This window comes from Schistocerca piceifrons, chromosome 4 (genome assembly GCF_021461385.2).
Source record: "Schistocerca piceifrons isolate TAMUIC-IGC-003096 chromosome 4, iqSchPice1.1, whole genome shotgun sequence".
Classification (NCBI taxonomy): domain Eukaryota; kingdom Metazoa; phylum Arthropoda; class Insecta; order Orthoptera; family Acrididae; genus Schistocerca; species Schistocerca piceifrons.
In genome coordinates, this window is record NC_060141.1 from 536,568,880 (window position 1) to 536,640,968 (window position 72,089).

The following is a 72,089-nucleotide window of genomic DNA, read 5'->3' on the forward strand; positions in this document are numbered from 1 at the left end:
TACTTCAAGGACAATCGATATATGGCGAAATGAGGGTTACTAATAATTTACAGCAATGTAAGTGCATAAATTACACATTTGTTTTTATGCTGGGCGTGGCTGTCTCGTAAGCTATTGACCAGAGTTTTCGTAAATTGATTACTCAATAATACACTGTTCCAGGACCCCATCGTAACTGGAACTGCATTAGCATATTTGTGACTTCAAGTTGAGTGCACATCATTGTGTTTTGGCAAAAGAAATTAATATTAACACGGAAACAAAAGAAATGTAGGTGCAAATCAGTATTCGCCAATGATGTTTCTCTGCGATAAAAGAATATTCGAAAGTCAAGCGAAAGTAAATAGCTGCTTCTGTTGAAACTTCAGCTTAATCCTAACACCCTGTATGTTTTCAATGATAAATTGTTGACTTGTCGAATTGTTGATTGCAATAGCATAAATTCGATAGTTTGCAATCTAGGAAGCTTTAGTTTACAACATCTACTTATGAGTAACCTTCAGCAGTTGAACAGCACCTCCCCTACTATGCAGTGACATCTCGTAGTAGATAGACACCACTACCACTGACCCCTTTCGTGCCTCATCGTTTGCATCCATAACATTCAGATAACTTTATGAAGATCTTAAAACTTACCACCTAGTGCACGCCAAGCGACACAGTACAAGCGTCAAAGACACTGTTCTCTTTCACCTGGAGGGTCAAATAGGAAAAGCCTCAAAATCAGCTGCAGCACCTCTGCACTGCCGAACAGTTCTACACTGGTTTAGTGCCACGTTGTTTTGACTTCGTAGCTCACCTATAAACTAGCATTCAAAGCGCCACTGCATTCCAATTACTCTCTATATCAACAGTAGTCACGCCAACGTTTTCCACAGTTTACTCTGTTAGGGTCACTCAGGTAGTTTTAATATCCTTCGACACAAACATTTACTTCGCTGATAAATCTTCGCAAGAAGCTTCGATGAAGTTAATGCGAAGGTATTTGCAATTTCTATGCACCTAATGGAATTTCGTAGCTTTGGTGCCATTTTAATGTCACACATTGTAATTTACACTGTATTTTAATGTTGCACTTTTGTAAAATAAAGTATATTCTACAATTATTTACGACCGTTGCGAACCATTAATCTCGCTTCCACCAGACAGATGTAAGCTCTTACATAACAAAATTGCCTTTCGTAAAGCCACCACAGGATGGATAACCTATTAACAGATAGAGACACACACGCACGCACACACACACACGCACACACACACACACACACACACACACACACACACACACACACACACACACACACACACACACTTACGGGATTTTCGACTGAACTATAATTACAATACAAAAAAAAACAACGAAAATCTCTGCATATAAATGGGGAACAGCTGCTGTTTACTAATACTGGCTTTTTATTGCACCAGCATGTAACTTTTCTCAAAAAACTTTTCTAAATTACTTGGACTGGCTACATATTATGACTCTAGTACTCCTTCTGAAAATAAAACGATACTGACTTCTGCTTTCAAGAAAAAGATCGTTTAAAAGGAATATGGAAATAACTTGGGATAATCCTATTCGATATTATATAATTCTAAAGTATTGTGCGCCTCAGTTGTATAGTGCAGGAATTTTATGAGCTCTAACAGCTTAAATGCTTTTCGCGATTTAACCAGTGGCCAGAGTTGCGTGTGCTAACTATGTTGCTACACTCGCTGATGGAACTGCGAAAGCCTGCCTCTCATCCGAGACAGCCTTTCCCGATCGGGCTCTTCTCCATCATCTCGAGTAGCTTGAAGACAACACCATTAGTCTGTCTTCCTCCGCCATCATACGGCTAAAGCTCGGCTCATAACAGTTTACAGCAACTCCATCACCTCGACTGCTACGGCATGTCTCCTTTAAGTGCAGTCTCATATTAACAAACAAATTGTCTGACAGGGTCAAATTACTGCCTACAATTACGAGACATTGCCAGATACATTTACAGAGACATAATTTGTACTTTAAAGGCACATTTGCAGGATTGGGTGGATATATTATTATATATTAATTAGTATAAGCGGTTGTATCGGTTATGGCGTGCAACCGCTGAAAAATTACAATAATTATGCAGTTAAGTTATCTTGCCGAGAAGACGGCACCTTTTTTGTGCTGGAAGCCGTCCTGATCGGACGCATATCTGCCATCGCTGCGGATAATTATTTGGCACACCGCCATTATTATATATATTGAGAGGCAATCTGTCTAGGCGTACTCATAGTTGCACACAGCAACAGAATTAACGTGTCTATGTTATTAAATTCAGTGTACTATTTTGTGAATACAACGATATTATTTAATCTTGTGTTTCATTTATGTTGCACGCTATTGTTCCATATAAACGACGTCTTGGCAAAGCTAAAGGTTCCCTGTTACAAATTATATCAAAGGTCCAGTACGAACCAAAGCTTTGGAATTATTCAGACAACGAAGTCCATTAAAGAAAAATCTCTCACGGTCCAATTTACAATGAACAGACCTTACGAAAAGCCATTGCCAAGCGCGCAAAGTTCGTAAAAACTGATCACATGCTATTATCATTAATTCTTATTATCTGCTTGACCTTCGATATACTCAAACCAGATAGAAAAAGCCATGATAAATGAAAGTGTAAGTTTAGCGTAACTGATTTGGGCATAATACGAAAACAAGAAACAAAATCAGGACAGAATACAATGTTCTACGTGGAAAATAGCAGGCTGTAAGAAAGTAACCATCACATTAAGGAATCATGTAGTCTCACCGACCAGAACACTGTTGTAGGACAAAGGTGTGTAGGACAAAGCAATGAAGGAAAAGGCTTTAAAATAGTTGTTATTCCAAGTATCTTAAGTTGTTTACTTCAGATATTACATCATACGTCGGAACTAACTGACGAAATATCTGCTGATATCTGCAAGAGTTTATGTACTTAACTATAGTTAGAAGCGTAACATTTATCAAGTGAAAAGTACCATCGACTGGTTGATATTCCTTACATGCAAATCCAGGAGGTATACTGGAAATCAAGCATACTGTAAATGCCAATAACTGACCACGAAGACCAAGGTGTGGAGATCATACACGAATAATTGATCAACGTCCAGATCGAAGTCAGTGGAGAGCAGGGCCGTAGAGATGTGAGACTCAAGGTAGTTACAAGAGAAGGAAAGATGAAGTGGGTTCATTTGACTTTGGTAGAAGACATGAAAGTGAAAATGCTCATATATTTCTGTGCTCAGAAACGTGTTGATGAACAACTGGTTCAAAGTGGGTAAAGACGAAATTATATGATTCAGCTTTCGTCATGTACTTGTAGTAATGCATGCTTCTGAGGTGTTGCAAGAACTCAGCCAAAGCAGTTTTTTACACATATGTGATAAGTCAAGAAAGTGTCATCGACACAGCGCTAAATACAACTCAACTATGCAGGACCTGCGTTTCAGATGATATCTCAAAGGCACTAGAGGTGAAACCTATTTTTCTCATGAGTGGAGTGACCTCTAACCTACATACATTCGTATGTTATGAGCCTGCAATGGACTGTGTATTTTAAGGGCAGGGTAATTGGCAGCCCTCCCGCCACCCTCCCACCCCCGTCCCCTTCCGCCCAAGTACTGATCGTTAAAGGTCTGCACCATTCGGAACTTCGGAACATTTCGTGTGGACTGTTCTGTTTCAGATTGCTACCACCCTCAGCGACCCCCAAACTTATGAAACTGTACTTTCCTACCGAAATTTTGTTATGTTGTCTGTATGAACGGATGATAACAGTGATTGTAGCTACATTGAAATAACATTATGCCATATGAAACACGATGCTTATTATGTTTTGATGATATTTTTCTTCTAATCATTGCATTGTACTACAAAAGCAATAATTAATGTATTCTTGCTTGGCATTTGAAGGTGACCATCTCTGCAATGCGCACTCACGAATCCTTGTTAGTTCCGTGTCAAAGTTTGTACCATAGCAACTGATCGGTACGAGTCGAGCACGCCCATGAGTTCTAAGTACTGGAAGACATAAAATAAAACATTCGCTTGCTTATATTCTCTAACCCAGTAGTCCGACTAATGGGTGTTCCAGCTGTCAAGCCGGCCGCGGTGGTCTAGCGGTTCTAGGCGCTCAGTTCGGAACCGCGCGACTGCTACGGTCGCAGGTTCGAATTCTGCCTCGGTTTAAGTAGTTCTAAGTTCTAGGGGACTGATGACCACAGATGTTAAGTCCCATAGTGCTCAGAGCCATTTGAACCATTTTTTTAGCCAGTTGTCAATGGGGATCCTAAAAACATTTTCTTTAGGTTTGCATAAAATTTTGACACATGGTTTATTCTAAGTCATTCTTATTACATGATTTAACTAGTTCTTTTATAAAGTAAAGTTTCTTCCCCACTTTATAAATCATCATTACCGTGAGACGGATGGCCGTTGAAAAATTTAGCTATTAACAGAAATAAAAAAGTGGGCGACAGTTAAGAAAAATTGACTACTCCTGTTCTGACCTCCTATTCATAAGGTGAACTGCCGAGTATACTTAGTTCATTTCCGAATCCATCAACATTCATCAAAATTATGCACACCTTAAAATTTTGCTGTCCCTGCAAGTATTTTTCCTTGCTGCTGATAGCAAAACTACAGCTGTTACCGTTAGTTGACGTATCTAAATTCGGCTAATAGTTACCTGATGTGTTTTATCATAAAATACCAAAAAGAACCGTCTCCAGCACAAATACTTGATCTGCCTGGGTACGTCTCGCGAGTCAGGGTTTGACGGCTATTGATCAAAGGTCTCTGTGGATAGCTTGGCTCTGGTTAGAGGTCTGTGAGGATACGAAAAATGCTCTCCACATCCGCAAGGCTTCTGTTCGCATACTTTAAGTTACGATGGTAGTAGGCATGCAGCCTGAACTGAATTCTAGTCTGCGATTCCATACAATAGGATTGTACAAACAGATCATCACGTTTTAGTACAACATAGTCTGTGAGCCGTGCGTGGCTCGTGTTCCCAACATCATGTATTTTACACTCTGTTTTTAACGGACTTCCACCTCACTACGTCAATTTAAATTACTACTGTCACTAATAATGATCATAATGAGCATACGGCATCGGTGGCCGGGAGACCCCTCGCGGGGCGGTTCGGCCGCTGCTCCACAAGTTCTTTAACGCCACTACGGCGAGTGAATGAAGATGAAATGATGATGAAAGACGCACAACACCCAGTCATATCGAGGCAGAGAAAATCACTGACCCCGCCGGGAATTCGAACCCGGGACCCCGTGCACGGGAAGCGATAACGCTACCATAAGACTACGAACCGCGGACTACTGTCAATGAGTTGCGGCTTTGCTGACCGTGACCAGCGCTAGCAGCGCATATCGGTATATCCTCTCTCGTAATATCTTTGTTCGACTACTATTACTTCCCGGTCGTTGTCTGTCGTAAGCCAGTTCGTCGCGAGTTGGGGGCTGCTAGTCAGCCTCATTCTGCCAACGGCCTGGTCAAAGAGGGCGGAGGAGCGGATAGAGGTTCAGGGCACTCTCTTGTCCTAGGGGTGGGAAATCGCCCCTAAAGGCGGAAGAATCAGCAATGATCAACGACATGAGGATGCAGAAGGCAATGGAAACCACTGCATTAAAGACATGTAACGTGTATCCACAGGACATGTGGCCTGTAATTGAAGAAGTGTCATGATGATCTCTCCATTGGCAAAAGATTCCGGAATAGTCCCCCAGTTGGATCTCCGGGAGGGGACTGCCAAGGGGGAGGTTACCATGAGAAAAAGATTGAATAATCAACGAAAGGATAACGTTCTATGAGTCGGGGCGTGGAATGTCAGAAGCTTGAACGTGGTAGGGAAACTAGAAAATCTGAAAAGGGAAATGGAAAGGCTCAATCTAGATAAAGTAGGGGTCAGTGAAGTGAAGTGGAAGGAAGACAAGGATTTCTGGTCAGATGAGTATCGGGTAATATCAACAGCAGCAGAAAATGGTATAACAGGTGTAGAATTCGTTATGAATAGGAAGGTAGGGCAGAGGGTGTGTTACTGTGAACAGTTCAGTGACCGGGTTGTTCTTATCAGAATCGACAGCAGACCAACACCGACAACGATAGTTCAGGTATACATGCCGACGTCGCAAGCTGAAGATCAACAGATAGAGAAAGTGTATGAGGATATTGAAAGGGTAATGCAGTATGTAAAGGGGGACGAAAATCTAATAGTCATCGGCGACTGGAATGCAGTTGTAGGGGAAGGAGTAGAAGAAAAGGTTACAGGAGAATATGGGCTTGGGACAAGGAATGAAAGAGGAGAAAGACTAATTGAGTTCTGTAACAAGTTTCAGCTAGTAATAGCGAATACCCTGTTCAAGAATCACAAGAGGAGGAGGTATACTTGGAAAAGGCCAGGAGATACTGTGGTGTCACCGCCAGACACCACACTTGCTAGGTGGTAGCTTAAATCGGCCGCGGTCCAATTAGTACATGTCGGACCCGCGTGTCGCCACTGTGGGATCGCAGACCTAGCGCCACCACAAGGCAGGTCTCGAGATACGATAGAGGACTCGCCCGAGTTGTACGACGACATTGCTAGCGACAATACGGACGAAGCCTTCCTCTCATTTGCCGAGAGACAGTTAGAATAGCCTTCTGCTAAGTCCATGGCTACGACCTAGCAAGGCGCCAATTGTAACAGTGCATGTATCTTACGAGTCGCATTTGTATAGTCAAGAGAGATGTATCACAAGGAGACATTAAAGTTAAGTATAAAGCAGCTACGTACTTTTCTTGCTACCATTCAATAGTTATCCTGTTCCAGACTTGACGCCCGTCGGCGTGTGTGTACGCGTGCCTTTCTTTCGGCTACTACCGTGTGGCGTAACAGTCTTGTTACGTCACTACAGATTGGCGACGAGTAACAAGGATTCTTTCTGATTGCTTACATTTATTTGTGTCATGGCTTCGCCACATTCTCCAGATGTACTGTCCGAATTTTATCGCTTGCAGAATCAGCGGACGCAGGCATTATTGGATGCCCTTGGACAGCTCGTCCAGGGTCAACGTGCCATTCAAACCGATGCGGCCGCCGCCGCTTCACCGGTACCGCAGCCACAACCTGCCATTGCACCACCGTTTCGCAGTTTTAATGAAACCCACGAGACTTGGCGGGAATGGTCCCGCCAGTTTGCGTTTCACCTCGCCGCCTACAGAATTCAAGGTAATGAGCGGCAGCCGTTTTTGCTTTCTTGTGTCGGTGTGTCCACCTACCGTGTGATAGTGAAATTGTTTCCCCGACGCGACGTAGCAACTCTGTCCTACGAGGAAATTTTGTCTGCTTTAGATGCCTATTTCAAAGAAACAGTTAATGTGGTTGCAAAACGGTATACGTTTTTTCGTACAAAACGTACGGCCGGTCAAACTAATAGGGAGTGGGTAGCAACATTGCAAGGACTTACTAGGGACTGTGCCTTTGACTGTGACTGTGGCCTTTCTTATTCAGATACAATGGTGCGTGATGCAATTGCACAGAACGTTTCTGATGTTCGCATACGGGAGCAAATTTTGAAACTAGTTAATCCCTCCCTTCAACAAGTGATAGACATATTAGATAGACAAGACACACTTGACTGTGCTCAGGAATCTTTTGAAACTTCGCCAGCAGTGTGTAACATTAACCGGCCCGCCGGGCGAGCTGCGCGGCCCGGTCAACTGCCCTCGCGCAAACAAACGCAGCTGCCGCCACGCTCTAAGCCACGTGTGCCGCGCCAGCCCACAAATGCAGTGAAATCATGCCCGCGGTGTGCTACTAGACATTCGCGTGAACATTGCCCGTCACGCCAAGCTATTTGCTTTTTCTGTAATAGGAAAGGACATGTTCAAAGCGTTTGCCAGAAAAAGCTCCGATCAGACAATCACAATCATTCCAGGCCCTTTGCTTCGCGCCGGAATCGAACCAAGGACACTAAGGATCGTGGACCTTCGCCCATGGACATTCATGTCGTTAATTCCGATTCGTCCAGTGACACTTTCTCTAACAGTGACTGTGTTCGTCCCACAAAAACTGTGCGTCGACGTCGCCGGAAATCACGTCAATTAGCAAGTGATTCTGTACCAGTGTCTGTTCAAATTGCACAAAACAGTCGCTCTTGTCGTCAGCAAGACAATAAACTTTTTGTGGACTTAGACTTTGAAGACAAAGTGATACCATTCCAGCTCGATACCGGGGCTGCAGTTTCATTGCTCAATCACGACACGTACAAACAACTGGGCACACCTCCGTTGCGTTCCGCAAATGTTAAGCTAACTCCATATTCCGGACAGACAATTCCTGTGTTAGGACAGTGCACTCTTCTTGCAACATATAAAGGACAAACAAAACTTGTGTCATTTTACGTTCTTCGTTCTGCTTCTGCAGTGAACTTGTTTGGTTTAGATTTATTTCAGTTGTTTAACATGTGTATTGTAAATCAGGTCCTATCAGTGAATCAAACTGTGCCTTCAGACAGTGTTTCTCGTCTGTGTGACGAATTTGCAGACATTTTTGCACCGGGCTTAGGTTGCGCTAAAAACTATGAAGCACATTTGGAGCTGAAAGTAAACGCGCAACCGAAATTTTTCAGAGCGCGCAATGTTCCCCACGCATTGCGTGATGAGGTCGCAAGAACGTTAAACGATCTAGAATCACAGGGTGTAATTGAACGTGTGCAAGCTTCTCTCTGGGCCTCACCCTTAGTAATTTTGCCAAAACCTTCCGGAAAATTGAGACTTTGCGTGGACTTCAAGGCCACAGTGAATCCACAACTAGTGACTGCTACTTTTCCTTTGCCCCGCCCGGAAGATCTTTTTGCTAAACTGTGCCCGGGAAAATATTTTTCGAAGTTGGATCTAGCCGATGCGTAAATGCAAATACCGGTGGACGATGAATCCCAGCGTGTATTGGTGGTTAACACGCATCTTGGGTTGTACAGGTTCAAAAGACTGCCATTCGGGTGTGCATCCGCCCCTGCATTGTTTCAGCAATATTTACAAACTATTTGTGCGTCGGTCCCTACTGCGGCAAACTATCTGGACGATATAGTGATCTCTGGACAGACAGAAGAAGATCATCTTGCGAACCTACGAACGTTATTTCAGGTCTTGCGACAAAATGGTCTTCGCTTGAGGAAGGACAAATGTGTGTTTTTTGCTCGTGACTTACCATACCTGGGCCATGTCATCAATGCCCAAGGCATACATCCGAGTCCAGAGCACCTCCGTGCCATACAAGATTTACCTTCCCCTCGCAATGTGAAACAGCTACAGAGTGTGTTGGGTAAAATTAACTATTATCATAAATATGTGCGCAATGCCTCTTCCATTTCCGCTCCGCTTCATCGCTTACGCCGTAAAGGTGTTCCGTTCGTCTGGACGACGGAATGCGAACGCGCCTTTCGCCAGTTGAAATCGGCGTTGCTTTCTAATACTTGCCTCACGCCTTTCGATCCCCAGCAACCCCTTTTGTTGATGGTCGATGCATCGGATTTCGGGATCGGTGCTGTGCTTGCGCACAAAGTTGGCTCGCATGATCGCCCTATTGCCTTTGCGTCGAAATTGCTCTCATCTGCGCAAAGAAATTATTCCCAGATAGAGAAAGAAGCTTTGGCTCTCGTGTTTGGTGTTACTAAGTTCCATGATTTCTTGTATGGTCATCACTTTACCATCATCACAGACCACAAACCTTTGACATCGCTTTTTCATCCGAACAAGCCTGTACCTCCGCGTACAGCGCAGAAATTCATTCGCTGGTCTATTTTTCTCTCGCAGTACCGCTACGATATCTTGTATCGGTCCACTGCTAAGCACGGAAACGCCGATGCGTTGTCCCGTTTGCCTGTTGCTGAGGATAAAGCATTCGATTCTTCCGAACTTGCTTGCATGTTCATTGATTCGGAAACGGATGAAGTGGTCGAATCGTTTCCGATTGATTTTCGTCGTGTAGCTACAGCCACAGCTGCTGACCCTGTCCTTGCTACTGTTTTGCGTTTTGTTGCTACGCAATGGCCTTTGTCAAAGTCTCGGATCGAGGATCCGTTGGTTCGCCGATTTTTTGCTCACAGGGAGAGACTTTTTGTTCGACGTGGTGTTTTGTTGTTGCGTTCGGATAATGATCAGTCCAGAGTCGTGGTCCCACGTTCGTTACAGTCCTCTGTTTTACGGCTTCTTCAGCAAGGACATTGGGGTATAGTGCGAACGAAACAACTTGCTCGTCAGCACTGTACTTGGTTCGGAATCGATGCTGCGATTACGAATATGTGTTCTTCTTGCATGGCGTGTGCCGAACAACAATCCGCACCGCCGCGGAAAGTCTTTGCATGGCCAAAAGCCACTTCCCCTTGGCAACGCTTGCACATTGATTTTGCTGGTCCCTTCTGGAATGCTCGATGGTTGGTTCTGGTCGACGCCTTCAGTAATTTTCCTTTTGTTGTCCGGATGTCTTCCACGACGTCCTCCGCCACCATCCAAGCGTTGTCTGCTATCTTTTGCATTGAAGGTCTTCCGCAGACTATTGTTTCCGACAATTGCCCACAATTCCTGTCCGCAGAATTTCAGTCATTCTGCCAGGCCAATGGTATTCAACATCTGACATCCGCGCCGTTTTCGCCTCAGTCAAACGGTGCCGCTGAACGATTGGTCCGGACTTTCAAGTCACAGATGTTGAAATTGAAAGAGTCGCATTCTCGGGAGGACGCGTTGTTGCTCTTTTTGTCATCGTATCGCTCTCAGCCCCGAGATGGTCGCTCGCCGGCTGAGTTGCTCCACGGTCGTCCTCATCGCACCTTGATGTCTTTGCTGCATCCGCCGCATCAGGTTCCTGTGCAGCGGCAGACTCCTGCTTTTGCTCCAGGCGACGTTGTATTTTATCGCAACTATCGAGGTTCACGGCGTTGGCTCGCAGGGCGCATTCTTCGCTGCCTCGGCCGCGCGATGTATTTGGTTTTGGGGGCCTCTGGTGAGGTGCGTCGGCATCTCAATCAGCTGCGCCTCTGTCGTCGCACGGGTTCTGCCGCTCCCCGTCTGCTTTCAGCGACGGTGCCGTCCGGTCGGCGCCCTGGGGACCCATCTACTGGCTCGCCTCATCCCCAGGTGTTACCGACGATGCCTTCCATTTTGCCCCATGGCGACGCGCCGCCGCAGCTACCGCCGCCGCCGCCGCCGCCGGTACTCCCGCCGGCGCCGCCCACATTCGACGCTTCGCTGCAGCCGCCAAGCGCCTCCCAGGGTCACGCGCCGCCGATCGCTTCCCGTGACCAGCTGTCCTCCGCCATGGAACTCCCGCCCGCTCCGGACCACATGACGTCATCGCGCGTCGGCTACCCCGATGCAATGGAGGTCGACCCTTCGGCCCCTCCTGTTTCTTTACGGGCGCATACATCGCATGTTGACGTGCACCCTGGACTAGGTTTTCAGGCGTTTCCTAGCTCCCCTCGGACCGAATGGCCGGGTGCGGGTGGCACAGCCTCGCCTGTTGTTAGGCTCCCCACCTCATCGCATACGTCAACATGGGGTCCTCCCCACGGCGGGCGGATGCCTTATCTCACGACCGTTCGCCGATTTGCGGGGGAGGAATGTGGTGTCACCACCAGACACCACACTTGCTAGGTGGTAGCTTAAATCGGCCGCGGTCCAATTAGTACATGTCGGACCCGCGTGTCGCCACTGTGGGATCGCAGACCTAGCGCCACCACAAGGCAGGTCTCGAGATACGATAGAGGACTCGCCCGAGTTGTACGACGACATTGCTAGCGACAATACGGACGAAGCCTTCCTCTCATTTGCCGAGAGACAGTTAGAATAGCCTTCTGCTAAGTCCATGGCTACGACCTAGCAAGGCGCCAATTGTAACAGTGCATGTATCTTACGAGTCGCATTTGTATAGTCAAGAGAGATGTATCACAAGGAGACATTAAAGTTAAGTATAAAGCAGCTACTTACTTTTCTTGCTACCATTCAATAGTTATCCTGTTCCAGACTTGACGCCCGTCGGCGTATGTGTACGCGTGCCTTTCTTTCGGCTACTACCGTGTGGCGTAACAGTCTTGTTACGTCACTACAGATACGGGAAGATTTCAATTAGATTACATCATAGTCAGACAGAGATTCCGAAATCAAATACTGGACTGTAAGGCGTACCCAGGAGCAGATATAGACTCAGATCACAATATAGTAGTTATGAAGAGTAGGCTGAAGTTCAAGACATTAGTCAGGAAGAATCAATACGCAAAGAAGTGGGATACGGAAGTACTAAGGAATGACGAGATACGTTTGAAGTTCTCTAACACTATAGATACAGCAATATGGAATAGCGCAGTAGGCAGTACAGTTGAAGAGGAACGGACATCTCTAAAAAGGGCCATCCCAGAAGTTGGGAAGGAAAACATAGGTACAAAGAAGGTAGCTGCGAAGAAACCATGGGTAACAGAAGAAATACTTCAGTTGATTTATGAAAGAAGGAAGTACAAACATGTTCCGGGAAAATCAGGAATACAGAAATACATGACGCTGAAGAATGAAATAAATAGGAAGTGCAGGGGAGCTAAGACGAAATGGCTGCAGGAAAAATGTGAAGACATCGAAAAAGATATGATTGTCGGAAGGACAGACTCAGCATACATGAAAGTCAAAACAACCTTTGGTGACATTAAAAGCAACGGTGGTAACATTAAGAGTGCAACGGGAATTCCACTGTTAAATGCAGAGGAAAGAGCGGATAGGTGGAAAGAATGCATTGAAAGCCTCTATGAGGGTGAAGATTTGTCTGATGTGATAGAAGAAGAAACTGGAGTCGATTTAGAAGAGGTAGGGGATCCAGTATTAGAATCGGAATTTAAAAGAGCTTTGGAGGACTTACGTTCAAATAAGGCAGAAGGGATAGATAACATTCCATCAGAAATTCTAAAATCATTGGGGGAAGTGGCAACAAAACGACTATTCACGTTGGTGTGTAGAATATATGAGTCTGGCGATATAGCATCTGACTTTCGGAAAAGCATCATCCACACAATTCCGAAGACGGCAAGAGCTGACAAGTGCGAGAATTATCGCACAATCAGCTTAACAGCTCATGCATCGAAGCTGCTTACAAGAATAATATATAGAAGAATGGAAAAGAACATTGATAATGCGTTAGGTGACGATCAGTTTGGCTTTAGGAAAAGTAAAGGGACGAGAGAGGCAATTCTGACGTTACGGTTAATAATGGAAGCAAGGCTAAAGAAAAATCAAGACACTTTCATAGGATTTGTCGACCTGGAAAAAGCTTTCGACAATATAAAATGATGCAAGCTGTTCGAGATTCTGAAAAACGTAGGGGTGAGCTATAGGGAGAGACGGGTCATATACAATATGTACAACAACCAAGAGGGAATAATAAGAGTGGACGATCAAGAACGAAGTGCTCGTATTAAGAAGGGTGTGAGACAAGGCTGTAGCCTTTCGCCCCTACTCTTCAATCTGAACATCGAGGAAGCAATGAGGGAAATAAAAGAAAGGTTCAGGAGTGGAATTAAAATACAAGGTGAAAGGATATCAATGATACGATTCGCTGATGGCATTGCTATCCTGAGTGAAAGTGAAGAAGAATTAAATGATCTGCTGAACGGAATGAACAGTCTAATGAGTACACAGTATGGGTTGAGAGTAAATCGGAGAAAGACGAAGGTAATGAGAAGTAGTAGAAATGAGAACAGCGAGAAACTTAACATCAGGATTGATGGTCACGAAGTCAATGAAGGAATTCTGCTACCTAGGCAGTAAAATAACCAATGACGGACGGAGCAAGGAGGACATCAAAGGCAGACTCGCTATTACAAAAAAGGCATCTCTGGCCAAGGGAAGTCTACTAATATCAAATACCGGCCTTAATTTGAGGAAGAAATTTCTGAGGATGTACGTCTGGACTACAGCATTGTGTGGCAGTGAAACATGGACTGTGGGAAAACCGGAACAGAAGAGAATCGAAGCATTTAAGATGTGGTGCTATAGACGAATGTTGAAAATTAGGTGGACTAATAAGGTAAGGAATGTTTCGATTCTACGCAGAATCGGAGAGGAAAGGAATGTGTGGAAAACACTGATAAGGAGAAGGGACAGGATGATAGGACATCTGCTAAGACATGAGGGAATGACTTCCATGGTACTAGAGGGAGCTGTAGAGGGCAAAAACTGTAGAGGAAGACAGAGATTGGAATACGTCAAGCAAATAATTGAGGACGTAGGTTGCAAGTGCTACTCTGAGATGAAGAGGTTAGCACAGGAAAGGAATTCGTGGCGGGCCGCATCAAACCAGTCAGTAGACTGATGACCAAAAAAAAAAGTCGGTTGGAACGCGTCTGGAGCGCAGTCCGGACCTGTCAGTCGGGGAGTTGCAACGCGGCACTAGTGCAGTCGGGTTGGAGCTGTGAGGTCTGCGTCGACATGGCTCGCACGACCATTGCGCCACGCATCACTTGATCCGGACCATGATCTTGCTGGATCGTCGGTCGGTCGTCCTGCCGGACGACGCGTTTTGGCTCGCCGATCCTTCATGAGTCGGCTGTGTGTATGTCTGTGTGTGTGTGCGCATCGACTCCCGATGTGTCTTCGTGCGTGCTTAGTTACTGTAGAGTATCGTTCAGGTCTTCGTGCAGTGTTTGTCAGGTTGTATGTTCTCGGAATTCTGAGGTGGTCGGTCGGTTGCTGCAGACCAGGGATGTTATCTCCGCGCGGTGCAGTCGGCTGGGTCCGCTGCCGGTCCCTGTGCAGTGTGGAGCGTGTGTGGAGCTGTCCAATTGCAACGAGCTTCGTGGTTCACCGACCCAGGAAGTTGAAGCTGAGTAGTGGTTTCAACTACCCAAGTTAGGTCCATTCGTGATGTGGTGGTTCGTTTCGGTAGTTCGCTGTTGGGGAGGTTTTCCTATGAGCAACACAGAGTATTTCTAGTATCGAAATTTAGCCGACCTGCGGTGCAATTAACTATATTGGTTGACTACAATTTGAGTGCACGAGCGGAATTTTCTGGTTTGTGGTCGACTGTGTTCCGGTTACCTGCCCTGGTAACTAACGTAATTTCAGGCAGCGTCCTTTCCTCACCTGTTGCCGCTGTCCAAAATGGTGTGTAATTTTGACAGCTAACACATACATCATTGCGGATTATCTCGTTCGTCACCTTTTGTCTTTAAGTACTCATGTACTCTGTCGTGGCAAGCAAGCGGTTGGTCGGTCGGTCCGTGACTGTCCCTTGGTTGGATTCGCACGAATTAAGTGTAGTTGGACTCACCACCTGTGTCGCCTGAGTAAACGAGGGCAGACCGATCCACTGAAGACTCCGGAGTGCCGTTCTCTTAATTATCCTTTTGGCAGTCTTAATGTTGTAATTTAACTGTATTTTATATTTTTAATTTTGCAAGATTAGTTGTGGGCGTTCAGCCCTGGAAACATGTTCTCAGAATTTCCTTAAAGTCCAAACATAGTCGCGTTCTGCTTTTGAAAGTTTGTTGTATTTTCCTTTGAAAGATTTTACAAGTTATTGTGGGCCTTCCGCCATTGGTGTTGCAAAAAGGAAATTTTTAAATTTAATGTAGAATTTTTGCGGCCTTCAGCCATCTTACGGCGTTTGTTTATCTCTTTCTGTGCACCTTGTGGGCGATCAGCCCTGTTAGCATCTTAAAACACTGTGGCCTTCTACCTTCAGGAATCATCATGGTATATTCGGAATTTTAAAGATTTAATCCGGCGACCTTCAGCCGCTCCCCGTGCTGGTCTCATACATGTATACGATTTATCTTATTCGTAAATATAACTGTGTTTCATGTCTTTTAAAATTAAGCGTATTGTAAAGCATCTGTTTGGAGGCCTTTAGCCGCGAAGTAAATTTAATTCTTTCAAAGTGTATTTGTGAACTAAATGATAGTAAATTACAATTGTGGAATGAATCCGACCACAACTCCCTTAGCCCTTTCCACAATCCTAGTTACCTGTTAGCCCAGCGTGATTTAGCGAGCTTTTCAGTCTGTGTTACTTGAAAAGTTCCTGAAGTTCAACTTCATATTATAATTAAATAAATCTATTTTGTTACATTTTTTGCATAATATTCTCTGAACACTGGTGATCAAATGAATTCGTGTTCCAAGTTGTCGTCACATTCGGCCGTGCACGACACTAATAGGTTCCAAAATGCCACGTGCGAAAATGCCATTTTTCATGTGGTCATTTCGCGGGTTCCATTGATCTCAGAGATAACTGGTCAGTTGTTTTGGATAGCTCTTATCCTAGCGACTATTTGTATACCTGTCAAAAGAACCTGCATACTGTAGCTATCCTACAGCACAAGGTCAAAATTTAAACACACGTTTCCTACAACCCAGGCAAACTCAGCAGAGCACTTCGTTCTTTTGCACTGTGTGTGGTCTAGGAAGCGTCATACACGCCTTACAAATGCACCACGTTCATAGGTGCATCTTGGGTATCAATAGTAGCAATTGTGAGGATAACCACTTCTATAATTTCGGGTCATGTCAAATAGTCGATTTTTTTTAATTTTATTATTATTATTATTATTATTTTACAGTATTTTCTTAAGATGACGGCTGGATTGGCCGCGCGGTTCTAGGCGCCTCGGTCTGGAACCGCGAGACCGCTACGGTCGCAGGTTCGAATCCTGCCTCGGACATGGATGTGTGTGATGTCCTTAGGTTAGTTAGGTTTAAGTAGTTCTAAGTTCTAGGGGACTGATGACCTCAGATGTTAAGTCCCATGGCTCAGAGCCATTTGAACCATTTGTTCCCGTCGAACTTGAAACATTATCCGTTTCCGAGATCCAGGTGTTCAAATTTAGCCTACCTATGCACTTAAAATATCCACGAAATATGAGGTCTGAAGCGTAAATGTACTTTCAACTGCCGTAGTGAACAAATGGAAAAAGTTCTGGGTTCATCGCAAGGGTTGTCACGTCACCAGACTACGTCTTTAGTCGCCGTTTTTCCACCAATAGACTTTGACACGCTGGCTCTGTGTAATGGATATTGCACACCTATAAAGGCTGTCTTCGCCTAGAAATTATTCGATGGTGCTACCTGGCGGCTTAAGCGCCTTACAAACAATTACTTTGGATTCGAAATTCTTTGTACTGGTAAATGGAACACGGAACTGTTTTTGGTATACTGTGTAGTATGAAAATGTTTTATATTTCTACGAGGTGTAAAGTGAACTTGCATTGGATGGAAGGTGATTTTGTGTTAACCTTATATTATGTGAACGTAGTTATGTGTATGTGTTGAAACGACACCATTTATTCCGTTCCATAACAATAATAGTATGATTGTCTGCCGTAGTATTGAAGTCGCGACGACGCGGACGCAATAACTCAGGCGGCTGCTCTACCACCTTTCATGTGACGCAGCCCTGCCGTGGACGCCGCGCAACCCCTTGTTGATGGATGACGGTAGTCAAAAATATTGTAAATAGGTTCTATAGATTTAGTTATTACCATTAGGTTAGTACTGAAGCGTTATTTGTGTTTATACATCCCATGTCCTTCGCCTCTTATCCCTGAGCGTTGTCAACGTTAGTTAGGAAGCAGACGACTTTCCGTAGTTGAGAGGCTCTACAGAGTAATACCACTCTGGGACGACAGCAGAGAGGACACAAACAGGTGGTGGCCAGATATAGTCGGTTGACTGAAAGGAGCTTGGAGGTGGAGAGGTTGGTCACGGCCCTTTTATGGCACGTTCATCCCCTCCACCAAAGCCCAGTAAAATCGTTAGGTGCCCACCAATTCGGCAGACGGGGGGTTAAAGGGTAAGGAGACAAGTAAGGTAGCAGACGTACATTCAGTACGTCTGTCTATAAATTCAGGACAATGGTATTTGAATATTTGATAAATGTACTAACCCGTTCTGTTTCTAGCACATCGTTGCATCGAAAAAGCCTTCATGTCTGCTTTCTGTGGAATTTATTAAGATTTACCTTAAAATGTGTAGGAGACGATTCTGTTCCTTGTTCCTCGCCACGTGGTAGCCAATGCTGAAGTTTAAGTCTCATACTTTCCCCTATTACATTAACTGCAAACCTTTATAACGAAGGATAAGATCTCCGTTCTGGCTAGTGAATTTCGTGACGGTTTGTTCTTTGTGACCCATTAGGCTTCATGTGGACCACGTGCAAAGTGCCGCTCTAAAAGCGACCATTGCCCACCGCCGATAAAATCAGATGCTGTACGGAATCGATTCAGTAATCCTTGCTGCTTCACGGACCTTTTCACAGGATACCGGGTGATTTGTCTGACCAGGACCACGTGGTCATCGGCACAATAGGCGAGCACAGTAAAGTAGGCGCGCACAGACGGAAGAAGTATAGAAAGTGAAACGCTTCCTGTACGCGCAAGGTAACCTCGTGTCCATTAAATACCTGAATGCGAGTAGTGAATCTCTGCTCTTTCCCCAGAACTCTCTATCTTATTACATTCCCGTCTTACTGTATTTGATTTCTCATTTCACGTAGTTGAATGCATGCACAGTAGACTAAGGAGTTACGGTTTGTGGCAAGTTGACGAAACACAATCCCAACCACTCCCTCACGAGTTCAAGTAGAGTGCGCTCATAGGGATTGTGGTCAATGAAAGTTTCGTCTAAATCGTAGTGATGTTAATATTTGTCTTAACGGTGGTGTATGTCGAAGACTATGTTATGTTATTCAGTTAATTTAGTTAATAAATAATTAATTGATGAATAGAAGAATCTTTAACGTCCAGACAAATATCCCCTGTAAATCAGTAGCATAAGTCGGATGCCACCAGCACAAGCCTACTAGACAAAGATAAAATGATCAGTGGGTCACATATCAGCATGTGCAACTCCAGTACCTTTGATAACTAATAAATACGAAACAGTAAAGACACGTTCTTCTATTCTGTTCGGATCTCCATCATTCTCTCTCCCCAGTTATCCGTTGCGCGCATATAATATAAGGCAATATTAATTCAAGTAACGATTGCCGTAAACTGCCGGTTTTCTCTCAGTCTCGGCCTCGCCCCCCCCCCCCCCCCCCCCTCCTAATCTCCCCCCGGTTGTGAACCGGAAGTAAAGCAATCCCATGCTTCTTTGAGTGCTGTTCCAACAGACAAGGGGAGGGTCCCAAAGAACAGTTTCAATAATAACAAAGAAGGGACAAATACGAGTGATCATACAGACTAGGTGTAGGAACGCAAGCTGCCGTTAACTTTCATTTGGTCTCTCCCTCTCCCAGAATTATCAATTCTCTTGTGTTCCTCACTCCCTCACGGCCGTCTATTTTCGGTCTGAAAATATGTGAATCTTTCGACGTATATAAATAAACTGTAAAAATTTTCACTGACCTACAGAAATTTATTCAAGCAGCGCACCCCACTGCAATAGAGAAAGAAAGGGAACATGCCCAAAAATGCTGCTGTCGGAGCACGAAACAGGCCCAAATACTACTCTAAAGAAGACTGACAGAAAAGTGGGGAACTGAGTGCCTCAAACCTCGTTCATCCTCATCAAAAATTTTGGCATGCGAACATGTTCGCGCTTTTTCATGTTGAAAGAGTGTAGCAGAGAGACAGTGGAAGAGTGAGACACAGTGCCAGTGGGATAGAAAGAGAGAGAGAGAGAGAGGAGAGACAGTGATGGGGGGAGAGAGAAATTAGCAGTTAAATAAAAAGATATTGATAAAGACAATAGCCGTGGGAGCCAGAGAGAGTGGAGACAGTGGTGGTCAGTGAGACAGTGGCAGTTAAATAGGTAGGGTGATGGATAGAGATAGCAGCAGCAGCAGCAAAGAGAGGAGATAAAATTTGTTCACTTTTCCCCATCCCCTATACCTACGTGTTAACGTTCCCAGGTCTAGGGGTTAAAGAATCTTCAAGGACCTGTATGGAGAGGAGCCAATGGCGGTTGAAGAGAAAGACAGTAGACTGTAAGCGAGAAAGAAAAAGATAATGACAACGGCAGAGAAAAAGAATGGGACAAGGACAATGGCAGTGTAAGTGGCAGAGAAGGAGACAGTAGGTAAGGAAGAGTGAGAGAAAGGGACGAGGACATTGACAGTGCTTGAGACAGACAGGAGGATGTGTCACTGAGAGGAAGAGGAAACAGTCAGAGAAAGAAATGTGTAGACAGTGGCAGTGAGAGGGAGATGCTGAGTATGAGGGCTTCACAGGGAGACCAGGTAAAAGGGTTTAGGATCTTCTGTGTTAAAAGAGCGTGAGCATGTTCGCATGATATACTTTTTTCTGAGGAAGGTAGAATGAGGATTCAGGCGGCTGATTCCCCATTTTTCTGTCAGTCTTTTACAGAGGAGCAGATTCGCCTTTTTGTGCTCCGACAGGAAAACTTTTCAGCTGGTCTTTCGTATGCTAAATGTTAGTCATACAGTTCGTCTATCAAATGCACTTTAACTACCATAAGTTTAAATCGTATTGCACTGCTGTACTTCTTAATGTAATATACGTTGCATTGTATACTTATGATAAAGAATAACTTGGTCAGATTCACTGATTTTTGTATGGAACATAATTTATGTCTTACGTCGACACAACAAGGAGTTAGGCATGGAAGCGAAGACTCCAATGGATGGATGGATCTCTGTTAACTGAAAAAACCGTAATGGAACGTCATTTATCGTGTTTAACATTATAAAAGTCGTTGTAGATCACAACAAATGTTTAATTACTGATTGTGGTAACTGATTTCAGTCAAAAGAGACCAACTTCAGACCAATAACCCAATTAGCAAAATGTGGCAAGTACCATACAACTTTTCACCCTACAACCGAACATACGAGCATCATAGTTACACCAAAAAGAAGAGGGAGAGGAAGGTAGAAGTAGGGATGGGGGGAGGTAGTGTATGTTGATACCCACGATGATGTGCGGAGCCGGTACACGCAGTAGCTTTATCTGCCAAAAGGTATCACTGCTAACTAGCGTGTGGATGCTAGAGGTTATGATGAGAGAGCTCCACCCTCTGTCTCACACGTGAGCAGCAGCGTAAACAAATGAACGATAAAATTCACAAATAGATTGGTTGGGATTACGAAAAATCTCATATCATACATGCAAAAAATAATACAAAGTTGTTTACAATCCCAAAATATATTTAAAATATTGGAAGGATATTAAAAACGCAAAAGACTGACTGTAGCGCCTAAAATATAAAGAGATTGTCCTCGTTTGAGCATTAGGTAAAACTTTAATATCATGTGCATGGTACTAAACAGTATAGCATACAGGTTAGCAACGATATGTAGTGCAGGACGCCGTTGGTTATCATGGGGACGTACTCTCGTTAGTACTGCCGTCCCAGCGACACCATCTCCTGCAGGCGAGCTAGCAGAACTATGTGCCCATCGTTATTCGAGGTTTAATTACAGAACTTTTACATGCACATAATTACAGCCTATTAAATGCAAATCACAAAAGATATTTCTTTAAAACAGTTAGAAATATTCATTTAAAACTAGCTGAGAAACTCAGCGTTGCCCAAATATTTATTTATTCCCATCTTCTATTAGTCCGTCTACTTAGCCCTCCTCTCTCTGTCCATTTCCTCCTTCCCCCTCCCTCTATCCATCTAACTCCATCCATCTCTTCTTTCCCCCTGTCTTTGACCATCTCCTCCCTTATCTCTCTGTTTTGTCACACTCACCACCATGGGAGACTTGTGGTTCTTACTCGCACAGTATTTTTTTCCAGGAAGTCACTGTTTGTACCAAATTTGACTGAACCATTATAGGGGTTTATCATCAGCTTATTAGCCACGACCTTGCTCGTATACGCTCCTGTCGAAAATATTTCACACATTTAAAATATTTCACGCATGTTCATACACATACACTATTGGCCATTAAAATTGCTACACCACGAAGATGACGTGCTACAGACGCGATATTTAACCGACAGGAAGAAAATGCTGTGATATGCAAATGTTTAGCTTTTCAAAGCATTCATACAAGGTTGGAGCCGGTGCTGACACTAACAACGTGCTGACATGAGGAAAGTTTCCAACCGATTTCTCATACACAAACAGCAGTTGACCGGCAATGCCTGCTGAAACGTTGTTGTGATGCCTCGTGTAAGGAGGAGAAATGCGTACCATCACGTTTCCGACTTTGATAAAGGTCAGATTGTAGCCTATCACGATTGTGGTTTATCGTATCGCGACACTGCTGCTCGCGTTGGTCGAGATCCAATGACTGTTAGCAGAATATGGAATCGGTGGGTTCAGGAGGGTAATACGGAACGCCGTACTGGATCCCAACGGCCTCGTATCAGTAAAGTCGAGATGACAGGCATCTTATCCGCATGGCTGTAACGTATCGTGCAGCCAAGTCTCGATCCCTGAGTCAACAGATGGGGACGTTTGCAAGACAACAACCATCTGCACGAACAGTTCCACGACGTTTGCAGCAGCATGGACTATCAGCTTGGAGACCATGGTTGCGGTTGCCCTTGACGCTCCATCAGACAGAAGCGCTTTCGATGGTGTACTCAACGACGAACCTGGGTGCACGAATGGCAAAACGTCATTTTTTCGGATGAATCCAGTTTCTGTTTACAGCATCATGATGGTCGCATCCGTGTTTGGCGACATCGCGGTGAACGCACATTGGAAGCGTGTATTCGTCATCGCCATAGTGGCGTATCACCCGGCGTGATGGTATGGGGTGCCACTGGTTACACGTCTTTGTCACCTCTTCTTCGCATTGACGGCACTTTAAACTGTGGACGTTACATTTCAGATGTGTTACGACCCGTGGCTCTGCCCTTCATTCGATCCATGCGAAATCCTATATTTCAGCAGGATAATGGACGACCGCATATTGCAGGTCCTGTAGGGCCTTTCTGGATACAGAAAATGTCCGACTGTTGCCTTGCCCAGTACATTCTCCAGATCTCTCACCAATTGAAAACGTCTGGTCAATGGTGGCCAAGCAACTGTCTCGTCACAATACGCCAGTCACTTCTCTGGATGAACTGTGGTATCGTGTTGAAGCTGCATGGGTAGCTGTACCTGTACACGCCATCCAAGCTCTGTTTGACTCAATGCCCAAGCGTATCAAGGCCGTTATTACGGCCATAGGTGGTTGTTCTGGGTACTGATTTCTCAGGATCTATGCACCCAAATTGCGTGAAAATGTAATCACATGTCAGTTCTAGTATAATATATTTTTTTCAATGAAAGACCGTTTATCATCTGCATTTCTTCTTGGTGTAGCAATTGTAATGGCCAGTAGTGTATTTCACCTCCATGTTTAGCGAAATTCGCCGTGTAGTTTCATTTTCACACAGCTTAATATTGATGACGTTGTGTCTCCTGTACTATGTGCTGTACACTGATATTGTAGGTATATACAGCGGTATGTGTGCATGCTCCTTGTGAAATGCGTTGTGAAGAGAGTCAGCAGTAAATAAGTAATGCTTCATGTGGAAGTTTTACTGCATGAATAGCGAAAATTTTGTAGGCGAGAAACTTTTTTCCTTTCATCATTTTGTGGGGATCGTCAGCGAGAAAAAGCTTCGTAAAGGTCTGAAATTATGTGTAAAATTTTTTGCAAGTCTCTGGGTGACAGGTTCTTTCTAGATAGTAAATGATATGTGTATCAGTTTTGGCTGAAATCGGTCAAGTGGTTTAGGAGGAGATGTGGTAATTACAAACATACACACATTCATACATACATACATACACACATGCATAGATACATACATACATACACAAGTACATACATACACACATTTTGATACATTGTATGGACATACAAAATGGCTCATCAGATTGCTGTCGTTGATAGAGTTACACGAACTATCTATGTTGCCTTTCAGCTAGTTACTCAATAGGACCACAGCAGAACCTGTGGGGAGGTGAAATGACCGTACAACCATAATAAATTCCCGGAACAGTGATGTTTAACGAGCTAGGCAGAGGAGGGGCCACTGCTAGGCCTGAAAGGTAATATTATATTTTCCTTTAATCGACACTTAAGTAGTAACACCTTTATTTGAACAGATACGAAAAGTATCCTACTGCAAAATCACACTATAATCTGTGCGCAAGAATTTCTTTATGACTTACATTCCAAAAATTAAAACAGAACGGCAATAAATACGCACTTAAACAATGATCGAATAAGTTGAAAAATGTTTGTCTTTGTGTTGGTATGTTTTAACTCAATGCTACTAGTAATTCAGTCCCAACATGTGCAGTAGCAGAAAGGTGTTTCAATGCTATATTTCTTCAAATGTCGGAGACTGCACGCTATATCTATCAACTGCACGCTACATCTATCAACTTACAAGCTAGCTTGACACGGCAGTAGTAGAACAGAACTGTAGCAACACAGTAAGAAATAACCAGTAACAATATTAAGAATATGTCACAAACTGGTGTTTGCCTTTGGTACAGTTTTATGCGTGACAGATGATATCCTAAGCCTAATAGAATGATATCGGTATAGCTTTTCTGTCTCTTAACCGTCTGTGATATTGTCATTATGACTGAATGTAATATTGCAGACTGTCGTAAGTGTCCCATTACTCTGTAAACAGCGACTGCCAAGTCGGATCATGTCTTCTCAACGAAATTCGTAGAACTACGCTCCATACCGCAACTGCAGGATCTGTACAGATCTGAACTAAAGTGACCACTGGATTGGAAAAGTATCAGTGCCCATGGCGGGACGTGTTTTGTGCTTGTCAGGGGAAGGGTTTCTGTCCCCGCCAGTACATGGCGAAAGCAATGTAGTTCGTGTACATGGCGAAAGCAATGTAGTTCGTGGTTGACAATACTCACTTTAGTGGCTGGTAACACTGTCAGCGGACGAGTACGACGTGCAGATGGTCATTTCGCGGAAGCAGAAAGTAGTCCGATTTTGTGTGGACAATTTGCAGGCTGCTGCTTGGAACTGAGAGGAACCAGGTGATAGGTTGTGCCTGAGTGTTGCTGGGCTCTCGTAGTATGTGTTTTGTATCTCTAATCCCCGCACACAATACCCTGAAATCAGTCTGCTCATTCAACAGGCTTTGGGGCCAACTTCTATGATGATTATAAAATTCTGTTTCTTCTGGAGCATCTAGTAATGAACTTTTTCGAGCATGATGCACGCGGGGGTGGGTGGTGTGGGGTGTGCGGAGTGAAGGGGGAGGGGGGGAAGGGACCATGAGGGAATATATGGAATAACCAACGAAAGGGTAATGTTCTGCAAGAAATTCTATGGGTCACCTTATATATAATGGGGATCAGTAAAGTGAAATGGAATGAAGACTAGGATTTCCGGTCAGGCCAACAGAGGGTAATATCAACGGCAGCAGAAAATGATGTAATTGGAGTAGGATTCCTCATGAATAAGAAAGTAGGAAAGAGAGAGAGTTACTGTAAAGTGTTCGTCGACAGTGTTGCTATCAGAATCTTCAGCAAACCAACACCAACAAAAATATTTGAGATGTACATGCTGACGTCGAAAGCAGAAAATACAGTGAAAGTATACGGCAACATTAAGGACTAATTCAGTGCATAAAGGGAGATGAAAGTCTGATAATCATGACGGACTGGAATACTGATCTAGCGGAAGTAGTAGAAGAAACGGTAACAGGTAATACGACATTTATAGTAGGAATGAGAGAGGAGAAAGACTAATTGAGTTCTGCAATAAATTTCAGCTACGAACAGCGAATATTCTATTCGAGAATCACAAAGGGAGAATGTAAGTCCTAAAAAAGCGGGGAAATTCAAAAATGTTCCAGGTGGATTACGTCGTGGTCAGACAGATTTTCCGAACTCACGAAAGGGATTGTAGGTCATACACAAGATCAGTTGTATACTGAGATGATTTCAGTGATGATGAATAGTAGACCGACGTTTAACAAAATCATACGGAATAATCAGTGTGTGAAGAAGTGGGATAGTGCTGTGCTGAAGAAGGATGAGACGCTTTTGAAGTTCGCTAAATATGTGGCTACTGTGACAAGGGATACCACAGTAGGCTGTCCATCTCTAAAAACAGCAGTCACAGATGTTGGACAGAGAGACATACGTACCAGGAAGGTAAGTGCGAGGGAACCTTGAGTAACCGGAGATATGCTTCAATTGACCTACGTAAGAAGGAAGAACAAAAAATTCTTAGGGGCAACAAGAATACAGCAATATAAATCAGTTAGGAATATAAAAGGAGGTGCAGGTAAGACAAGGCGAAATGGCTGCATGAAAAATGTGAACAAATTGGGGAAGAAATGATTGTCGAAAGGACTGACGCAGCATACAGAAAAGTCAAAACCACCGTTAGTGAAATTAAAAGCAAGATCTGCAACAGTAGGGGTGCAATGGGAATTCCTCTGTAAAAGTCAGAGTAAAGAGGGGATAGGAAATAGTCCACTGAATGAATTGTCTGATAATGTGACAGAAGAAACTGGAGTCGATGTGGAAGAGATAGAGCAACCAATAGAGTGGGAATTTAAAAGCTCTTAGGAAGACTTAAGATCGAGTACGTCACAGGAGAAACATTCCATCGGAATTTCTAAAATCATTGGGAAAAGGGGCAGCCAAACGACTGTTCACGCTAGTGTGTAGAATCTATGAGACATGACGTCCTAACAGACTTTTATGAAAACAATATTCACACAATTCCGAAGTCAATAAGAGCTGCTAAGTACGAGAACTGTCGCAATGTTAGCTAACGGCTCATGTCTCCAAGTTGCTGACAAGAATGTTATACAGATGATTGAAAAAAATTGACAATATGTTAGACGACGACTGGTTTGGCTTTATGGACGATAAAAGCAATAGCGGCTGTCCTGATGTTGCACTTGGTAGTAGAAGCAAACTAAAAAAAAAAAAAAAATCTGTACACGTTCATGGTGCAAGAAGTTCGAAATTATGAGAAAGATAGGAGTGAGCTAGATTGAAAGACTAATAACATACAGTATGTACAAGAGCCAAGGGGGAACTATAGGACTGGAAAAACAAGAACCAAGTGTTCGGATTAAAAAGAGTGTAAGAAAGGGAAGCAGTCTTTCACCCCTAGTATTCAGTCTGCACGTAGAACAAGCAATGAGGAAATGAAAGGCAGGTTCAAAACTGGAATTGATATTCAGGATAAAGGATATCAATGATAAGATACGCTGATGACATTTCAATCCTCAGTGAAAGTGAAGAACAACTATAGAAACTGTTGAATAGAATTAACAAGCTAATAAGTACAAAACATCTATTGAGAGTATACCGTAGAAAGACACTCACCTTGAAAGCTGATTATGACGAAGTAGAAAAAGTAAAGGAATTCTGCTACCTTGGAAGCAAATTAACTCCTGACGGATGATGTGAGTGGGACGTAAAAAGCAGGCTAGCACATGTAAAAAGAGCATTCATGGTTAAAAGAAGTCCGTTAATATAAAACATAACGCTTAAGTAGAGAAAGATATTACGGAGAATGTACATCTGGAGCCCAGCATTGTATGGTGTAATGCAAGCAGTATAATGTGATTTGGAAGTGGAGCTCCGGAGTTTTTCCATTGAGAGGAGATTGAGCTGATTCAAAATTCCTTTACCAATTTTCTAATTTTATAGCTCCAAAATTCCAACTCCGAAAGGACTTTATGCCCCGGATCACGACCCCACTACGTCACGTGGAGGAGGCCGGAAACCAGACGCCGGCACGCGTCGCCGCTAGCGCAAGACGTCGTCGATGGCGGTATTGTTAGAGCGCCTGCTGCAGAAGCAACTGGAAACAGGAATTAGCTCATTCTGTAACAATACCTAAAAAAGTAATATTCAAGGTTTCAGCCACAATCTGCCTCTATCTGCGAAGCAAGCTGGCTAATTGTGCCTTTACAAAAGGCAGTCGGTAAAACAAGAAAATGATCATGCTTATAAATTCCCTAAATTACATAAACTTCACAGAATTCTTGTAAGGCTCGTTACTGAGTGGCCTTAAAAATTATTACTCTCAACAAACGTATTTCGTTATAATAATGAAACAACACACGTCGACTTCACTATTACGTATCGCCTCATGAAGACATAATATTTAAAGCCAATAATCCTGTGTTAGGCTGTGAACTCCCGCATGACACTTAACTGAATTTAGTAGGTGAACTCTAGGCACCAGCCTTATCTATGAATGGCACCACAGTTCACAGAGTTGGGATGCAAACCACTCGGATAGAAAGTTTAGCTACATACGAACATGTACCTCGACAGAAGCCAACAGCTATAATTTTTAGGATGGATAGGCTAGTGGCCACTCATTCAACTGTACCGAAGATACTTATAGCCTTCTGCGCCTTCACAAAAGCTATCTTTCCCTTGGTCTTTCTGTATCTCTCTTTCCTCTTCGTCTACGGTCTAACACATGTCGTGCTGTTCACCCTGTCCCCCTTTTTAAACATGCCTTTTTTATTTTCTTATTCTTTCATTCACGCAAAATATATTTAATTTTTCCTTATTTCCTAGTACCTTACTTGATCTCGCTGAATATTTCTGTGACTTCTCTTGTTGTTGTTGTTGTGGTCTTCAGTCCTGAGACTGGTTTGATGCAGCTCTCCACGCTATTCTATCCTGTGCAAGCTTCTTCATCTCCCAGTACGTACTGCAGCCTACATCCCTCTGAATCTGCTTAGTGTATTCACCTCTTGGTCTCCCTCTACGATTTTTACCCTCCACGCTGCCCTCCAATACTAAATTGGTGATCCCTTGATGCCTCAGAACATGTCCTACCAACCGATTCCTTCCTCTGGTGAAGTTGCGCCACAAACTCCTCTTCTCCCCAATCCTATTCAGTACCTCCTCATTAGTTATGTGATCTACCTTAAAAATTTCATTTCATTTGAATGCATCCTCCTTTGCTCTTTCTCTGTTACTAATCAGATCTCACTTCCATATGTGAGCGTAGGTGTTGGCATTGCTTTGCAGAATTTTGAGATTTGTCTTTCTTCCTTTCATTGGCTAATGTTCACTATATAGCTGCACATCTCGTTTGAAACATGTTTATCTTATAGTGGATGTCATTGTCATATTCGCAACTTATATCATAAACTTAATAACCGAAAGTCAGATACCTGTTCAACTGATTTTCCATGTAGCATTATATTATAATGTACTGGGTATTTTCCTTTAAGAGATATAACCTCGGTTTTATTTTCTGATATTTTCAGGTTGTATGGTTTGCTAATTCTAAGCAATGTAGAACAGGTTTTGTAATATTATCTGGTCATTGGTAAGGAGTACGGTACTGAAATGAGTGTTTCTAGGAAATAATTTTATTCCTGTTAACTTCTTATTTCCGTTCTCTAACAATATTGTCAGTGCATGTATTGAATGAAGTTGGTGTGAGACTGTACCCTTGTTGTGCTCTTGTTAATTCCTTTTTAACCTTGTCTCTCTTTACCTGTATTAATTACAATTTAGTTATTTAAATGCAGACTTCGTATCACTTGAATTAAATACTTAGGGTAACCTCGTCTTTACATTATACTCCACTGCTTACACATATAAACTCTCTCCTGAATGCTTTTTCATAATCTACAAATGCAAACTGCGTCCCCATATTATGCACTCGTCTCGTTTCAGTTACGTTCCATATATTGTAATATAGTCACAGCATGATCATCCTTTTCTAAAGTAATTTTGTTCCTCCAGTAAGACGGTATCAGCTACTCTTTTCAGCCTGTTATTAATTACTAGTGCATGTAAATTATAGCTTTGGTTTCAATTTCAGGATTTTCTTCGAAAAATTTACATTTAGTACGATACGCGAATGTATCAACTACTGTCTCAGAAAGAGAATTACCTATAGTCAATCCAATGTTTTGGCAATGTGCTTATCATTTAAAGAAAAATAGTTAAACTCTAATGCAGTCTCAAGTGACACTATAAAATCTATTAATTTTTCGAAATTCATCATTTTATGTTTCAACAAATTATTAATATATTGCGTCTTGAATCGGCATTTTAGTACAGTATAAAGGTTTTTAATGTCTGAAGTTGAGTATCTTGCATCATTAGGAATGCTAATATTAAAGAGTGTATGAGTTAGTTCATAACTAATTTTAATACTGAATGTTTGTTCATATGGGTATACAATCTTTAAAATATTATTCAGGGTCTTAATTAGTTTTCAAGATGGACACTTAATGCTATTCACAATAAGTCATACTGGAATTCTCATTTGTGGTATTTTGGTGAACTTGCTGCCTCATAGTAGGATCTTCAGCTATCTCCCAAGTACAACTTTCATTGAAAAATCGTAATGTTTTATTAATGTAATCGTCCTTTCTGGTGTATTACCTTTGTCTACTTGAATTACCATAGCACCACTATTTGTTGGTTTATTACTTATGCTTTTAGGGTATGAATGTTCTTATTAGGTGTTGCTTACTTTTCTCCATTTCAATAAATTCCCCAGTTCGTAAGTCACTCTTGAACTGTTCAAATTTTTTCGTAATTGTATACATGCTATTTGTGAATTTTATCTCTCATTGATTTACTCCACTGTTAATATGTGGAATGGTGAGTGGAGCTTTCCCTCCACAACCCCTAGCATCCATTCACTAGTGAGGAGTAGCTAAATGGTACCTTTTGGTACGTACAGTAGCTCTATGTACCACTGCATTTGACGTCATGTATATATACCTAAATCTATTTTTCGTAACTATGTCACTTGTATGTTAGTTCGTAAGGTGGACAGCTGTATCATGTCTGTGCATTCTGCTACTTTCGGAGATACTGGTCTGAAGATCATCACTTTTGATTGAAACAGGTAACCACAGTTAATAAATAAATATTTGTTGCGGTCTAGACTGAAAGTTTTGTTATAAAACAGAAATCGCTCAAACGAAAGGTAGCTACTGGTATGACGGAAGCAGTATATACGTGTAATTGTGTAGAAAATAGGGAGATATGGTATCACCACCTTCACCTCTTCCAGATGTGAAAAACACATCTGTCGCCTCCAGGACACCGTGGACTGTAGCCAACATTGTGGCATTACATCCCGAATGGATAAGGATGAAGGTAAACGATAATAAACTGCAAAAATAGGCGAAAATTGTAACACTGGCTTTCTCTAGCTTTTAATCACAAAGTAATTATTTTTGCTTATATTGGTGGATACATCCACAGATATTTGCATCAGCTCTGGCTTGCATCCTCAAAGTCAATATTAACATGGATATCCGTTAATGCATCCATGGATGTCGGCATCCGTCCAGATCTATAGGAATAGTTGAAGCTAATACGGTTCTCTTGGTAACTCCATTCATATGATCGAAAGACCCTCCGCAAAACGGATACATGGAAGAGCACAGCTTCTAAATCTGTGACGAGAAAATATGCGAATAGCAAGACCACATGAAAGCTGACCATATCATCTTCTTTAAGATGCAGACGCTTGATTTCCTTATTCTGTTTATGAGACTCACTGCCCCAACAAGCAGAGTCCCTGAGTTGCACACCTTTGGCAGGCCATAAAACGATGGTCCCGGTGCCTCAGAGACGTGATGTTTGATACCACTCTCTCGTAGTGAAAATTGCTTGAATAGCTACGACCTCCTCCTCACTGCTATTAAAGTTCTTCCACTCGGCAATTTTCGGTAGATGGATCCTCTTCTAGTATCTTTCAATGCTCTCACAGAGTATCAAGCAAAAACAAATGATGAAGTTCAAAACTGATTTTCATGAGTTCTACCACCGACTTCAATACACAAACAAATTCTTAGGCCGACACCACGAAACACTATTCCTAAACCGAAAGATGTAAAGATCAATTCGTCGCTTGACCTTATTTTTTCTTTGTAGACTTCGTAAAGCACAGTCATACCCAATAATGTAAAGGTAAGTTCGGGAAACGATCGTAGCCACGAAATTCGACAATTTCTGGCGATCCGTCTTCCATGCAGTGTTAGGTTCAGATGGTGTGTCCCCTGACGACCAGAATGTTCTGGAAGAACATACCCATCCTTGTATCGAAATGAACTTCTTATAATTCTTGAAGCCCGTTTCCAGGAATGTCTAGATAACAAATGCGATAAATCGATGCTGTAATAGAGCAGAGCGATCAACTGACTGTCCGTCATACAAAACCACACATTTACTGAGAAACGTCGCTAAAATATGTATTTTCAAAAAAGGATGTAAGTTTTCGTCGGATAAAGAAACCCACAACTTTTGAAGCACAGACACGCCAGACAAAAATTTTGTAAACAGCTGTACAGGGTGTCGCATTAATCTTGTCCAGATGCAAATTACAAAATATTTCAAGAAAATGTTCTTTAGCCGTCAGGGAGACATCAATCAGCATGATTGCCTTCGTTGTAGCTTTGTTTTTTACGAAGATATGAACAGCAGTTTGAATTTTTTAAACGGCAGCCTGTATTTTTTATTCGGTAATTCATTTCCTCTCCTAAAGATCTATTCAAAAATGTATCACAGTGTACCATCCACTTAAACACAACGTAATTAATTATATAACATAACATTGACGTTGACGCTCTCAGCGCGTAGTGCAGGTACTCGGGGTAATGGAACACATCCACGTGCTGACGTTGACAGTGGACAAATGTAAACATAAGTAGAATGCTCACCCGTCATTCCGTCAACGACCGTCAGTTGAAGAGATGTGTGAGTAGAATGTACACCAAAGAAGAGAAGCTAGTAATGCTACTCATCTTTGGGGTATGTAAGGTAGCAGAACAGTAATTGCAATACCGTTTTCTTATGTACGGGTACATTTAGTACAGTAGTTTAGCCCTTTTAAACACTGTTGTGTAGAGTAGGCATACAGGAAAGGCTGTCATCCTACGAACTGCATCGATATAACGTTTCTTTTATAGTTGTTGTTGAAGGTAGGTGAAATGCTATGTAGGCAGCGGAAGTGTACAGAGAGCGATATCCTGACAATAACCCACATTCCCGACGGATGTTTTCTCGTCTTGTTGCGACGCTTCAGGAAACGGGAAGTTTCAACCAATGACAATGAAATCGTCGTAGCACTCGCACAGACGAAGCTGCCGACGTTATTGTTCTCGCTTCCGTTGCTATGAATCCACATGTGAGTACACGACAGCTTGAACATGACACTGGTATCCCTAAAACCAGTGTTCAAAAATGACTCTGAGCGCTATGGGACTTAACGTCTGAGGGCATCAGTCCCCTACGACTTAGAACTACTAAAACCTAACTAACCTAAGGACATCACATACATCCATGCCCGAGGCAGGATTCGGACCTCCGACCGTAGCGGTAGCGCGGTTCCAGACTGTAGTGCCTAGAACCGCTCGGCCACCCTGGCCGGATAAAACCAGTGTTCATCGAGTTCTTACACGTCACCGGTTCCATGCTTACCATGTACACCTACATCAAGAATTGCATGGGAATGATTTCCAGAATCTTGTACAGTTGTGTCAGTGGGCACAACAGCAAATCCTCGCCAACCCGAACTTCTTCTCCAATGTTCTATTTACCAATGAATTTTCCTTCTCAAACAAAGGACAGGTAAATACAAGGAATAGGCAATATTGGTCCAGCGACAACCCATGATGACTTAGACATGTGGGACATCAGCGTCAATGGAGGGTTAACGTCTGGTGTGGAGTGCTTGGTACTACAATTATTGGCCCTTATTTCATCAATGGTAGTCTAATCGGCACAGCGTACGCCAACTGACTCAGACTAATTCTTCCTCCTCTTCTGGATGAAGTGCCGCTAAGAATCAGAATGCTTGTGTGGTATCAACACGATGGATGTCCAGCACATAATGCCTTGTTTGCACATAGTGTTCTGTACCGGAGGTATCTTGCCACATGGATTGGTCGAGGAGGAACAGTTACTGGGCCTGCTAGGTCTCCTGATTTAAATCCTCTGGACTTTTTTCTTTGGTGATCCATTAAAGACGTTGTCTATCGTGATATTCCAACAACTCCAGAGGACATGCAGGAACGTGTCGTGCTTGCTTTTAATTCTTTTCAGCAGGCAACACTGGAAGTAGTAAGTAATTACTTCATTCAACGGGTGCACCAGTGTATCGGTGTCCAGGTCACCACATTAAGCATCTTTGAATGTTCTATTCCTGGGCAATGGTACAGGAGAATCAAATTAAATTTTGTGTTCATGTTTTTACATGTGTTTCATTTGTTTTCTGACAACTCCAGAAAGTGAACAAGTTTGTGATTCCAGGGTCAAAGTCAGTGTTGTGTTACGTAATTAATAACGTTGTGTTTCAGTGAATTGTAGATTGTGGTACATTTTTGAATAGGACTTTAGGAGAGGAAAAGAAATGCGGCATAAAAATATAGGGGGCTATTTAAAAAAAGTCGTACCACTTTCACATCTCCGTAAAAAGCAAAGCTACAATGAAGGCACTCATGCTGATTGATGTCTCCCTGACGGCTAAAGAACATTTGCTTGAAACATTTTGTAATTTGGATCTGGACGGACGTTTATTTAGGGTGGTCAAGATAAATGGGACGCCCTGTATACAAGAAACAAAAATTGGAAAATATGCAAAATTTTATTCGAATTAGACTATACTACTACCTCCTAAAATACACTTTAACAGGTAAGACCAAACAAAACGACGCACCACGGAGTAATCATCCAAATGGGACGGGTATTGGTACATATGACATACATGTATAAACAAATAAATTACTACAATCTAAGAAAAATTGATTTATTCAAGAGGAAGAGCTTCACAAACTGAGCAAGTCAATAACGCGTTGATCCACCTCTGGCTCTCCTGCAAACCTTTATTCATCTTGGCACTCGTTCATAAAGTTGCTGGATGTCCACCTCGACGATAACGTGCCAGATTCTATCCAATTCTCGCGTCAGGTTGTGTAGATGTCGAGCTGGTTTGAGGACCCTATCCATAATGCTCCAGATGTTCACATTTGAGGAAAGATCCGGTGATCTTGCCGGCAAAGGTAGAGTTAGGCGAGCACGTAGACAAGCAGCTGAAACTATCGCCATGTGTGGTCGGGCTTTATCTTGCTGAAAGGTAAGCCCTGGGTGGCTTCTCATGAAGGGCAACAAAACGAAGGGTGCTGCAAAGCTGCTGCGGATTTTCCTGTCCAAAGGGGTCCTGATATGAAAGTAAATGGCACACCAGACCATCTGTCCTGGTTGTTGGGCCGTAAGGATGGCAACAGTCAGGTTGACATCCCACAGCTGTTCAGAGCATCCCCAGATACATCCTCGCTGGTCATCTGGAATCTCATAGACTGAGGAGAATCGTCTTCAGTGATGAATCTCACTTCGAACTGAGCCCCGATGACCAGCGAAGACGTGTCTAGAGATCTTCCAGACAGTGGTGGGATACCAACCTGACTATCGCCCACCATACACCCAAATAATCATGAGTGTTGGGCCATTTCTTTTCGTAGCAGGATCATTTGGTTGACATCCGAAGCAGCCTTACAACGCAGTGGTACGTCGACGGTATTCCACGTATTTTGTTGGCCTTCATGGCAGGCTACACTGGACCATCAGCAAGATAATTCCCGCCCGTACACAGCGAAGTTTCTATTTCTTGGCTTTGTGCGTGTCAAACCCTACTTGACCAGCAAGCCCCCAGGATTTCTCCCCAATTGAGAAAGTTTGGAGCATTCCGGACCAGGGCTTCCAACCATCTTGGAATTTTGTCGCTCTGTCACGCCAACTGGACATACAACAAGTCTATCAATCAATGCCAAACCGAATAATTGCTTACGCAGGGGCCAGAGGTGGACCAATGCGTTATGGACTTGCTCAGTTTGTCAAGCCCTTTTTCTCGAATAAATCATCCAACTGCTCTAAAATTGCAATCATTTGTTTATTTTACAACTTTTTTAGCATGGACTCGGAATTTTAATTCATTTAAAGGAATAAAATGTTTGTCTGATGCACTAAAACAAAAACGTTTTATTCTGGTTCTTTAATCAAGTTTTACATATGCTCACCTTGTAATAAGTAGAATATCTATTCGATATTCGAGCTTGGTGCAAATCCGTTCTGACTTTTCAACTCCAACTGTTGAAATAGCTGCCTCTGTTGTTAGCTTCAAATCAGCATCATGATGTTTTTCACCTGGTTTTATTTAGTGCAACGATTTAAATCTGTACGGGAACAGCTGAAGATGCTTTCAGAGTACCCAGTAACTTTTTATGCCCTACGATCAGACTTCTGTGTTGTATGCTGGAAAACGAGTCAGATTCTCTCCGTATCTTCGTTACTTTTCCATGGCCCACCGACAAGGTGCTCCAGATCCATACTACCTGTTTCTGTATGAAATTCCTATGTCATTTCATCGGTAGCAAGAGGGTGTTTCTTCGCTGTATCATTGTCTCAAATGTCTTTGAACTTGAATGTGTACGTGATACGTAGTACTTACTGGAAGTGGTAAGGAGGACCCACCAATGTAATTTTATTTTCAAACAACCTGTTTATTTAACAACATATAAACTGTGTTTTACAGATAATCGACGGATTTAAAGATAAAATTTTCTTCAACAAAATGAACAAATTTGTAAAATTTTTTTGACCTTAAACCTTAAGTTGAATAAGCTTCTAATCTTTGCAAAAGAAATCTGAAGTGCTGTATTGAAAAACAGCAAACAATATGACAATGGTAACAAGATGACCGGATTGCAGCCCGCCCGTTATCGGGTGAAACAGCGGTGTTTACTACCGCGCTGGACACAGTCTGTCTTATTAAATGCCCTTCTTCAACACATGAAAACTACATAAGCACCATTGATGACAAGAGTGATTCAATTACTCAAAACAAATGACTTAACTTTTAATTTGAAAGCTGTATGTCGAAAGATTCGGGGCTAAGATGCGCACCTATGCTTCAAGGTTAAACAGATTATCAAACAACGTGACAATGATATGGCTTACTTCAAAGCAAACAACCTTTTAATTTCAACCAGTACCCAAGGTGCGACTGGATCCCAAACCGTCCCTTCTGAAAAAATTATTTTGACTAAAGCCCTGGTGATTTGGCTGTTAAAATTTTCAAAGGTAAACTGATTATCAGTTATTAAGATCGCTCTGAAGGAACGTCTTAAAAATTTCTTGTGAACACTTATTGCAAAAGACTTCACTCGGCGGAACCACAAGATCCAGCTAGAATACACTAATAGCGACCCGTCTTTCAAACACAGAAACGAAGAGCTTGGTACAACAGCTTGTTCAGATCATAACCAACGCCTGAGAAATACAATTATAATCAAAGAATTGAACCGGTTAACAGCTAAATCTAACCACAGGGTCCCTGTTTTGTTCAATGGCAGCCTGTGCCTTAGTACAATTGTTCCTGCTGTATTTACGACCAATAGCTGATTAATTAGAACATTAATGATCGGGTACAAACCAGAATGGAAAGGCAATACGAAAGCGGGACAAATTTCGAAACGACAACTCGTGTCTTAGGACAATACTAATGCCTGTATTTACGACCAAAGAGCCGACCGAGTAAAACACTAAGGGTCGGGTACAAACCAGAAAATAATCAGGAAGGCAGGTAGACAATGAAACAAATCGCCATGAGGATTAAAGAATGTTACTCCCCCTTATCAGCAAGCAGGTACATGGATGCATGGAGCGTTGCAGCGGTTACTGACAAGGGAACCTCCCCATCGCACCCGCCTCAGATTTAGTTATAAGTCGGCACAGTGGATACGCCTTGAAAAACTGAACACAGATCAATCGAGAAAACAGGAAGAAGTTGTGTGGAACTATGAAAAAAATAATCTAAACATACAAACTGAGTAGTCCATGCGCGAGATATGCAACATCAAGGATAATCTGAGCTAAGGAGCGCCGTGGTCCCGTGGTTAGCGTGACCAGCTGCGAAATGAAATGTCCTTGGTTCACGTCTTCCCTCGAGTGAAAAGTTTACTTTCTTTACTTTCGCCAAGTTATGATCTGTCCGTTCGTTCATTGACGTCTCTGTTTACTGTAATAAGTTTGGTGTCTGTGTTTTGCGACCGCACCGCAAACTTACAGTTCGGAAAATATTCATTGACCTTGTTATTGAAGTCGCGAGCTATATTTTCTGGATTCATATTGCCCACGGAATATATCTCACGTGTTTAATGTACTCTCGTCCAAAGTAGCGAACAGTCAACTGCCAGCCAGGTAGTCTCGTTAGCAGGAATACTCTCTCTTCCGTGCGCTGTAGTCGACTGACGTCGTGTGTTTCGATGTTTGTTTAGGTGTAGCGTCCCCATACTATGGCGCAGTTACCTCGCATCGGACGGACGGATGGACGGACAGATAATAACTGTCTGAAAATAAAAACTCAAACTTTTCACTCGAGGGAAGACTTGAACCAAGAAACTCTCGCTCAGCAGCTGCTCACGCTAACCACGGGACCACGGCGCTCTTTAGCTCACATTATGCTTTATGTTGCCTATGTTGCGCATGGACTACTCAATTTGTATATTTTGCTTATTTTTTTCATAGGTCCATACAACTTCTTCCACTTTTCTCGATTGATCGGTGTTCAATTTTTCAAGGCCTATCCATTGTCCCAACTTATTACTAAATCTGAGGGGGGTGCGATGGGGAGGTTCCCTTGTGAGTGATGCCGATGAAAGTCAGGTAGAAGAGGGCAGCCAGGACACGGGCGGTCGTCCGACACGAATGTTGCCAACCAACCGACGGGACGTCGGCCTGCTGCTTGTAGTCGACGCTGAGCCCGGTGAAGTACAACCGGTATTTTCGCTCTGCGCAGGGCCTCCTTACGCAGCTCGTGGTTTCGGCCGCTCGGACCTCGTGACCACCTCTTGTCGCGACGCCACCGCCAACCCCCAAACTTCGTGCCTCCCTCTCGGTTTTTTTCCTTTATTGTTATTTTTATCACCTTTAAAGGTGGGCTGTCAGCAGCATATTACGCAGCTCTTCAGCCGCGAGTGGTACAATAAATATGATATATAGGTGGCACAGACAATACAATAAAAACGGCGGGCAAAAACTGTAGACACTAAAAACAATAAACATGGAGCTGTTCACGCTGGACGAGAAAAAACACTAACACCAGTTGACACGGCGCACAAAACACGGACGACTGCGACGGCACAGGTGAACAGTGGTGGCGTGACGGCGAAAGAACACTAAACACAAAACGAAGGCACACACGCAAGACACTGATGGCGATGATCTCCGGCGCGCGAATGTTTACCGATCGTGTACGAGTCCAGGGACCTGCCAAGAGAGGAGGAGAGGGGGGGGGGGGGTGGGAGAGGGAGAGGGGAGAGCAGAGATGCCACAGGCAGGGGATATAGGGGGAAGTGAGGAAGGGGGAGGGGAAGCCCAGGGGAAGAGGGTGGAGGAAGGGGGGATGGGGGAAAAGGAGAGAGAAGGGAGGGAGGGTGCCCAAAGGAAAACACACAGGGAGTGGGAGGGGAGGATCAAAGTTGATAGGAGGGGTAGATGGAGGGGAGGAGACATCATCAGGGAGGGGGAGCTGGCGGAAGCCCCCTTGGGAGAGGGTAAGGAGGGTGGAGAGATGGAGACTGGGTGGGATGTGGGAATACAGGCGTGGCAGCGGGTGGGGGTGGGAGAGGATGGGTGAGACAAGCGGGTGAGGAGGATCAAGTTTACAGGAGGTGTACGGCATCTGTATCCTTTCAAGGAAAAGGAGGAGGTGGGGGAACAGAATGAGGTTGTACAGGATCTGCGTGGGGGAGGGGAGCGGATGCGATAGGTGAGGCAGAGCGCATGGCGTTCAAGGATCTTAAGGGATTTGTAAAAGGTAGGGGGGGCAGAGATCCAGGCCAGATGGGCATAACAAAGGATAGGGCGGATGAGGGATTTATAGGTGTGGAGTATGGTGGAGGGGTCCAGACCCCATGTAAGGCCGGATAGGAGCTTGAGGAGACGGAGTCGGGAGTGTGCCTTGGCTTGGATTGTCCGGAGATGGGGGGTCCAGGAGAGGCGACAGTCGAGGGTGACGCCAAGGTACTTAAGGGTGGGGGTGAAGGCGATAGGACGGCCATAGATGGTTAGATATAAATCGAGGAGGTGGAAGGAAGGGGTGGTTTTGCCTAGAATGATCGCCCGGGTTTTGGAGGGATTGACCTTGAGCAACCACTGGTTGCACCAAGTGGTGAACCGGTCAAGATGGGATTGGAGAAGGTGTTGGGAGCGTTGCAGGGTGGGGGCAAAGGCAAGGAAGGCGGTGTCATCGGCAAACTGGAGAAGGTGGACGGTGGATGACGGCGGCGGCATGTCCGTCGTATACAAAAGGTATAGAAGGGGGAGAGGACGGAGCCTTGGGGCACACCGGCGGAGGGAGAAAAGGTGTATGAATCCGTGTTATGGAAGGTGACGTAGGAATGATGGTGGGAGAGATAGGAGCCGATCAGATGGACGTAGTTAATGAGAAGGGCGAAGGTTTGGAGCTAGAAGAGGAGGCCGGAATGCCATACGCTGTCATAAGCACGTTCGAGGTCCAGGGAGAAGAAGATTGCAGAGCGACGGGAGTTAAGCTCTTTGGAAAGGAGATGAGTGAGGTGAAGGAGAATGTCATCGGAAGAGAAGGACGGCCGAAAGCCACACTGGGTAACGGGAAGGAGGCGGTGCTGGCGGAGATGCTGCTGGATGCGTCGGGTGAGGATAGATTCCAGGACCTTGCTGAAGACCGAGGTAAGGCTGACGGGACGGTAGGAGGAGACGGCGGACGGCGGTTTACCAGGTTTAAGGAACATCAGGATACGGGAGGTTTTCCACAGGTCGTGGTAGTAACCGGTGGACAGGACTACATTGTAGAGCCTGGCCAGGGTGGAGAGGAAAGAGACAGAGCTTCATGAAGGTGATGGTAGGTGACTCTCTCTCGGGCCAGCGAACCCCTATATATCGGCAAGGATATAACCCACAGATACCAAATCTTCCTCATAGATATTGGCAATGGGGCCGCAAGAGGGATAGTCGATACTACATCTGAGCCAGTGGCGTCAGACAGATCAGGCTACCAACTCAATGGCGCAACAGCTAATTTCGTTTCAATAAACCAAGCCACGCACTGTGGCTTCTCACATGCTGACTCCGTTCTTAGATTCATTTACGTTGCGCCTACCACCTTCCAACGACGAAGTTAAAATTTTGTTTCACTTGTATTGTCCTTTTCACCTGGAAACGCTAAAGATTTATTCATTACCCCTTACATGAAAGGAACATTTTTAGGTGGCGCATCAGACAAACTTTTACTTTAATTTCAAGTCGAGTTGCATGAAATTAAATATGTGAAGTACAAGAATTTTTTTGTAGCTACAATTGTTCGCGAAATTAAATTATTAAATTAAAACTACATGCGGTGAAGCTTAGCGGAGATGTGTTGTGCAGTGCTTCTAGCAATCCAGACTATCACGTCACGTTGCACTTTCCAGTTCAGAGAAAATAGTGCAAATGGGAAGATGCCAAGAAGCTAGAGTGTCCCGTCAGATGTGTAGTTCTGCTGAAGGCTTTTGCCTGATTTCACGCAGCACACACAACGTTACTATCAAGCGTTTCCTTCTTCGTGACTGTTCTCGGCCGCATGCTGCAGGTGGAAAAAATATGCTCCGCCTTTTGGGTCAATGGGAATGTTTGGTAATCCACCTCACTACCCGGACTGGGTTCTTTCTAAGTTTCTTCTCTTCACTCACAAGAACAGATGACTATGAGGAGAGTATTTTGGCACAGACAACGAACTGCAGACTACCGCAGGGAGTTGCTACAAATCACAGGCGGTTGCCTTTTATGACGAGGGTAATAACAAATGTCTAAGACGGCCCGGCGACTATGCAGAGAAGTATCTCCGAACTAAACGTTGCAAATAATACATTTTTAGTTTTGACTGTGGATTCCATTTAGAGAACTTGATTCAAATGGCTCTAAGCACTATGGGACCTAACCTCTGAGGTCATTAGTCCCCTATAATCAGAAATACTTAAACCTAACTAACCTAAGGACATCACACACATCCATGCCCGAGGCAGGATTCGAACCAGCGACCGTAGCACCCGCGTGGTTCCGGAGTGAAGCGCCTAGAACCGCTCGGCCAAAGGGCCAGCATTTCGAGAAGTAACAGAGGTTGAAAAAATAGCCCTCTTGAGACACCCTGCATATTTATTTGTGTGTGTATATGTGTGTGTGTGTGTGTGTGTGTGTGTGTGTGTGTGTGTGAGTGAGTGACTGTGTGTGTGTGCGTGTGCGTTTGTGTTGCACTGCTGCCGTTTGACGAGATTAGTTGGTCGTTATGTGCTTAAGAACAGTTGCGATTCATTTGTAGCTGAGTGGTTGCATGCCCGTTTTCAGTCTTCTCATCAGTGCCTTCTTCTCGCCGATTTCTTCTATGCATTTAACAAAGGTTGAGTGGCTTGTGAAGCATTTTCGAAAGTCTTCTGTGCAGTGGAGAAGTATTAAAGCGCTTTCAAAATTAGCCGCAGGAAGCGGCGTAGATGTCACGAAATTATCGCGGCGGCTCGGTTTTTCACTTAGTCAGAGCAAAAGCTTCCGTGCTGTGGAATTCGCGACAGAACCCTTCAGCGCTAATTACGGAATTGTTCATACGACTGTCGGTAAGTGAGGTTATTGCGGCTCAGCGGCCGAGACTAAACACCGGAAGGGCCGGCAACACCTAATTACGGGAGGCAGGGAGGAGCGGCGCAGGGCTGGCCCTTTAATAACGGAGCAGCAGCGACGGCGGCGGCGGCAGCGGCAGCAGGTAGCGGAATGTGCGGCGTGAATTAATTACGCGCGCTGCCAGCTGCCGCCTCGTTCATCCCGGCCATCAGTCTCGGCGCGGCTCTTCAAACATTCAGCCCCCGCAGCCAAGACCTGGCGGGCCCTTCTGCACGAGGCTCCTCTGCGCGGATAAGCGCTCTCCACACAGCGGGTCTGTCTAGACCAGCGCAGCGCCGCGGCCAACTCATCCGGCTGGCAAATCTCAACCTGCTGCAGAGCGTAATAGTTCCCCCGCTTTAATACAATTTTGTCTAAAACTGACACGGTGAGGCCGTGGATGTGTGAAAATACAGTCCACTGTTGATAACACTATCTGTTGGGAACGAAAGAAACCCATTACCGTTCCTAACTCAGGGATTCATTTACTGGCGACTGTTTCAATTTACTGCCGAAAAAAAAAACTGGAACACCGTCAAGAACTGGGTTCTGGTACACCTGTATATGACACACTGACGGAAAAAAATGGAAACACCGAGAAACAGCTGTGTGACATACAGGAAAGTCGGTAGGCCTGTTTGTTCATCTGAAGGACGTCTATTCAGATATCTCAAATTTAGCGATAGTCACATAAGACTCATACCGGAAATGGAAATGGGCGTTTGCAGTCATTGGCCGGGAGGCTCCTTACGGGGCAAAAAATCGTTCAAATGGCTCTGAGCACTATGGGACTTAACTTCTGAGGTCATCAGTCCCCTAGAACTTAGAACTACTTAAACCTAACTAACCTAAGGACATCACATCCATACCCGAGGCAGGATTCGAACCTGCGACCGTAGTGGTCGTGCGGTTCCAGACTGTTGTGCCTAGAACCGCTCGGCCACCCCGGCCGGCCCTTACGGGGCAGGCCCGGCTGCCTTGGTGCAGGTCTTATTACATTCGACGCCACATTGGGCGACCTGCGCGCCGGATGGGGATGAAATGATGATGAAGACAACACCCAGTCCCTGAGCGGAGAAAACCCCCGATCCAGCCGGAAATCGAACCCAGGCCCCATAGGACCGCAGTCCGTCACGCTGACCATTCAGCAGCTATCGGAACGGACAAAACTTGTACCAGTAATTCCACTATGAGAATGCAAATCTGGTTTGCTTTAAATACACGCTATAATGGTCGTGAACACTAGTCACCTTTTAAACTGGGCATGGTGAACTGAGTTTAGTCAACAGTGCCTTGAAGGCGACAAAGACGCTATTATCAACATCTCAATGAGTTTGACCGATGTCATGTCATTGGGCTACGAAAAGCTGGATGTTGCTTCTGCGACACTGACGAAAGATTTGGCAGGAATGTAGCCACTGTACTTGTCTGCTGGCTGCAGTGGTTATCAGAATGTACGGTCGGAAGAAGACCGGGCTCCGGATGGCCACGTGGCACTACCGAGAGAGAAGCCGGCATAAGGCTTTGGCAAATCGCTCTGCATCTCCAGCAGCAATTTGAGCAGTAATCGACACCAAGTCAAACAGATAACTGTTACAGACAGGTCCGAACCAAATTCCCAGTAGCGTACATTCCACTGACTCGGAACCATCGCCTTTGCGGTTTCAATAGTGTCAAGCGAGAGTTCGTTGGAGAGCAAGATGGAGGTCTGTTGCGTTTTCTGGTGAAAGCTGGCTCTGTATCGGTGCTAATGATGGCCGTATGTTGGTTAGGAGCAGACAACTTCAGGGACTGCAGCCAACCTGTCTGACTACTAGACACGTCACACCTATACCTGGAGTCATGGTCGGGGGTGCGACATCGTTTGACAGCAGAAGCACAACGGTGTTTATTCCGAGCAGTCTGACAACAAATTTGTACATCAGTCTGGTGATCCGACATCTTGTGCTGTCATTCATGAACAGTATTCCAACGGGTCTTTTCCATCAGAATAATGCTCGCCCATATACCGCTGTAGTAATCCACCATGCTCTACAGAGCGTCGACATGTTGCCTTGTCCTGCTCGATAAGCATACCTGTCTCCTATCGATCACCTGTGTGACATCAACAGACGACAACTACAGAATCATCCACAGATAGTATTAACCGTCCCTGTATTGCCCGACCAAGTGCAGCAGGCGTGGAGTTCCATCCCATAAAGTGACAACCGGCGTCTGTGCAACACAATGCATGTACATTTGGATGTTTGCATTCTACATTCTGACGGTTACACCTGTTATTAATCTACGAGCATTTCACATTTGCAATGGCTCGCGCTTTGATAACCTGTGATCTTGCAGTGTTAATCACTTAAATACATGACTTAGACAAATATAATCCCGAAATTTCATTACTCTACATTACTTAATTTTTGTGTTGCTATATTTCTCGTCAGTGTACATGGATACTGAGGGGCTGCAAGTGATTCTTAGCACGGTCGTGGGCGATCAGATGAAATGCAGGAGGCCTGTCTCTACAGCCTCTGTTTTGACTCTGCAATCAATAACTCTGCCCAGTTTAAACAGTGTTTGCAACATTCCTTACAGAGCACAAGTGTGCCACACTGATGAGTACTCCTGTAACAACCTCAGCCATTTCAATAGGGTCGCATTGTGTAGAAGCTGGAAGGTCGAATCCACTGATTGCTACATATGTTGGGCACATTGTATCCTTGGTGTGTCGCTGCTTTCAGCTCTGGTCTGCGCAGCATTCCCCCACCTGTGGACCAGGCTATGGACGACCGCGTACTGCAGACGCACGTCAAATCAACACGTTATACCAGCAACGGCGGCCGACGGAACATCATCCAGGGACGAAACCTGGCCATTTGTTGCTACTGCTTCGTCGCCTGGTATTATTAGGGATCGTCTGTTTGCAGCAGGACTAAGATTTGGTGTACTTCCGTCCAGGCTGCCACTGATACCACAACACCACCAAGCGTCACTACTCTGGTCTCGTGAAAGACTTGACTGGAGAGTGGAATGGCGCTGTGCTGTCTTCAGCGATGAGAGTAGGTTCTGTCCCTGTACAATGGTGGACGTACACATGTGTGACGTGGTCTAGCGAACTGTTTATTCCGGAGTACATTAGCCCACGACGCAGACATCTATCCCCAGCTTTATAAGTTACATCTCGCTGGCGCATTTGGTGTTTCTGCAGTATAAAATGACCAGTACCCGACACAACGCACAGCACAGGCTGTTGGTAACACTAACATTTCTTCGAAACGAAGGCACTGTGCTATTTTAGCAGGAGAATGCTACGCTTTTTACGCGCTGTAAAAGAAATGGGAACTTACTCGTTTTCCAGATCCTGTAAGAACCGCTGCCGACTTGCAACAAAAGTCCCAAGATGTTTGGGACAATCTATTGCAGGATGCCAACTGAATTTTTACTATCAAGATCAGGAGAGGAATTGGTGATGACTCAGAAGAAAAATCGTTATCATTTTCATGTGAGAATATAAACCCTGCGCTGCCACCAGAGTGGGATGCACTGTGTATTGATGCGACTGTTTGGACGCACTTTAATGTGACATGAGTGTTTCACCTGGTTTGAACTTGTTATCATATACTCCTACAATGACGAATCTGTCACACCACTTGTCAATATAAATGACCTTGACCTTAAGGGCTGTTCGCCAAAGTGCTTAAAGTTCCTTGGGTTGGTGGTGCCCTGCAGCACAAAACGACGTAGAAAAAATGATTATTTTATGTAAATAGACGTAACAATGGTTCGTAATAACGTTACGTCTTTCTAACATAAGAACTAAGTAACTAATTCATTTTTAATCCTAGGTGATTATTTACGTTTCATTGCTTGGTCTATTTACTATAAAACAATCCTTGTTTCCTACATCACTTTTTGTAGTAGACACCAAGAAGCTTTTGCCACAATCAGCGAACATCACATGTTCAAGGTAAGGTGATTTTAAATGCGAACATTGGTTTGAAGAAGAACCTGTCAGTTCGAAAAAGGCAACGCTACTATAGCATTATTAACACTGGCTGGCTCTTATTTTTATTTTATTGTAAGAATTAATCCGTCTCTCCAGCTGAAAACAAGCTGAATGAAAAAAAGTGTAATGACTGAGTCTTCTAGGAAGTAAATGAAACAAAGTAATTGATCACTATCACAGAAGAGAAGAAAACAAAGTTAACTGTCCTTACGACGTTTTAAAACGATATCTTTAGCATCGTAATGGATGGAAAGGTTTTCAGGAATAAGGAGACCATGGGAGAATCAACTGGATTCTCTGATGCAAGATCTTAAAGTCAAGCAGAACTCTGACTTGAAACGCTCAGGAGAGGAGAAATGGCTATGAGCACTATGGGACTTAACATCTGAGGTCATCAATCCCCTAGAACTTAGAACTACTTAAACCTAACTAACCTAAGGACATCACATACATCCCTGCCCGAGGCAGGATTCGAACCTGCGACCGTAGCGGTCGCGCGGTTTCAGACTGAAGTGCCTAGAACCACTCGGCCACAACGGCCGCCTCAGAAGAGGAGATAAAGTTCAGAAAAAATATTGTACAGCTGTCACGACTACAGACTACAGTCATAGGTATTGACCGACTGACTGCCACCTAACACCCTTACTACTGTATAGTGGAAAAGATGAATACGTGGATAAATTCTTCTGCGTCTTTCAGGGTAACTAGCGCACCCGCACACCCGCGCGTTCACCTATCAACAGCTATCTGATAACAACGTTTGTGGACGAGGTTAAACGATTTCAGCGACGCGCGGATCCACATAAATTTTAAACCGAGCGTATTCAACATCAATCAGAGCTTTCATTCGAAACCAGGGAGCGTAGATCTTTACAAGCAGGTGTGTGGTATAACTCATATCAGTTCCGCTGACTACCACTGATCATACCTAAGTCCATCTAACAAATCTGCACCAGTAACTTCTATGAATTCCGACAAAACTCTGTAGTTCCATTCCTACCAATAAACTATATATCTTTCTCAGGCACGACAGATGCAACAGACGAGGGGGCGGAGTAGTGGCGTACATACGCTCTGATTTGTCACCTACAGTACTACACACATCCGACAACAATGTAGATAAACAAGAGAAATATATGTTCATTGAGATCAAATCCCTTAACAGAAAGTGCTTAATATGTGTCCTTTACAAACCTCCTAAAGTAGGCGGGTTCGCCTGCTTCGAAACTGCCCTCTCTAGTATCGAATCGTCATATGAACATGTAATTATAGCAGGTGACACTAACATTAATTTTCTGCGCAATAGTCCTTCCACTGGGAAATTCAAGAGAATGCTTTCTTCCTCAAATATGACGCTACTTCAGCTGGCACCTACTCATCACACGACTACCAGCCACACTTTCATAGATATATTCGCAACGAAATCTCCAAACAGAATAATCCGCACCTCTCAAATATCTGCGCCCGGCATGTCTGCCCATGACATCATTTTCATGACGATTCACTAGAATGTCCGAGAAAGAAACAAAAACTGTCTACATACCGAGACCTCAAACGCATAAATTTTCCTGAACTCGAAAGTGAGGCACAAGAAATAGTTTGGGCGATGACCTCTACTCCCCTCACGGACATAAACGACAAACTCCAGGATTTCACTAGCAAAATTACTCAACTATATGACAAATATGCTCCAATAAAGACCAGAAAAGTAAAAAGGCAACCTGCACCTTGGCTGACTGAAGAACTAAAAGAGCTCATTAATCTCAGAGACGCTGCACATCGAGCATACAAGATACACCCTACACCTGAAAATCATACTGTTTACAAGCAGAAACGAAACAAAGTCAGCCAAGCGGTGAGAAACGCTAAGCTCAGGCATGCCCGTACATTAGCTGACAATAGATGTAGACCAGCTATCCTGTGGAAAAATCTCCGCAGTCTCAGTTTAGGCAAAATAAAAGTTGCAGAAAATCCCATGGTCCCAGCTGAAGAACTAAACAGTTTGGCCACATTACCTACAACTACAATTGAACCGCAAAAAAAACAGAGAATCATTGATTACTTCATGGGGATGAATGACTGTAGCAAAGAACAATTCTATCTACAGCACGTCACTTGCAGTACTGTCAAGAAAGCCATAATGCGGATTATATCAGCATCTACTGGACATGATGGCATCACCATCCAGATGGTAAAACTTATTATTGACCAACTACTGCCCTCTATAACAGACATTTTCAACGATTCATTAATCACAAGTGTTTTCCCTGAGGCCTGGAAACTGGGACAAATTAAGCCACTGCCTAAAAAGGACATCGCCACAGCACCCTCTGACTACCGCCCCATCGACCTTCTTCCTGCACTATCAAAGGCCTTAGAATATATAGTTCATGACCAGCTCACCAACTACTTAACTACTAAAACCTACTAGACGAATACCAATCTGGTTTCCGTAAACATCGAAGCACAACATCCGCACTGATGAAGGTGACAGATGACCTGAAACTTGCCATGGACAGACAAGAAGCGACTATCACTTGCTTCTTAGATTTCAGCAAAGCATTTGATACTGTCGACTGCGACATCTTACTAGCCAAACTTAGCGGTCTAAATTTCTCACCAAGTGTAGTGCAATGGTTTCGCTCATACATGACGTCTCGTCGGCGACGCGTCCTGTCTGGGAATATAAAATCACAATGGCGGCAGGTAGTGTCAGGCGTTCCCCAAGGCTCAGTATTAGGACCTATACTCTTCTCTCTGTATGTCAATGATGTGTCATCGGTTCTGACCTATTGAAAATATCATATGTATGCTGATGACCTTCAGTTGTATCTAAGTGCGAAACCAAGCAATCTCAAGAAAGCTATTGAAAATTTCAATACGGACCTCGATGCACTGTCAAAATGGGCACAGGACATAGGTCTAAAGCTAAACCCATCTAAAACCCAAGCGGTACTTGTTGGTCACTCTAAGCTCATTAGCCCAAAACATCGGGAATCCGTACCATCTCTTATCCTAAATGGAACAAATATTAACTTCTCTCCCTCAGCAAAGAGTTTGGGAGTTATAATAGATGAAAATCTAAATTGGACAGAGCATGTAACTGCAGTGTTCAAAAAAGCATCAGCATCCCTTCATGTCCTACAAAAATATAAAAAACTCTTCCCTTTCGATCTGAAAAAGAAATTAGTACAAACGCTTTACTCCCAATCATTGACTACAGTGATATTATCCTACAAGGCCTCTCTCAGGAAAATTCGCGACGTCTAGAACTGGTCATGAATGCCTATGTCCGATATATCTGTAACGTTCGACTTTTTGATCACATTTCACCAGCATATGGAAAATTGTCCTGGCTGCGTGCAGACAAACGCAGAGATTTCCATACACTCTGTGTCATATACTGCCTTATAAATGTACACTGTCCCTCATATCTCTCCTCGTCCCTAACGCTCATGTCGGAACAACATGATAGAAACACACGTTCCCATTATAATAAAATCCTCTCTGTTCCACTGCATCGCTCAGTCACCTTCTCCAAGTCCTTTACAGTAGCAGGAACCCGACTATGGAATAACCTCCCTCGTTATGTTAGAGAACTTAAAAACATGTCCGGCTTCAAAAAACAGTTAATGACGTATCTACTTAAGCAACAGTAATGCCTTCCTCTGTACATGAATGCACTTCACCTCATTACTTCCCTCTTTCCCCCTCCTTAAATCTCCCTTCCACAAAACTCGCTACACTAGTAAACATCTACTTTACACACCAAGATATTAATGTACATCTGCACAAATATTCATTACTATTGCCAATTTTTCTCATGTTTATCATTATTATTTGATTTTTTACTGTTATTATTATTGCTTTTATCATGATCTGTATGTATAGCACCTGTTGTAAAATACTGCCAGCACTTACTTTATTAGGTCTTAGTCATGTTTATCATTATTATTTGACTTTTTTTTTACTGTTATTATTATTGCTTTTATCATAATCTGTATGTATAGCACCTGTTGTAAAAATACTGCCGCATTTACTTTATTAGGTCTTAGTCACTACTCTTTATTCATATTGTCACTAGAGTAATCTAATTTTCTCATTTAAACTATTGTCATGAGGTAACTCTGATGTGTGAAATACTGCATGTGTGGAACACTGGTCCGATGTAAGAGAGGGCCTGATGGCCCTAATCTGATCAGGTTAAATAAATAAATTAATAATAATAATAATTAATATATTTGCCGTTCATAGGTGCTATTCACTCCTCATCGTAGCAAGCGATTTTTAGCGTCACATGCAAGACTATTTTACCTCCGAAAAATTGATAAGTATCGAGAAACTTTAATCAATGAAACTGAGTCGCCACCAAAAGCACCGCACGACAGACTCACTGGTACCGCAACAATAAATTGAACAAAGCCGAACCCTCCTAGCTTTCTACTTATACAACATGGTCAGAAACGGTCTGAAAATCTTGTAGGAGAGGAGGGCAGGTTTTGCTGAGAAATACTTGTTAAGAAAAGTGCTCAATATGTTACGTCGTTTCCGATTTAATTAGTATCGATGATAACTAGTCTGGCAATTGCGGCCGTGAAGTCCAGCATTTGCACGATCTAAAATGTGGTAATGCGCAGACATCTGTGGGTCCGTGAGTGGTCACTTAGTGAAATGGTGAGGAAGAGTTCCGTTTGCACGGTTTGAGGAAACCAAGCAAAGAAGATGTTTGACGACATTGTCTTTGGCTGTCTGTTTGAATTTGCGTGTGCTACGATCTGGTTTGCTAAATTCATCGCTAATTAAATCTGAAACAGCGCGACTTATCTCACTGTTTTCTTAATAATTATATCCCAGCACAACCTACCCTACAACGCTGTTACAAGTTTTTCAAACTGTTTCTGACTACCATGCTTACTACTCCTTCTCTCTGGCTTATGACGTCACAAACCTGCGTCAGAATGCGTATAACTAGTCAAATACAAATTGTATTAGTAAATTACTTTTCTTAAGTGGTGCTGAATGCGTGCTAACAAAGAAAGTTAAAGAACACTATGTGATTCTGCTTTAATTGGTACACGAGATTGACTGTTTTGCCTTTCTTTATGTGACATTGTATCCTTCCTCCTCTGGAGCGCTTCGACTGTTTTCCTGCAGTTCACATATTTTGCTTTATAAATATTGTTTAGTATTTGTTCTATATAAATGTAAATGTACAGGGTGCTGAAAATATATTTTATAATTAGAGATACGGTAGTGTGGACCAAAACAAGAAAAAAGTGTCCAGTTAACATGGAATCTAAAAAGCATACCTTAAGAGGCAAACGAACATATTCACCTTCATTACTGTGAAATATATCTCTTCTACGGCAAGCTGTTTGCAATTACGGACGATGTGCAGAATGTAGAAAAGAAATTAGAATACATACCTGTGTTACTGTCCATAGTCACATCATACAGCAATCATTTGTTGGTGTTGCTACTGTATACACAGTTTTGGGTAATGTTGTTGTGTGATGAGTTTGTGTATTACTTTTACACTATATATTTATATCTACGTGTAGAATGGAAGCCTATTACTCCACAAAGTAAATGGCAGACATGATCTTCTATTAAACTCAGAGCATAACTGAAGATAATGTTGGCCACTTCCCATACGGAATAAGGGACTTCATGCGACAGGGCTGGAATCTGATCCTGGATATTCGCGCAAATACTAGTGATCAGGAATCTTACGCCACCACCCCTTCTCCCCTTGCAGATTAAATACTGGCAGCAAAATTTTCATCCACCACCAGGGGTCGAAACAGCTTACCTCTGAGAAGAACGCCACCACACAGACGTGCGTAGCGACCTCAGCTACGGAGGCGGGTATACGCGATACAACGCGAAGACAATGAATGATCGGAACAACACGCCTTTTCGATGTACTCAATCGGCTGGGAATCCCGAAAGCTTTTTGTTAATTTCTAAAGTTGTGTCACACAGTTACTTACGAGTGTTTGAGGCCACCGGGCTCCTATGTTAGTCTTTCGACTGCACAGTCTTGTGGATGTAACCCGCACACTCACAAGGAACCCTCAAGTACGAGATCGCTAGTTAAATCTTTAGTAGGGCTCTTTTGCGGGAGGTGCGAAGATTAACTTTCTATGGTTTGTATGTACGTTGAAAAGCAAAAGAAACTTGTACACCTGCCTAAAATCGTGTAGGGCCTCCGTGAGCACGCAGAAGCGCCGCAGCACGACGTGGCATGACTCGACTAACGTCTGAGGAGAGACGCTGGAGAGAAATGACACTATGAATTCTGCAGGGCTATCCATAAATCCGAAAGAGTACGAGGGCGTGAATATCTCTCCTGAACACCGCGTTGCAAGGCATCCCAGATACGCTCAATAATGTTCAGGTCTGGGGAGTTTGGTGGACAACGGAAGAGTTTAAACACAGAAGAGTATTCCTGGAGCCACTCTGCAGCAATTCTGGACGTGTGGGCTGTTGCATTGTCCTGCTGGAATTGCCCAACACCGTCGGAATGCACTATGGGCATGAATGTATGCAAGTGATCACAGAGGATGCTTACGTACGTGGCACATGTCAGAGTCGTTTTTAGACGTATCAGGGGTTCCTTATCACTCCAGCTACACACGAGAGCCTCCACCAGCTTCAACAGTCACCTGCTGACATACAGCGTCCAGGGATTCACCAGGTTGCCTCCATATCTCTACATGTCCATCCGCTCGATACAATTTGAAACGAGACTCTTCCGACCAGGCAACATGTTTCCAATCATCAATGGTCCAATATCGGTGTTGACAGGCCCAGGCGGGGCGTATAACTTGGTTTCATGCAGTCATCAAGGGTACACGAGTGGGCCTTCGGCTCTGAAAGCCCATTTTGGTGATGTTTCGTTGAATGGTTCGCACCCTAACACTTGTTGATTGCCCAGCATTGAAATCTGCAGCAATTTGCGGAACGGTTGCACTTCTGACACGTTGAACGATTTTCTTCAGTCGTCGTTGGTCCCGTTCCTGCAGGATCATTTTCCAAGTTCAGCGCTGTCGGAAATTTGATGTTTTATCGGATTCCTGATATTCACGGTACAGTCGTGAAATTGTGATAGGGGAAAATTCCGACTTTCATCGCTACCTCTGAGATGCTATGTCCCATCGCTCGTGCGCCGGTTATAACACCACGTTCAAACTCACTTAAATCTTGATAACCTGACATTGTAGCAGCAGTAACCGATCTAACAACTGCGCCAGACACATGTTGTCTTATATAGGCGATGCCGACCTCAACGGCGTATTTTGCCTGTTTACGTATCTCCGTATTTGAATACGCATGTTTATATCAGTTTCTTTGATGCTTCAGTGTATTACACATCTAAGAATGGATGTCGTTAACATTCAAGATATGTTCAAAACAAACCGTTAACTTCCATCATGAACGACGAATGAAAAAAGGACGCCATAGTAATTACAAAGCTTTGCACTTTCAAGACCGAAGGCTAACTTCTTGGGATTCACCAACCGTGGAGGACGTTCAGCTAGGTATCCACTCTTAGAGAATGCATGTAGAATGATACTGGTGTAACTGAGTGATGAAAACTGACGGAATATGATGGCATGCAACCGAATGCGAAACAGTCTGTCACGGAGCTTACTGTGAATTTGAATGTTCTTTAATGTGTTGCACCATATAGTGCGTTAATATGTTCTATAGGTACGGAAAAAAACAAACGTTCAGCGACTGAATTTAACCAGTGGTTCCAGGTGGTGTAAACTGCAAGGTAGAATTGCAATGTCACGCACTTTTCAGGAGGAACAGTTTGCTTTAGAGGAGTACGATTTTTATATCCAGACCAGGAATCAAGCAAAAGCAAGTTATTTTGACGAGTTATTGCCCAGAATCAGGGCTCAGCCTTACTTGTAGCTCTCTTACGCCCGTTTTCCCGGTCTTGCTTTCTGTGAGGTGTATATTCCCTACTGCTTTTGCAAGATTACGCACACGAGAAATAATCTTGTGGGACAGAGGGCCTCCAACATCTCGCAGCGCAGCAAATAATTTTCCAATCAATTTACCGCCGACATTCACGGTCGGCAAAATTGTATACGAATCAGATAAGGTATAGATGGCCATTGATCTTGATACGACTCTCTTGGTACTTCTAATTTCCAGAGTTCCTTTCTCGTGCATTTCCTCTTCAAATCGCGATTGATCGGAGTTGAAAACAAATTCTTTACTGGACGATGAGACAAGCTTGTTTATGTCATCTACAAATTTTCGGGCCGATTCTGCAGTTTGTTGTGCATCATCAAGTTGACGTTTTGTTTGAAATTTCAATATCTAAGTATTTCCAATTCTGTAGCACTATTTGAAGTTATGCATCTGTCCACTGCTTTCCTTGAAATCACTGTATTCTTTGTAGAACGCAATATGGTGTACATAACGTAGTAGGTCACTACCATATATGTCATGTAAATTGTATCGATCTTCCTTGAAAGGCGCTAACCCCAGTCATTGTAACAAGTGCGCCTTGTCCTCCCTTGCATATTCGTGGTTTTTCTTATGCGCTACACAGTTATACTGATGCGGAATTATTCGTAATTGTTCACAGTTGTTACTTCGCTGCGGATGGTCTTCCACGTACTTAATGATGTTTTTTTTACTCGCTCCTTTACTTCCTTTCACTGGAAACGTTTGTTCCTCCTGTGCGGCAAGGCTGATGTACTACATGCCTCGATACTTGCTTCAGTATGACTTTCATTTGCTAAGCACTTATCGTCATCGTTGTACTTCTCATGTACATTGTCCGCACAGTCGAGAGTATACACCACACATTCCACTGACTAATCCAGCAGAAACGCTAACATTTCATCCGCTACTTCCTTCTCACTCTGTGAAATTCCTCGGGTTCCCTTCTGACGAAATGTGAACTTCGGAAACTATTGTTGTCGATGTAATGCAATGTTGTTTTTGTTTATCATTACCCATTGTTCCGGTAGTGACGTCTTGGGACCGTGACCGCGAATTGCGAATAGGCTCCCTCATATGTTAAGTTTGTCTCTTTGCTTTGTTTACCGTTAAGGCACAGACATTAAGGCACAGACACATGTATTAGACGACAGGTTAATACACATGCAATTATAAACCACCGCCCGTTACAACCTTCAATGAATTCTTAGAACAGTGACTTTGACCGCGTCTCCGGTTGTGAACGGGACAGCGCCGTCTTTTCAGTCCGTCAGAATGGCTCGAAGGATTATTTCAAGCTTAGACCGTGAACGCAGTCATCAAAAAGGATTGTCAGCACGGGAAATTGCACGTAAAACCAGCGATGTTGAGCTGCAAAGAGGGAGACACGTGTTCAAATCTCCCTCGTACCTCAATTCTTTCCTTTTTTCACAAATTAATGAATTGTCCGTCGACAATTGCAGACGGACGTTACAGCACGACACAGACACAAATTTTAATATAGTTAAGAGACACGTCAATGAACGGACGGACAATTCATAATTTCGTAAAAAAGAAGTGTCATACGAAATTCGAACACGGGTCTCTCCATTCCTAGTCCAACGCCGTGACCACATAACCACAACGCCGTGGCTATTCAAAGTCGCTCAGCTGTACAGTCTTGAGCTTGAACCGTTCGCAGTTTATATTTTGCTTCTGTTTTGACAATTCACTACGCCTTTTTCCTGCTTTCATGCTTATAATGTGTTCAACTTTTGGCGGGATAGCCACCTCAGCACTAAATGTGATGGGGCTGCGATGGGGTTTCCTTTGTCAGTGTCACAGCGACCTGCAAAACTTACCTACCCGCCTTTTACTGCACCGATTCACCCGACGCTGCGGTTGTTCCGGCAGCGCATCTAAATAAGATAAATGATATGCCAGGAATAGGACTCGTTATCCCGTATCTAACTGTGGTACAAACACACAGTTTTATTGAGAAAGGTAAAATGTTCTACAATGTCAGACAGCGTCATGTTTCTCCTATACGATCGACGTTTTGTTCCCTCTTCTGGGAAATTCTTCAGGATCTTGCTAACCGTAAACAGCACAGATCCGGAAGAGGATCGGAGCAGAGGAGTCGAAACGTCTATCTACCAGAATGCAGTGTTTGAGAAACGCTCACAGCGCATTGTGTTTTTACACCCTCGCTTTCTTTGACGGCAAGAGGGAACCATTTCTCCTACAAACTGACTTACCTTAAGTTTAAAGCGATAATGACCTGATGGTAATAAAATTGATAATATATTGTGTGGCGTCGGAGCTCACCTCAATTTGAATGGGCGGAGATTTTCGTGGTCTTCAGAATGGATGGTTCATCCTGTCAATTGTGTGAGTAAACCAGTCATGTTAATGAAGTAAGCTGTTTCATCAGTACTTTAAATTTATGATAGCAGTGCGGTCAGAAAACTGTCAAATGCATGTCCAACGTTTTAAAGCCACCGTATTTTTTAATTTAACTATTTTTAGTACTTCTACTACTACATTGGAAATGGAAGCTTATGACCTCGCCACCGAACGCTTAAAATTAAAATCCAATCACCCGTAAAGTTATAAATTGTCGAATTGATGAATACGATCTATTTGAAAAGGACATTCACAAACGTCTTGATCGCAATTAGTGGCTTTACGACAGCTGACTGGTCTCTATTTTGATGAATCATTACTAGAACTAGCATCTTGTTACGAAAGTGGCGTGTCAAGTCTTCCCCTTAGAGGTCATTGTGGTGATTTAAAATCAGACCACTTTCCAATGGCCTTGGGCGTGTTTGTGTACGATATTGTTCACGAGGTTAAATTTCCGTGTCAGCTTTATCCCCTGTCTCAATGAAATTCACTTGCACAGAAACTGGCAGTACATGGAATATGCTCTACGGTCATTACACCCGCATCTACAGGGTGTTTCAAAAATGACCGGTATATTTGAAACGGCAATAAAAACTAAACGAACAGCGATAGAAATACACCGTTTGTTGCAATATGCTTGGGACAACAGTACATTTTCAGGCAGACAAACTTTCGAAATTAAAGTAGTTACAATTTTCAACAACAGATGGCGCTGCGGTCTGGGAAACTCTATAGTACGATATTTTCCAAATGTCCACCATGCGTAGCAATAATATGGCGTAGTCTCTGAATGAAATTACCCGAAACCTTTGACAACGCGTCTGGCGGAATGGCTTCACATGCAGATGAGATGTACTGCTTCAGCTGTTCAATTGTTTCTGGATTCTGGCGGTACACCCGGTCTTTCAAGTGTCCCCACAGAAACAAGTCACAGGGGTTCATGTCTGCCGAATAGGGAGGCCAATCCACGCCGCCTCCTGTATGTTTCGGATAGCCCAAAGCAATCACACGATCATCGAAATATTCATTCAGGAAATTAAAGACGTCGGCCGTGCGATGTGGCCAGGCACCATCTTGCATAAACCACGAGGCGTTCGCAGTGTCGTCTAAGGCAGTTTGTACCGCCACAAATTCACAAAGAATGTCCAGATAGCGTGATGCAGTAATCGTTTCGGAAAAATGGCCAAAAATGGGCCAATGATTCCTTTGGAAGAAATGGCGGCCCAGACCAGTACTTTTTGAGGATTCAGGGACGATGGGACTGCAACATGGGGCTTTTCGGTTCCCCATATGCGCCAGTTCTGTTTATTGACGAAGCCGTCCAGGTAAAAATAAGCTTCGTCAGTAAACCAAATGCTGCCCACATGCATATCGCCATCATCAATCCTGTGCACTATATCGTTAGCGAATCTCTCGTGCAGCAATGGTAGCGGCGCTGAGGGGTTGCCGCGTTTGAATTTTGTATGGATAGAGGTGTAAACTCTGGCGCATGAGACGATACGTGGACGTTGGCGTCATTTGGACCGCAGCTGCAACACGGCGAACGGAAACCCGAGGCCGCTGTTGGATCACCTGCTGCACTAGCTGCGCGTTGCCCTCTGAGGTTGCCGTACACGGTCGCCCTACCTTTCCAGCACGTTCATCCGTCGCGTTCCCAGTCCGTTGAAATTTTTCAAACAGATCCTTTATTGTATCGCTTTTCGGTCCTTTGGTTACATTAAACCTCCGTTGAAAACTTCGTCTTGTTGCAACAACACTGTGTTCTAGGCGGTGGAATTCCAACACCAGAAAAATCCTCTGTTCTAAGGAATAAACCATGTTGTCTACAGCACACTTGCACGTTGTGAACAGCACACGCTTACAGCAGAAAGACGACGTACAGAATGGCGCACCCACAGACTGCGTTGTCTTCTATATCTTTCACATCACTTGCAGCGCCATCTGTTGTTGAAAATTGTAACTACTGTAATTTCGAAAGTTTGTCCGCCTGAAAATGTACTGTTGTCCCAAGCATATTGCAACAAACGGTGTATTTCTATCGCTGCTCGCTTAGTTTTTATTGCTGTTTCAAATATATCGGTCATTTTTGAAACACCCTGTACATACATAAACTGCAAGCCTCAGTTCACCAAGTGGGAGGTGCTAACAACAACAGCTTATCAGCTCTTTGTAGCAGAAGCACTCTCCTAGTCGTCTTGACAGATTCATTTACTTACGTAATGATAGTTACTATACTGACACCATGTTCACCATGATCATTATAAGAAACACACAGCTAGAATACGAGTACGCGAATATCATAGGTGTTAAAATTCAGTTAGAAGTTCAGTGATGGAGTTACCATTAAAGAAGGAAATCGGATTAGCCAGCCAGTTTGTAATACACTGCTCACCACAAGAATTTCAGGACCAGGAAGGATAGCAATTAATAAACACATACTTACTCTGAATATATAGTACTGTAGGAAGAACACACGATTGTATGTGATCTTAGCGCATAGAGGTTGCGAACTTTAGTACACACGCCACGCGGGGTAGCCGTACAGTGTAGGGCGTCTTGCCACGGGTCGCGCGGCTTCCCCCATCGGAGGTTCGAGTCCTCCCTCGGGCATGGGTGGGTGTGTTGTCCTTAGGATAAGTTAGTTTAAGTTAGATTAAGTAGTGCGTAAGCCTAGGGACCGATGACCTAAGCAGTTTAGTCCCATATTCTTTAATACAAATATCCAATTTCTTTAGTACACAGACTGCTATCTCAGGGAGCAATAAAGACTCCAACAGATGAGCATCGAGTCGAACTGAGCATTGGTAATGGGCAGGGTTATGTCGTTTCAAGCTGCTTGAATTCTGTATCAGAGTTCAGGTGGTGACGTGAGATCTCTGGAGAACGCATTGGCCAGAGCCACAGTCAAACACCTTCTCTATCGAGGTGTGTCAGGGCTGCAGGGGCAACAAGTGTTATTGCGTTATGTTACTGAAACGTAACGTTACGGATAACTGTGATACTATACGTCCACCAACCTCGGTACATCAGAAATGTAACAGCTGCTTCGAAATTACTGGCCATGTTAACGATAGGCGATCATATTATATACGTAATAATAACCCCATGACATTACGCCAGGTTTATAAATAGAGGCTGGAGCGACGAATTAGAATTTGTATCAAGGCCGGCGCTCGGAGTCTCCTGCTCACTAGGCAGCGGCGCTAACCACTAGGCCACCCAGGCACTGTTGCTTTGCATAACTGCACGGGATACCCTAGCACGCCTCCCTCCTCAACTCAAATTTCCATTCGTCGATTCACCCTTCATATACAAGTATGAGAATTCACAGGTTCACTGGACCGGTATAGTTTCAGATGATTTAAGCACCTATGCTTGAGTTTCAAGCAGCCCTTGTTTCTTTCGATGTTATGGTGCCATTCCATACAGTTGGAGAGCCTCTGTAATACTGTTCGAGTGTGGGATGGAGGGAACACCAAGTGGGCTGAACCGTGGATGGGATTTTTAACTGAAGAGGGAGGTGTGCTATGGTAGTTCGTGCTGTTAGGCAAAAGCCACTGTGCCAGGGTCGTGTAGTGGTTTTTGCATCTGCCTAGTGAGCAAGAGACCCGGGTTCGAACCCCGGCCTTGGCACAAATTTTCATTCGCCTCTTCATCCTGCATATATACATCATAGATGTCTGAATTTTGAAAGGTATCTGGAACCACATTATTTCGTAGTGGGCCCTTATGACGGTGATGAACTGAATCTGGCAATGCTCGATCTCCTCAGAGCCACAATACACAAATAAGTCCGTCGCAAAGTGTAAAGCGACTCAACAGTCGATATGGTGTCACTCTCGTGTTCAGTGTAGTTGTTTGGTTCATCAGTGTCGGCTGGTTTCTCCTGCTACATCAACGGAAGCCGCAACAGTGATTGCAAATATCTTGCTTTCGAGTGCCTGTCGCCAGAGGCCACTGAGCTCTTGTTGGCGTTGATGGTGGTACACCGAAACACATCAGCTCCATATTCGTATTACGCTAGTGGGTTCCCGACCAACGTGAATAGCAATAGCGCTCAACAATACACCTGTCTCGACAAAACACAATTGTGCCATTGTCGTACTCCGACACGTGCTGGTAGACATTTTTTTTCGTACAAGAGGTATAACACGAAAATAAACTTGAGGGTGAAGCTCTTCTGACCATGTTTGCCTACTAGTACATTTCTTTTTGGAAGGGGCCGCCTCGAGCAAAATACAACTTTTTTTCTTCTATTTCATAGATATATTTCGTTGAAGTTTCACCATAGTGAGTGCGCTTTTCTTTTACTTCTATTAAACAGGCAAAATGCTGTTCACTACATATAAATGTGAATATTTAAGGAAATCACATCAAAATCTCAACATGCAAACTCTCTGACAACGAACATTGCAGAAAAATTTAAGCCTAACCAGAACAGTGTTAGCAGTACAATTTCGAAGTAAGTAACTTTTCTATATGGCTGCAGATGACAAAGTACGAAAAAATACAAGTGCAATAAAAAAACCGGGAAAACCACAGCATGTGGTTCAAAAATGTTGAAATATGTGTGAAATCTTATGGGACTTAACTGCTAAGGTCATCAGTCCCTACGCTTACACACTACGTAACCTAAATTATCCTAAGGACAAACACACACACCCATGCCCGAAGGAGGACTCGAACCAGCATGTGGTAACAAGGGCTATATACAGAGCTTTGCCTGTTATTCAGATTTGTAAATATTGTCTTAAATATTCAAGTTTATATGCTTGCAACTGCTAAAGAGCACTTCTACTATTTAGTAGAAAGAAAAGAAAAGCTAACTGGTGATGCTGCAACCTCAGTGAAACATGTCTGGGAAATAGAAGAAAAGAAAAGAATTGTTTTTTTTTTTTCAACATGGATTCCCTCCGAAAACAAAAGTATAACATGGCCTTTCCACAAAGCACTCTCGCTGCATAATAAACTCTCACATATTACTTCTACCTCGTTCGAGCAGTTGCGATGAACTGCTGAGTGTTTTTATGAACAAGTATGCAGTACACTTCATGGTAATTTGTTTCATTTATTTATTTTCTTTTTACAAGCCGTCTTAACCGTGCTTCAATTTTAAAAACAATCGGTATACATTATATTGCTCTTAACATACTAGGTATGTCAGAGTCAGAACTCCTTAATGGCTCTGGAGCAGTGTAAATAACATGTATCAGGTGATGGAAAAACAAAGAAGTCATTTGTAAACAACAGTGACGAAATTTACTGACCACGTGTCACTTCGAGATGGCATACTGTCTGTTGACGTTAATCAGTGCCCCCCCCCCCCCCTCGCCCCACATAGGACGAATCATAGCGTAACTGATCCTACCTGAGAAAGTATTGTTTCACTACAGGGTGTAACAAAATTGTACAGCCAAACCTTGAGGAAACATTCCTCACATATACAAGAATAAAATATGTTATATGGGCAACGGTCCGGAAACGCTTTAATTCCACGTTACAGCGGCCTTGCCGAAGAGGTGGTAACACCGGTTCCCGTCAATTCACAGAAGTTAATCGCTGTCCGGCTTGGCTAGCACGTGGATGGGTGACCGTCCATGTCTGCCGACAGCTGTTGGCAAGCAGGATGGGGAGCACTCAGACCTTGTGAGGCCAATTGAGGAGCTCCTTGACTGAGAAGTAGCGGTACTATCACGAAAACTGACAAAGACCGAGAGAGTGGAATGCTGACCACGTGCCCCTCCATATCCGCTTCCAGTGACGGCTAACATAGGAGGATGACAGCGGTCGTTCCGTACCGTTGGAGCTTCCGAGGCCTGCTCGGACGGAGAGAGAGAGTTATATATCACCTATAAGTGTAAATCTCACAGTCTTTCCTAAACTGATTAACAACAGTGCAGCTGGTAGCCAGACAGAGGTTCGGAAAAAGGTACAAGTGTTTTAGAGAGTACCGATCATCTCCAACGCAGCTTCATCACTAACACACAGTTCTATATTACTCACGTCTAACTGACACTGGTGAACGAATGATGACGATTATCATAGGTCTTGTACATGCAGACATATTGGCAACGTACCGAATGTTCATTTCTCTACAGTATTTGTTGGCTTTCCGGACAATAAAGCCAGAAGTGTTTTAAAAATAAGACTGTCACCTACAGTTTCCCTAATGCAGCGCTCGTTTTGAATAGTGTATCTAGAAACTGCTACTGAGTTGTGGACAAAGTCATAACCTTTCTTGGGTTCATCCATGGACACATGTTCGCACATAGCACTGTCTGCAATATTAGTGGTTTTTCTAATGTAGAAGACTTATTCGAAGAAATATAATTCGTTTGTCATTCGACCCGCTACTGACATCGTTTTAAACCGAATGATGCCAGTTGGTCCATTAGCATGCTCTAGATGTGAATAACAATATATTTCAGACTCAATACGTAGCCCCTCAACAGACAATAACACAGGAACCGAGAGCTTCCCAGATGCAATGCCTCGCCGACACGAAAATTTATTGCCCCTCTCGATACTGTCACAAAACAACAGTCCCTTCCTTTCAGTAACGTACTTTTATTAGCGTGGAAGTTGAATAATTTTATGCTTTTCCGATAGTTCAGCGCTTCGCCACTTTTTCCGTATCCTCCGGCAGTGCAATATTCTGAGGAAGAATAGGGAGAGATATGACGCAGAGGCAGTTCGGTATCACAGGGAGCAGTTTTTATGTTTCTCTTGATCGAATACACGCATCATCATTTACATGCATCATTTACATGCACCTGTCGGCGTATGTGTATCATCGAGAAGCTGCTATAAAACGTAATTATGCTGCAACAGGTTTCGACTGTTTACATATACGACATCATCTTGGAGACTAAAGCTAGTAACTGCAGCACAATTAAGTTTTATAGCACCTTCTTGACAGTATGTACAATAATGCCATTTATTATAACTGTAAAGTACATCCTTGCATCCCCAGTCCGGAGTTTAGATTCTATGAATGAAAAGATTAAATTGATGGTCAGTGTTTTGTTCAGAGAATAATGTGACTAAAATACTAGAGTTAAAAATTGGTGCGATTCACCTAAATTTTATGTGTAGTATATACGCACCAGGAATCACACGTTTTTCATCTTAGTAGTAAAATGTTTTCAGCATTTACTTTGATGGCTTTTATGTATAAACTGACAAGAAAAATTCAGAAATATATTTTAGTAATGACCATAAAAGTTTATTTTGTTATTACATGTGAACCCATAATAAGAAAATTCTCAGGTTCACTACTTCTTATGGAAACGCAAGAAATAGTTCCGTTTTTATGTGGGACAGAGATATTTTTCATTTAGTGCACTACACAAATGTGAAAACCTTACAACCAGGCAGTCAACACCTGATGTGACTTTCATTTGTTTTATGCAGGTTTGTGCATGTCATGGAACTTTCTTGCTGTTGCTGATTGGACAGGTATTGGTGTTTTTTGGAACTTTGTCATATTTCCCCTTGTCGTTCCTCTCGTATTTTGTATCGTGAATGTGAAAGCGTAGGTCGCTGCTGAATGTAGACACAGTGTTAGATCGGAAAAATATCTCTGTATTATTGTGACGAGATAAACAATTACGTATTAAAACATTTACTATGCCGTACCATGAGAGTATAAACCTTATTGCTTTGAGAGTGAATGAAAGATTTAATGGATTGACTGTTTAGTTGGGAGATCATTTATGCTTCTCGTAATTTACTCTGTCACACTCCTGAAATTATTCATGCTCAAAATTTTAATATTTGTTGATCTTAAGAACTAAATACACAGAGTTTAGGCCAATACGGGTGGGAAGAGGTCGTATATAGTGCAGTGCGTTACAAATTTGATGGCTAATGGTTAGCAACTTTGGTGTTGTATTTTTTAATTTATGAAGTTTTCCCCAAACAGGGATTGGAAGTGCAGGTTCTGTGTTGCCGTATCAAACGAACCAACAAATCATTCGAACCATGAGGCAAGTATAATTTCATAGAGAATTAATGATTTGGAAAAATTCCTTTTATCAAGAACCTCTCACCTAGCTTTTTATTATTGAATGAATACAACAGATAATTCCCTTGTTAATGTCTCAATGCAGATTAAACCAACGGACATATCACAATAATTTTGATAATTCAATCCTCTACAACTACTTCTCTGGCGAAAGAGTTCTTTTTACATACGTCAGATCTTTATTGCATTGCTGAATAGAAGGCCTTTCCGTTCTCTTTTCCGAAAGTCATGGAATAAAGAATATACGCACTTTACCTATAACTCTGAGCACAATGTGTTCTTAAATACAATCTGCAGCATTCGCCAAGAAAATGCTACCACATACTGGGAGTATGCGGAAACGAAAACAAGCGATGCATAGAAAGCACCTAGAATACAGTATACGCTACGATGAGATAAAGAAAGTTTAGTTCTTGAGTTAGAAAAGGATAAAGTTGACTGAGGAGCCATTACAAGATAGTTATATCAAAAAACTGTTTTGAGCTTTATTCTTTAGGAATGCTGTGATAATATTCTCAGAAAAAAAAACACTTTTACAGGAAGAATTCCCTAATCTGTATATCTGATTCTCTCCATGACTCGAAAAGCACAGCACACTCAATAATCATCAACCGTGCTTGGTCAGATGGGCACCTCATCCACCTCATCGTCTCCTATAATTGCACTGTAGGTAACTGGAGGGACGGGAGCGAACTAGTTGGAAACTTTGAATTAATCACCAGTTAACTGCATCCGCTAACTAGTTGTATTCCCGTGAAATTACTGCTCCCTCTGTATGGCTCAGCAGAGCTCCGAGTACTGGTGCCGGAGGTAACCGAGGCAAGACAATTCAGAGTTACTCGCTGGTTAGTCGCATGCGCTGACCGGCATATGGTACAATATGATCCACTGTTGCAAACTTTTTTATGCAAGTGCCCATATTCGCACAAGTGAACATAACTACACTTATCGCATGTTTACCACAAAATATATGCTGCATCCCACACACAGTGCGACCTTCCTGTGATACAACTATGTCTGCAGAGCTGTGTGCTCAGCAGACGTAAACAGAGTGACCGCAATACACTGTGTGATCAGAAGTTTCCGGACACCTAACTTAAAAGTTCGTGGCGCCCTCCATCGGTAATGCTGGAATTCAGTAAGGTGTTGGCCCACCCTTGGTCTTGATGACAGCTCCCACTCTCACAGGTATACGTTCAGTCAGGTGCTGGAAGGTTTCTTGGGGAATGGCAGCCCATTCTGAGGAGAGGTATCGATGTCGTTCGGTGAGGCCTGGCACAAAGTCGGCGTTCCAAAACATCCCAAAGGTGTTCTGTAGGATTGAGGTCAGGACTCTGTGCAGGCCAGTCGAATACAGGGATGTTATGGTCGTGTAACCACTCCGCCACAGACCGTGCATTATGAACAGGTGGTCAACCGTATTGAAAAATGCAGTCACCATCCCCGAATTGCTCTTCAACAGTTGAAAGCAAGAAGGAGCTTGAAACATCAATGTAGGCCTGTGCTGTGATAGTGCCACGCAAAACAACGAAGGGTGCAAGCACCCTCTATGAAAAACACGACCACACCATAACACCACCGCTTCTGAATTTTACTGTTGGCACTTCACACGCTGGCAAATGACGTTCATCTGGCATTCGCCATACCCACACGCTACCATCGGTTCGACACATTGTGTACCGTGATTCGTCACTCCACACAACGGTTTTCAACTGTTCAACTGTCCAATGTTTATGCTCCTTACACCAACAGAGGCGTCGTTTGGCACGAACTGGCGTGATGTGTGGTTTATGAGCAGCTGCTCTACCATGAAATCCAAGTTTTCTCACCTCCCGCCTAACCTTCATAGTACTTCCAGTGGATCCTGGTGCAGTTTGGAATTCCAACTGCGGTCTCTGTAGGTCAACAGACGAGGTAGGCCTGTAAGCTTTTGTGCTGTACATGTCCCTTCACGTTTCCATTTCAGTATCACATCACAAACAGTGGACGCAGAGATGTTTAGGAGTGTGGAAATCTCGCGCACAGACGCATGACACAAGTGACACCCAATCACCTGACCACCTTCAAAGTCCTTGAGTTCCACGGAGCGCCACATTATGCTCTCTCACGATGCCTAAAGACTATTGAGATCGTTGAGAAGGTAATACTAAAACGACTCACTAGGCACTGCATTACAAACGACACCCTAAGGCCTGTGCAGTTCGGCTTCAGGAATCATTACTCGATAACACAACAACTCCTCCGCGTCGTAGAATACGTAAGACACGGACACATCATAAATAAACCAACTGGGACAGTATTCCTGGACATCGAAAAGGCCTTCGACCGACTGTGGCACAACGGCCTCATACGCAAACTCAGCGACGCAGTTCCCCGACGGGCTCGTACATCTCATACACTCAAATCAGGGCAAACAATCAACACGACATGGTATCCAGGCTGGAGTGCACAAGGAAGCATCCTATAGCCCATACTGTTTAACCTCTACATTAATGACCTTCCAGCTACATGCAACACGGTGGTGGCAATCTACGCGGATGATACTGCCATCCTTGAGCACGATTGGTAACCGTCTAACATTAACTCACGACTACAGATTGCACTCAGAGCGGCCGAGCCTTGGTTGGTGTAATGGCGTGTTAGAGTAAACATCGACAAGTGCGAAGCCGTTCTGTTCACTAGAAGGCCGAAACTACAGCGCAAAAATCAATACTGCAACCCAATAACACTACATGCACGTCCAATACGTTTGCGTAAGGTCAGATACCTCGGTGTCTGGCTGGACCGGAAACTACTCTGGGGGGACCACATTCAACACATGACCAGCAAAGCAAATGCGAGGCTGAAACAACTCTATCCTATGCTTAACCGGCGTAGCACACTGAGTAGGAGGGTGTCCAGATGCATGTACACCACACTTATTAGACCTCTGATGAGGTATGCTGCTCCCGTCTAGGGATACGCTGCACCCACACGCCTGTGCGCCTGCAGCTCATACAGAACAAAGTACTCAGAAGCATAAGCGATGCTCCACGTTACACACGCACCGCGGACCTTCACCGGGAATATCGGCTAGATACCCTCTTGCAGGTTTTCCAAAAACTCTCCACATGACTGTACAGAAACACTAGACAATCGCATAACCCGTTTATTCTTTCTCCGGAGAACTACGACCACAACCATAGACGGAAACATAATACACCAAAGACACTACTAGCAAGGAACTAATTATCTATGGTCCATAGCACGCTAACACAACAGTACATCCTAAGAACAACCCTGTGACAAAGCTACTACTGGCAACCCCAGCTGCTCAACTCGCCGAAAAACAGACAATCGCAGGGAAGCCGTACTGCACATAACTCCTGATTCGAAAACTAACATGTTGTACGGAGGTGACAGTAGAACTTTTGGTTTGGTCACAACATCGGTGTGGGCGTGGAGGGGCCCCAACCTATGTAAGTGAGGTCGCTGATATGGAGTACCTGGCAGTAGGTGTGTGAAATCTTATGGGACTTAACTACTAAGGTCATCAGTCCCTAAGCTTACACACATCCTAAGGACAAACACACACACCCATGGGACAAACACACACACCCATGCCCTAGGGAGGACTCTAACCTCCGCCGAGATCAGCCGCACAATCCATGACTGCAGCGCCCTAGATCGCTCGGCTAATCCCGCGCCTGGCAGTAGGTGACAGCACAATGCATCTAATATGAGGAATGTATTTTCTGGGGGGTGTCCAGATACGTTTGATCACATAGTGTATGTTTATGGTCAGGCTCATGGATGGCACCGAATCCGCCCGTTGGGGCCATCGTGGCTGCACTACTTTGCATCGACAGTAACGCGCACTGGACTATAGCGAGACAGTATGCTTCCACTCGTTGGGTACTTACGGCGTCGCACGCCCCAACAACAGTGATTGTTCTTCATCTTGCCTTAGAGCTGTGTAAGAGTTATACTCGTGTGTCACTGGGGGCTCTACGGTGGTCTGAAAGTTTCTACCATCTGGATGACGGCCTGCAAGCCAGTGCCCTTCGAATGGATTAAAACACTGGGATGTGTGGACTGTGTTATTGCGAACCTTGTGCCTAAGAGGCCGTTTGTGGACTTTTGTTTTACATTGGTGCTGTTAGAACTCTATTTACTGTACTTATAACAAATGAGATGACTTTGATTCAGTAGCTGTGTTGCCACATTAATAAACAGACAACTAAACTTTGGCTCCAATACAGCACATGGCGGTGGTCACCGCGTGATGATTGGCCATTTTATCAGACCGGCAGTATTGTATTGTATAGTTTGTTTGTCATAAGGACATTGCCATTACTGAAGCAAACTGCAATACGTTCTTCTCAGGGAAAGGGTCATCTATGGAGTGTTATGTGGGGGCTGTTCAGAAAGTAAGGTCCTATCGGGAAAGCTATAGAAACAGTGAAAATCCGATCATGCTTTGCACAGATATGTTCGGCAGTGTCTCTACCATATCCATTGATCGCGATACATCGCTATTCGCAGTTCTGAGAGGACTGTGAGCCCGTAAATGTGCCTAGAAAACAGTGTCTCCCGCCAAGTATGAGGGCCTGGTGAGAGAGCTGCGTGATATCATGCAGCCCACGTAACGTAACTATCATGCGTTTCTTTCTTCATGGTAATTCTCGACTGCACTCTGCAGGGCAATTAAGATACTCCTGCTGCGCTTTCGATGGGAAGTGTTTGATCACCCACAAGACAGCCCTTAGCTAGCTCCCCCTGAGTTTCATCTCTGCTCACGTGAATCACTGGCTTTGAAGACAACATGTTGAAACAGTCAACTATCTGCAGACCTACCCAAAGAATTGGCGGATAGCACAGGTGACTGCCTGCTACGGTGAGAATATTGGAAAGCTGGTACAACGCTACGACAAATGTCTGGGTCGGAGTGGTGAATATGTAGAGAAGTAGCTGGAAGGTGTAGCTAGCTCTTGCAAATAAAATATTTTTATTTTTATTTTTCACAATGTCTTCCATTTCGTTTGTGACCGCACATTACTTTCCAGATAGCTCTCGTAGGCAGAAACGAAAGGGAAGAGTAGAGGACAATGAAACTGGATACCGATGGTTTTGCCAATATAAGCATAAATGCGATCATGTCAACGACACGCTACTGTTGATGTCTAAGGATGATGAAAGGAGGATTCTGGGATAAACGAGTGATGGTGCACCGGTACACTTTCATGTTGCTGTTTGCGAATTCGTAACACGAATCTTCGACAGCAAATGCATCCGACATGGCTCGCCAATACCATCGCACCCAGATCTCTCGACTGAAACCTGTAAGATCCTTTTGTCTGAGGATATTAAAAAGTTTTGGTATACTGCAGCCCTTTTAATAGTGTTCATGAACTCTGGAAATGCATTGTGAATGATTTTCAGTGTATTATAAAGACACCTGGTATTTTTGAATGGGTACCGGCATCTACGAGGAGACGTGCTTAATAATGCCTTCACCTGAATGGTCTTCATGTGAGACACTTCTTATATTGTGATTGTTCTCAAGTCTATATCTGCATTTTGGATCCTTAGGGACTTTGTCATAAGATGTTCATCTACTCAGTCGTAATACGTCATATCGGCGGAACCCCTTCATTTAAAGGTCAATGTTTATTAGCATTATGTTTGTTCATTATGCTATGTACCCATTTCGTTTGTATTTAAAAACAATAAAACGCCCTGTAACCTCGCGACGCATCATTTTCATGTTATCTGTATAAATATTGTATTTCAGTGTTCCGCTTATATACGATGTACTTAGACTGGTTCCCCCAGAAGCACAGATCGTAACAGCATGGTAGTAGTAGACCTACAGCCCAAAACGGCTGAACGCCATCCATTTAAAAACAGACACGACTGAGTGCATGCAAGTTTGATGGCCGAAAGGGTGCAGCGGTCACACTAGGCTGTAATGAGGTGCCGGCAGGTGTGGCCGTGCGGTTCTACGCGCTTCAGTCTGGAAACGCGTGACCGCTACGGTCGCAGGTTCGAATCCTGCCTCGGGCATGGATGTGTGTGATGTCCGTAGGTTAGTTAGGTTTAATTAGTTCTAAGTTCTAGGCGACTGATGACCTCAGATAATAAGTCCCATAGTGCTCAGAGCCATTTGAACCATTTTGTAGTTAGGTGTGAGCCAGGCCAGTGCTCTAGCGTTCACCGGGAGATTGCGGCGAAGCTCGGCAGACATTAACAGTATACGGACTCATTGACCGCGGACAGTAAGTTTATGGGAATTTCCAAGAGCAGCAGCAAAACACTTGCATTGGTTCGGTGGCTAGGAAAACGTTGAATAATGTCTTCTAATGTACTGTCGTCACGTGGAATATTTGTTGTTATGTGATTGTTATCAAGTGTATATGTGCACTCTGTATCCTTGAGCACTCTGTTATAAATCGTCCACCTAATCAGTCGTAACACGTGTAAGTAGGCTGTTTAGGTTTTTTTAATGGTAACGTCACCTAGCGCTCTGTATGAAAATCACTGTATGTGCTATATGCAGTCTGTGGCTGGTGGGATTTGTTGAAATAGTCGCTATTGTAGTGTTGGGCAGTTGGCTGTTAACAACGCGTATCGTTGCGCAGTTGGAGGTGAGCCGCCAGCAATGGTGGATGTGGGGAGAGAGATGGCGGAGTTTTGAGAGCGGATGATCTGGACAGAGACAGTAAATTTGTAAGACTGGATGTCATGAACTGATATATATATTATGACCTTTGAACACTATTAAGGTAAATACATTGTTTGTTCTCTTTCAAAATCTTTCATTTGTTAACTATGCCTATCAGTAGTTAGTGCCTTCAGTAGTTAGAATCTTATTTAGCTGGCAGTGTTGGCGCTCGCTGTATTGCAGTAGTTAAAGTAACGAAGATTTTTGTGAGGTAAGAATTCATGAAAGGTATAGGTTATTGTTAGTCAGGGCCATTCTTTTGTAGGGATTACTGAAAGTCAAATTGCGTTGCGCTAAAAATATTGTGTGTCAATTTAGTGAATGTCTGAGTACGTTCAGTTTTGCTCAGCTGTTTGAAAATCAAATAACGTAGGGGTTTACCA